The sequence below is a fragment of the Lissotriton helveticus genome, chromosome 9 (assembly GCF_964261635.1).
Source record: "Lissotriton helveticus chromosome 9, aLisHel1.1, whole genome shotgun sequence".
NCBI classification, from domain to species: domain Eukaryota; kingdom Metazoa; phylum Chordata; class Amphibia; order Caudata; family Salamandridae; genus Lissotriton; species Lissotriton helveticus.
In genome coordinates, this window is record NC_136070.1 from 907,535,348 (window position 1) to 907,607,436 (window position 72,089).

The following is a 72,089-nucleotide window of genomic DNA, read 5'->3' on the forward strand; positions in this document are numbered from 1 at the left end:
TGCTACTTCCTTGGCTTGTTGGTTAAAAGTCAGAGTGTTATCGAACTTTATGCCTAGGTTTCGAGCCGGAAAGGTTCAAAGGCAAAACAAGCGTTTTCTGTTTACATATGCATTGTACAGAAAATATCAAGCAGCACCGTTACAATAAGTCAAACAATCATATATTTGTATAGGGTGCATGAGCAAGTCGACGGCGTTTCGGTTCCACTAAGGAGTCATAGGAACCATCATCAGGACAAACAATTAATTTTGCCTTTTTCACTAGACCTCAATTTTGCCTATAAGGAAAAGATAAGAAGAAAGTATATACTTCGTAAACAGGATACATATAAGGAAGAATTAAAGTGACTCTTTGTGCAACGTGCACATGCTCATTGGTCAAGTGGTGGGATCCCACCACTTGACCAATGAGCATGTGCACGTTGCACAAAGAGTCACTTTACTTCTTCCTTATATGTATCTTGTTTACGAAGTATATACTTTCTTCTTATCTTTTCCTTATAGGCAAAATTGAGGTCTAGTGAAAAAGGCAAAATTAATTGTTTGTCCTGATGATGGTTCCTATGACTCCTTAGTGGAACCGAAACGCCGTCGACTTGCTCATGCACCCTATACAAATATATGATTGTTTGACTTATTGTAACGGTGCTGCTTGATATTTTCTGTACAATGCATATGTAAACAGAAAACGCTTGTTTTGCCTTTGAACCTTTCCTGTTCTCTCCAACTGTAATCACCCCGCGAGTGTTGGGCACAGGCTTTTGCACCACACAGGGGCTTTGTGGAAGGTATTCTTGTTTTATCTTGAGAATTCTGTTTATTCAGTAAACCCGAATGACCTCTGTCCGGCTGGGCATGTCCTTCTGAAATATAGAATTGATTTCGTCTATATTTATTGGTTGTTAATTGATCCATGCATGGGACCGTTGTTGTTTCATAAAATTGTTCCCCGAGGTCCCTGGCTGACTGAATTGGGGCCCCTTGTTGCTATAGAAGCTAGGTTTCGAGCAGCATTGATGGTATTGGGGGGGGCTTCTGCCTTTTCAGGCCACCAATCCTGTGGCGAGAAAGAATTATTGGGTCCTAAAGGAATGATTTCTGTTTTTGACGAGTTACACTTCAGATGGTTATGTGACATCCATTTAAAGGTTGCTGACAGACATTCTTTCAGTAATTGTTCTGCATTAGATTGGTTTTTGTCAAGAGTCAGAACAAGCTGAGTGTCGTCAGCGTAGGCGACCGTACTGATGTTATAGGAAGAAATCAGATGTAATAGGGGAACCATATAAAGGTTGAATAGGGTAGGGCTTAAACTAGAGCCCTGCGGGACCCCTGTTTTGATAGTTTTTTCTTCAGAAGAGAAGTCGCCCAACCTTACAATCTGGCGCCTCTGTGCTAGATAATTTTTAAACCATTCGAACACGGTTCCTGCTATGCCTACGTTAGATAGGCGTTGTAAAAGGATAGCATGGGATACCGTGTTGAATGCTGCAGAGAGATCTAATAGGATCAGGACAGCATGTTTGCCCTGATCCAATGCAGCACGAATGGTTTCGGTGGATGACAGAAGTGCGGATTCAGTGGAATGGTGGGTCCTGAAACCTGCTTGACAAGGATGTAAAATGTCATTTTCTTCCAAAAATGCCATAAGTTGTTTATTGGCAAAAGATTTTGTAATCTTGCAGATGGCAGGAAGAAGAGAAATCGGACGTAGGTTAGAAAGGATGGTAGTGTCTTGTAACGCCTTTTTCTGTAGTGGTTTCACTATTGCCACCTTCCACTGCGAGGGAATCTCTCCCGATTGGAGGGACGAGTTGATTATGGCATTGATATAAGGGTTAACCTCCTGTATTATGGATTTAAGGAATGTAGGGGGACAGGGATCTAAAGGGGATCCTGATTTCAGGGTGTAAATTCCCTTTGAGGAGTCGTCCAGGCTGATATGACTGACATTTTCCCATTTGGGTATATGGGCCTTGAGAACCGTTTCACTCAAAGGTTCTGCTGTTCTTAATTGGGGGAAATCTTTAGTAAGTATTTCTATTTTTTGGGTGAAGTAGGAGGCTATGTCGTTGCATAAGATCTGAGTCGGAGGAATCTCTTGGGTTACAGTTTTAGGCTTCGTGAAGCTGTTAACAATTTTGAAAATTTCTTTTTGTTTGTTATTTGCTGCTTCAATACGAGAGGTGAAATAATCAGTCTTTGCGGTTTTGATGGAAGAGTGATAGGTTCTCCTAGCTTTCTTATAGGTCATCTTAGCGCCATTATCATAGTTTCGTCGCCATTTGCGCTCTAAAGATTTAATTTCCACCAGTTGTTCTTTCAGGGTGTCTAAAAACCAGGGAGCAGAAGTTTTCCTTTTTCCTATGGAATCATTTGTTCTTTCAGAATTTCTGATTTTGTTACCAATGTCGGTCATCCAATTCTCGAATTTTTGATAGTCTGCAGTAGTTTTCCCCGAAGAGTGGGTTTACTTTTGTCGACCCAGTTTGTAAGATCGGGGTGTTTCATGATTTTTCCCCAATTGGGTAGAGTGTTACCCTTATTGGTAACCTCTTTCGGCTTCGGATGACTCCCTATGAATTCAATGTTGAATTCAATGAAGAAATGGTCCATCCAAGTTTGAGGTATAGGATCGTTAACCGTCATTTTATCCAGATTTGAACTGATACAATCAAGGGAGTGTCCAGCTTTATGAGTGGCGTGAAGGGTCCTGAGAGATAATCCCAGGATCTGTAATATTTCTTTAAAGTTGGAGGCGTGATTGTCATTAGGGTTATCTAAGTGGAGGTTTATATCGCCAATGATGGTGAAGTTCGAGTATCTAAGAGTCAGATCGCTCAACACTTCGCCCACACTGGCAAGAAACTGCGTGGGATTGCAGGGCGGGCGATAAAGCAGAGCTCCAGAGAAAGTGAAGGTGTCATGCACTTGAATACAGAAGTATAGGCTCTCGGCTTCTTCAATCTCAGGAAGCTCTCTAATTGAACATTTATAGGTCTCTCTATAAATGATAGCCAGGCCACCACCACGCTGTTCAGCGCGATCCTGTCTACAAATAGAATAGCCAGGAGGGACGGCAAGGACTATGTCAGGGTTGGATCAATCCCGAAGCCAAGTTTCCGTGATAAATAGACAATCCAGCTCATTTTCGTAGACTAAATCAAATATATGAAGCGCATTCTTAGACATTGAGCGAGCATTTATCAAGCCACCCTTCAGTTGGTTAGAATTCAATTGATTAACAATAGGGTGGTAAGGTTTTAATAAGTGTCTGCAGACAGAACAACAGATAGGGCTGTTGAGTAATTATCCACACGAATCACGTTCAAACATTAAGTTTATTGGAAGATTAAAGGAGCATTCCCTGAACACAACTGCTGGCTCTCAATGGTTAACGGTAACTGCTTATAGTAACAGTTATTACTAGCAATGCACATTACAACTGTATAACTTAGCGAGACTAATACATTCAAGTAATCACATGTCACGAGCAGTATTCATGTATAAACATTAGCGCGAGTAGCGCACAGTAATTGTATAACTGGAATGAGAGTGAGCGCGAGTCAAACTGGAGAACACGCGCTTGTATGAGCGGTGTATAATTGTAAGTACACAAGCGCGTGTATGATTGTAAACACTACACACCTTCCCTCCTTATAGATCGATAACAAATAAAAAAAATAAAAAAAACAAGAATAACATTTTTTTAAACTTTGCTCACTATATAAGCAACAAAATCTGATAACCATTTGGGTTTTCTTGTAATCCTCTTGGGTAAAGAAACATCTTGTTGGACACTAACATTTTGACTGGTAATGTCATTGCTTGAGTAACAAGGTATAATGTCAGTGTTTGGATTTGTGTGACAAGCACTTGAACAATATGGAACTTCAGTTGTATTATCACTAGTCATACCTATATCTAAATCTTCATCTAAATATGACGAATCAGGAAGTCTAAATATAGGATCTTTACAGTACACATTTTTATCCGCTTTTAGAATAGCTATTCTATTGAGATTCCACACTTTGTTATTAGATAATCTCACTGAATTTTTTAATACTTCTGAAACCTCATAAGGACCCATAAATGCACTTTCTCCTTTCTTAACTTTCCATGGCTTCTTTACTTTCACCATCATACCAACTTTAATTGTTGGATCTTTTTTTGAACCTGACTTCTCATCAAAATATCTTTTATTTATGCAATGAGTGTGAATAAGATTTTCTCTAACTTTGTTCAAATCAACTTTTGAAGAGGTAGAATTGACTAACCATGACGGGTTCACTTTAGTTCTAGGAACTCTCCCCCTCATGATTTCAAAAGGTGAATACCCAGTCATGGAATTCATGTTTGTTCTATACATCCAAACCTTTTTAAATATTTCAATTTCCCACTTTTTGTCATCATTGTCTGTAATTTGTATAGCACTTTTAAGAACCCTATTGAACCTTTCTATCATTCCATTCCCACCAGGATTGTATAAGGAAGTAGTGGAATGAGTAATCCCCAGCTTAGTAAAATAGTAATTTGCCTTCTTTGAATTGAATTGTACTCCATTGTCAGAGATGATTCTTACTGGTAAACCTTCTTCAATAAAAACTCTATCAAGAAAACATAGTACTGAATCTGTATCTATTTTATGAACAATTTTGATAACTGGCCATTTTGAAAAAATATCAATAGCTGCAATGACAAATTTAGATTCTGGACCAATTGGACCCATAATGTCAATAGCAATGGTTTCCCAAGGATTGTTAGGTATGGTATGTGTACTCATGTTGGGTTTAAGTGTAACCAACGATTTATCAGAATTAGCACATACAATACAATTTCTAACCAGACGTTCAATAAACATGTCCATTCCTGGCCACCAAAATAACTGTTTGACCTGTTGTTTGGTTCTGACTATACCATTATGTCCTTCATGACTTTGTAAAACTATAATTTTCCTCATTTCAACTGGAGGAATAATCCGTTCTCCTCTTTTAACAATGTTCTCACAACATGAAAGTTCTGATCTTACCTCCCAGAAACTTTTCAACTCTGAACTTAAGCAATTTTTTCCAGGCCAAGTAGTAGAGACATATTCAGCAACTCTTTTTAAAGTTTCGTCATTTTCAAATTTCTCTTTCCACAAGGTCTGATCAACAGAAATAGGACCTTCATCATGAATCATGGCAATTTGAAAATCATCCCACTCATTATGTAAATCCTCTTGAATAGGTAAAGGCATTCTAGATAAAAAATCAGCAGAAACATTGTCTCTACCAGGTAGGTATTGTATAGTATAAATAAAATCTTGTAGACGCATTGACATGCGTGCAATGCGTGCTGAAGCTCGTAGCATACCTTCTGTAGTAAGAAGTCGTACTAAAGGTTTGTGATCACTTCTCAGGATACATTCTTTTCCCCACACAAATACCCTGAAGTGTTCTAAAGCCCAGACGCAAGCTAAAGTTTCCCTCTCTATAGTGGAATACTTTTCCTCAGCAGTTGTAAGTGCCCTGGAAGCGTGTGCAACAATTACTTCTTTTCCCTTATCATTTTTTTGAGTAAACACAGCGCCCAAGCCTTTTGAGCTAGCATCAGTAGTTATGATGTTTTGCAAAGAAGGATCAAAACAGGTGAGTGCATTAGCAGAACAGATAGCTTTCTTCACATCACAAAATTCTTTTTTACACTCATCTGTCCATTCAAAAGCAACCCTGTTTTTAATCAACTGTCTAATATTATATGTTCTACATGAAAAATCAGGTACATACCTGGCGTAGAATTCGACTAAACCTAATAATGACCTTACATCATCTTTAGACTGAGGGTGAGGGGCTGATTCAATGGCTTCCAAAAGTGATGGTTTAGGTTTAATACCTTCCTCACAGAGTTCATGTCCCAGGTAATTCACTGAATGAACACCAAATTTACATTTCTCATGCTTAATGGTAAGACCATGTATACTAAGTGCACCCAAAACATCCTCTAAAGCAGCAATATGTTTGTCTTTGTCTTCATTAAATACCAAAATGTCATCCTGGAAACATATGACATTTTTGCAATCCTTTAAAATATCCTGCATAACTCTTTGAAAGATTGCAGCCGCTGATGCTAAACCGAATGGCATCCTATTGAATCTGAAGCACCCAAAAGGTGTAATAAATGCAGTCAAATCCTTACATTTATCAGTCAGCTCTATCTGATGATACGCCGCAGATAGATCGATAGTAGAGAAGAACTTTGAACCACCAACAACAGATAACATTTCTGAGATGCGGGGAAGAGGGAATTGATCAACCATAATGTTATTGTTGAGGTGGCGAAGATCAATACATAGTCTGACCTTGCCATTGGTCCGTCTAGCGACCACTATGGGCGAAACCCATTCAGATGATTCAATTTTATCTATAATTCCTTGCTCTACTAAAATATCTAATTCTTTTTTAACTTCATCCCTAACAGCAAAAGGAATGTTTCTAGCTTTGTGTATTTTTGGACAAGCATTTTCTTTCAAACGAATTTCATGCTTAAAATTGTTTAACCTCCCGATGCCCTTAGAAAAAATATTGGGAAACTTATTTAACATAAGAGAGGATATTCCATTTTGTTCATCAATCAACATCACTGGATTGGGACTATTAGGATCTAACACGATGTCAAGCTTACCACAGTCAAACCAACTAAGGACTGAAGGGCCTTTCTTTGAAACATATAATTTGGTGATGCATTTCCTGTTTTTAAATCTGAACACTAACATCCTGAAACCTAGGATATCTATCCTTCCTCCAGAATACCCTTCAGGATTTATGTCACTTTCCTCTAAGTGACTGCTTAGCCTAGGTACAAATAGTTTATTCCAGACTGATTCACACACAATAGAATAGGGAGATCCAGAATCAGCATACATATTGATTTTTACACCACCTGTGGAAAATTAGTGCGTTTTGGTGAACATTATCTGCGCCATCTTGCCTCTTCCCCTGATGCCACACTTTTGTCGTGCGCGCCCGCCATTTTAAGATGTCCCGATCAGAACAAACCCTTTTGCATGCCGCTGGCCCCTGACATAGCCCTTTGCCTTCACTAAGCCTGCACGCTGACCACCCCCTGCTTGCACCTGCCTTGAGTCATAAACCCCTCTTCGGCGCTGCTCTGCCCCCGGCCCTCATCCTGTTCCCAGCGCGACACCTCCCTGCTTTCCTTTCATGATCTCCGGCCCTTAGATGCAAACCCCCTTTTTCCCCGTGTGCCCGTTTTGTCCTCCCCGTTCCCAAGCCGACACCCAGCTCTGCCGATACCATCCTTGCCCCTCCCCGTACAATAGAAAGCTTCCCCCATCAAAGAATCCCCGGGTTGATCAAAGCCCCCCACCCCATGAGATCCGATCAGACTCCCCACATTCCGTGAATCGGCGGATTATCCAGCTGCGCGATGCTCATCACCTGTTGTGATTAGGGTGGGGACTTCAACTGTAAATGTGTGTGGGAACGGGCCCCAAAGGGGGATTCCGGGTATGTCTTTCCGTATATCAAAGCTTTGTCACATGTATGTAAACTGTAATAAAAACCATAAACACTGTATATAAGGGGCCAGGCCTCAAACGTAAGTTAGAGCACCTCAGAACGATACCTTCTGTCCGTTTCGTTGTGTTCTCCTCCGGAGAGAATAAAAAACCTTGTTTCCTGCTTTCCAGTCTCCAGCGCCTGCCTCTTCATTGATTTAAATAACTAGAGGGTCACAGAGGCAATACCGCCGGGCAAATATCGATTGTCCCCGACCCGATTGAAACTGTTTTTACAATTGGCGCCCAACGTGGGGCCCATCAGCGACTCGTGGATCCAGTGGGAGAGGTCCCGACGACAGAGTGAACGACTGCAACGATCGGGAGAGCTCTTGCCCAATAGACCCTCGTCTGGCAGCCGATCATCCGAACTTCACTAGTTCCGAACAGACCTCTCTCGAGTGATCTACGGTCCTGACTGGGAACCATCAGGAGTGCCGTGAGAAATACGAGAAAAAGAGGACGATCGGGCGCTGGATTCGGAAGACAAGAAACTGTCCACATGGTCCGGGTAAGGTCGTGTTGCCACGACAAGTTGCGAAAGAATTTGTTTTGATTGCTTGATTGTTCAAAAATACTAGTATTGCCTTGTTTTATTTTTATTTAGAGATTCACTGTCTGCAAACGGAGAAGCAACAGGCTCTCTCTCCCTTTGCAAGCAGTGGAGGATAAGTAGGGTAGCAGCCGTGCTTGTTCTTTTTCTCCCCCACTCAATAATTGCTTGAAACTGAACTGTTGTTCACAAACTATTGTTTCCTGGAGATTCTCTGTCTGCAAGCAGGGAAGAGACCATCCTTTTTGCAGATAGTGAAAAGGGTAGGTAACGCAGATCTTTGCGGTCCTACTCATTCTCCCCATTGTTATTTTGTTGGTCTTTTGGTTTTTTTGGATCCATGAGGTATTCACTGCCTGCAAACAACGTAGAATAGAAATATTCTGTCTAGTCTTTGCACCTAGTGATAAGATAGGCAGTGCTGACTTTTTAGTCCCTCGTTACGAGCCGTCATGTCTGTCTTCTCCCCATTGATAAATAGCCTGTTTAGCCCGGACCGGGTGTTAGAGGTGGACCATATGGCTCCACTAGAAGGCACCCCTAATAAGGACATGTTCATAAACTATGGGTTAGTCACCATAGCTTATAATAAATTATGGCACAGGTATACCGAAGATAGCCAAGACAAACAGTGGCCACTGGCAGGATCCTTCGACCTTGATAAAATAGAAACGTTAGAAATAGCCCTTCGAAATAATAAGACGACGCCAATTATGCTCGACAGTCTCGGTATGTGGCGCAGAGAGGCTACGAAACGACAGAGAAAAGATGAGGATAAACCAAGTAGGGAAATATACCGACAGGACAACCCCAGGACACCGCTACCCACAACTTATCCCCCGACACTATACAAAGGACGACCAGACTTAGGGTCAGACCAATGCGCTTTTTGTAGGTATGTCGGACACTGGAAAGCCCAATGCCCGACTCTACTGAGCGTGAGTAAAGGCAAAGGGCCGACAAGAACGACAGACCGACAGTACGAGAAAAGGCGCGAGACAGAGAAGAACCCGACTTACATAGACAGACCAGACAGAACCACCACGTTTGATTATGCCCGATGGCACAGATTTCGCCAGGAAAATCTCAGCGGCATGATCAAGTTCTCCTAGGTCGGGCAATGTCAAGACGGGAACCCAGCCTCGTTTAAAATTCACAGACGGAAAGAGATAATTATGACCAATAACTGTTTTTATATTTGTCTTGGGTCTTTGTATGTCGTACTTGTACTGTCCCCCGTCTGAGTTCGTGTGTATGTAATGTACAAATCTGCGTCATCCCTCTACACGTGTTTCCGTGTTACTCGACCCCTGTTAGCAGAAACTTAGCATAAAAGCAACCTGGAAAGAAAGAAATGATAAAACAAAATCCGTAGACCATTAATAAACTTGAACTTTTAATTTAACACAACAAACAAGGAATAATAACGATAAACTGTAGAAAATGAAAGTCAAACAGAACATTCGCCCCCCCCCCCATTCTGGAACCTTCCAAAGTAGGGCAGGGTTACGGCTACGCCCAACCAACGGCAACCCATATAAGGCGAGCCCCGCCGCCAACTCTTGGTCAGGAAATCTTAACGTATGGGGGAGCCGGAGGAGAGGCAGGAGCCCACAGCCTGGGCATTTGCAGGTAGTCCCGCCACATGTCTCCTTGGCCGGCCGCAACGGGCCTGGAAAGACTAAGGTAGTCCCGCCACATGTCAAGAGGAGAGCGAGGCACCTCTTCCTTTTCTCTTCCGTCACAGCCGCAGCAGTCCTGGACGGCGGGATGTCCTGCACGTACCTCCACAACAATTTGTCCAAGTTGGGCTGGGAGGGAGAGGCGACGCGGACGAGCCTCTCCCACCTCCACCGGTAGGAGGTTTCCCAGCCCCCAGCCCGACGCCGAACACCCCCAGTCAGGCGATGGTGCCCATACTTCCACAGCACCGGACACACCATGGTGGCACCCCAGTACTTGCGCAGCACCGAACGTACAATGGTGGCACCCCAGTATTTGCGCAGCACCGAACGTACAATGGTGGCACTTGGGGAACACCGGATGTGGAGAGGCCTTCATGCGGGGCGATGAAAAGGAGCGGCATGGAGTGCACCGGGAGAAGGAGACGATGTGAACGAGTCTCCCTCGCCCCCCAGGTGGGGGCATCACAGCTGCACCCCAGCTGAACGTCCCGCTCTCACAAAACAGGGACCTCTTCCTTTCACTCCGAAGGGTCTCTTCCATTCTTGCAAACTCGACGAGAGTGGCCCCTGTAGGGCCTCAAAATGGCGTCTGGATCCGCTGGAAGGCGGGCCCCGGCCACTAGAGTAACTTTGGCCAGCCATACAACTCGAACATTTGTCCCATGGAGCACGAGCCCCCATCTCCGACAGCATCTCCGCAGCCTTGAAGATCATACAAAGGTCCCCGGCGGAGCCTTCGGCCTTTGCAGGTTTCCGATAAGGGACGGCTGCTTCGATCGCCAACGAAACAAACATGACATTGCCACACCTTCTGTTAGCGTGAATTCTAGAACTGCCGAAAAGGACTCTGGTCCAAACTGCCAGTAATGGAAACATTTCCCCCTGATGCTGCTTCCGGACTGTGCCGGCCCCGCCCAAAATGGCGCTGGTATCAATCGGAACTTACGAACACCTCGTGGTGTTCCTTCGCACTAATATAAACTTGATGTTCTGAGATTTTTGTGATCCATTGTACACTTGGCTAGAAAAGACAAGGAGAGCTCACTCGACGAACAGTATGAAAAGATCCCCGTTACAAATGTTGATTACGAATATACAATGTATTATATTTTTATAACTGATGTAAACCTCATTTACGATGCATACGTACGGTATGCATATAGGAAATCTGATTACAACTGTTATGATTATGTTTCTAAATTATGAAAATATATGCCCCCGAACCCCCAGCCAATTAATAGACGTTTTAGTCTCTTACAAATGAATGAGTAAAACTTTCCGATGTTTTTACTGTTGCAAACGACACCCCCCCCACTGTACGCACTTTAGCCATTGCCACGACCGACCAAATACGACCACACCCTCCTAATCCATATGCTGAAATGAATTTGCAAAATAAAGTCTTTGAAACTATGGACGGGTATTGCATGCTTTATTTTAAAACAATATGGGATGGGTAGGAAAGTTCTTTTTCTGTGCACCCTACTCTGCTCTCTCTTTAAGGTTAAAGGAAGATGGTTGCCCAGCCCTGGAGGACGGATCGGATCGACAACACGACACTCCGTCTTAAAAGTACGCGACTGACTCATGAACTCTCGCGTAGAGGAAGACCGTGACTTCCAAGGATGGGTAAAACGAATGGTGTAAATGAGGGAATGTAAAAGGAGGGTGAAATGAAATAATGTAAATATTGTAAAGTACAACGTTCCAAAGTAGCAGGGACCCAAGAACCGAAGAACTTTAGAACGCCACGGCGTTGAAAGAGGTTTAAGGATCCCGATAGTGAGATATATCCTTTGACTAGATACCTCGCACTAGGCCCCTCAGGTTTCCTTTTTATGTTTCCCCGCACACGCCCTACATGAACACACTACCCCCCGACTCCGAAAACCATATCCCCGGGGACCCTGCCCCAAGGAGGAAAGACGAGTAAAAGGTAAGTAAAGGACTTATGAATCCATGTATTTGAATGCGCGCGAATGCTGTCTCCCCCACCCCCCCCTTTTTTCCTCCCTCTGCAGGTTACATCAGAGATTACAGCCAAGGTGTGGCGAAGATCTGAGACCTTGCCATGTCTAAATACACGAAACGGACTAGCGCCGCAGGGTGGTGTCTAAGCACGCCTGCAAACTACTCACGTATCGAACAAACCCGAAAATTTAGCACAACCTGATAAAAAGTGATCACCCTTAAACCAGACCGGACGAATGAACCCACGTTACGTATGATGCGAAACTGTGAGGGAATGTGTGTGTGTGTGTGACTGAGGCGTTGACCCAACTGGTCAAAGGACCGAGAATGCGAGAAAGTGCGACAAAATGGTACCTCCTTTTTCTTCTTTCCTTTTCTCAAAGCACGTCCCCCCTACCCTGTCTAATGCTCAAACTGCATGATTACAAGATTCTAACGCGGACTCGTGAATACCCTTTACTGTGTAATGCGCTAAATAGCCTTTCTTGAATGCACTGCCGCCCTCTCTGTTGCACGTGTACTATTTAGCCTGCCGTTGCACTCTCTCTCTCTCTCTCTCTCTCTCCCTCTCTCCCCCTCTCTCTCTCTCTCTCTCTCTCTCTCTCTCTCTCTCTCTCTCTCTCTCTCTCTCTCTCTCTCTCTCTCACTCTCTCTCTCTATTTTTTTTGCACTACCACTCTTCCGAGTGGTTAGCCCCGAAATTGGCAGATTGCCACCCCTAGCACACCACCTAATTGGCTTCAAATACCGTCAGTATTTGCACAAACATTTGTCTTTAATACAATCACCCTGAGGCCGCGTCATTACCTCTCCTTTTCCGCTAGAAGTCAATGAACCCAGGTTGGGCCGTAAGGGAAAGGGCAGGTAAGACGACAGAGGTTCCCTAATCTGGCCCGAAATAAGGGAACTACATGTCAACGGCTCCTATAGTATAAAACAAGGACCTCAGAATACGCGACCCTCCCCTCCCCGAATCGTCGCAATACCCAAACCAGAAAAACGATCACCCCCGTTACCTCCCCTGTCTATGTCCCTGGTTGTTTCCCATAAAACCCCTGTCCCTCCTAGTTAAGTAACCGGGCTGTAAAAGGTTACGTAGGACCCAGAATGATGTTTTACAAGGTTAACAGACTAGACCAAGGTAAAGAAATCGTCAAAATGAACCCCGCAGTAGTTGAAAAACAGGATGCACCGATAGAAAGGAAATGTTTAGCCATGTTCGTCACTCAGCAAAATACCTGTGTAGTACCATGTTGACGACTCACTGTACCCTTTTGTAAATGTGAAACTCTAGAGAACGGCATATCTTTGCCAGATTTGTCTCCCGAAGGTGGGTTACCATCAGATGAACTGTCATGCCTGTAATAAATGATTATGAAGGAAAGTCATAGTAAATCCAACAGGTCCGCCACCGGTCATTCATATGCCAGTTGTGAACGTTAAATATGACGGACATTTTCATTCTTTGCCTGGAGCTGGGAGAGAAATAGACTTTTTTGATTATCTTCATCCGCAAATTTTCTAAAAGACTGTCTTTTCAAACTTGTTTAAGGGTACTGCCGTTGGAGGAGAGAAGGACCGGATGTGGGAGCACGAGGCCTGACTGCAGACTAAGGGACACCTGCGACATTAGCCAAGGCGAGACCACGACTGAAAAGAGCTGCAGGACGAGGCACTGTTTTCGACAGCATGAAAAGAAAGGGACGACCTGATGCCCCTGCTCGACGTCCAGTGCCTGTCGACAAGTCCCCGCTCTCTGAATTCCGTCACACGCCCGCCTATTTGAAGTCTCTCGTTCCCCTAGTTTGTTCCTAATTTGGCCTTGCTCCATCCCCCTTTTTTTTCCTCTGACCTACCCTATGGACTGTTTTGAACGCTCTTCTTCCATCGGAACTTTCTGACAATCACCTCAAAGGACACAGGGCGAAAAGGACCTTTCCGACCAGAAACGCGAGGAAAGGGTCGTGCCCTGCAACGCAGAACTTAGAACAGAGCCGGACTTGTAGCTCCACCGCCGGTGCTCAACAGCGCCAACGAAAGACCACAAAGAACAATGAGAACTCGTAAACTTCGAACATTTGACATCCTCAATCACCGTTTTTTTTGCCTCATTTCTCTCCCAGCCGCCATTGTATTGATCCTGCTCCAAACCGAATCTGAAATATGTATTAACCTGCCAGTTCACGTTATGATATGTACTTGCTGCTCGCCGTTTTTTGTATTTCATTCCTATGACTTTCCTGCTGAACAAATTTATCAAAGTTTATCAAATAGGTGCACCTCCTAAAAACTAGAAACCTCAAAATGTATTGTTTACAACTCTTTTCCTAGGGTTCCTACCGGTTTCTTTCTCATGCCCACCACAATAGACCCGAGTAGAAAATGAACCAGCAAGATGTCTTGAATATGTTAAAGGGAGGACTGTGGAAAATTAGTGCGTTTTGGTGAACATTATCTGCGCCATCTTGCCTCTTCCCCTGATGCCACACTTTTGTCGTGCGCGCCCGCCATTTTAAGATGTCCCGATCAGAACAAACCCTTTTGCATGCCGCTGGCCCCTGACATAGCCCTTTGCCTTCACTAAGCCTGCACGCTGACCACCCCCTGCTTGCACCTGCCTTGAGTCATAAACCCCTCTTCGGCGCTGCTCTGCCCCCGGCCCTCATCCTGTTCCCAGCGCGACACCTCCCTGCTTTCCTTTCATGATCTCCGGCCCTTAGATGCAAACCCCCTTTTTCCCCGTGTGCCCGTTTTGTCCTCCCCGTTCCCAAGCCGACACCCAGCTCTGCCGATACCATCCTTGCCCCTCCCCGTACAATAGAAAGCTTCCGCCATCAAAGAATCCCCGGGCTGATCAAAGCCCCCCACCCCATGAGATCCGATCAGACTCCCCACATTCCGTGAATCGGCGGATTATCCAGCTGCGCGATGCTCATCACCTGTTGTGATTAGGGTGGGGACTTCAACTGTAAATGTGTGTGGGAACGGGCCCCAAAGGGGGATTCCGGGTATGTCTTTCCGTATATCAAAGCTTTGTCACATGTATGTAAACTGTAATAAAAACCATAAACACTGTATATAAGGGGCCAGGCCTCAAACGTAAGTTAGAGCACCTCAGAACGATACCTTCTGTCCGTTTCGTTGTGTTCTCCTCCGGAGAGAATAAAAAACCTTGTTTCCTGCTTTCCAGTCTCCAGCGCCTGCCTCTTTATTGATTTAAATAACTAGAGGGTCACAGAGGCAATACCGCCGGGCAAATATCGATTGTCCCCGACCCGATTGAAACTGTTTTTACACACCAATAATCATATCACATAGAGGTTTTTTCTTTATAGGGTCATTTACATTAAGAACTGTGGATTCTTTTATGTTCAAGATATAAGAACACTTGTTAGAATCGTCAGTGAAATCATCATCATCACTATTGTCGCTTAATTCAATACATTTCACTTTCTGATTGATTTTACCTCTTCTACAAGCTGAAGTGAAATGTCCTATTAAGCCACAATTTGTACATTTCTGTTTCAGTCCTGGACACATTTTGTTATTGGCAAGATGAGATTTACTATTGCACCTAAAACATTTCAGATTACTTTTGGAATCTTCAGAATTGCCTTTTGAGAAGGGTGTTTGTTTCTTCTTTGAGAAATCTTTATTTTTATTGTCATATTTGTGATTGATTTTTGAAACCACTTCTCTACTAACTGAAATGTTTTTTTCCTTAACTTGTTGTGCACTCCTACAGGAAAGTTCAGCTTTCCTAACTATGGATACTACAAAATCTAGGTTTTCATCACCATTTATCCACAATCTTTCTTGTATGGTATCATTACTGGAATGCATAACAACCTGATCTCTAATGAAATCCTCTTGTAAGTTACCAAATTTGCAATCTAAAGCTAGAGTTTTTAAAGAAGAAATGAAATTATCAATAGATTCTTCATTTAACTGTTTCCTTTGAAAGAATTTATATCTAGAAATTCCTATGCATACTTTGGGAGAACAATATTTATCAAAATCATATATAGCCTTATCAAAGACATTTAAGTCCCCACTTGCTTGTGATGCAGGAAGTTGATTGAATGCTTTTAATCCTTCTGTTCCAAGACAGTGTAGAAAAATACCTTTCTTCTCTGGAGCTTTCATTTTTCCATTTGCATCCAATGTCTCAATATAGTTAAAAAAATAAGCCTTCCACTCAATCCAGGGCATACTAGGAGAACTACCAGCTGACCAGTAACTTTGTGGTGGTGAAAGAGTATAACCCTGGGCACACATCGTGATATAATGAGATATATAGAGTGATGATATATATCAGTATTTTGTAAATGATAATAAATGCTTGAGAAGAAAAAAAAATTCTATCTCAGTCACAGTGTAAAGTTCATAAATGGGCTGTATAACGATTTTATGAGAAAAACGAGTGTCTCTCTAAATTAGTCACAGTACCTTTTATAATGCCCAAACCGTCTTCAATAAGCTAGATATCGCTGTTTACTTTGCCGTTTGCAGGAACTAGGTGAATGAATTCGAAGTCACCTCTTCCATTTCAGTGCGATGCGGAGAGTAGCGTCTAATAGGAAATAGAACAACTGTTTCCGCCCCAAAATCGTTCAAGCGCGGTTGCGCAAAACAGATTGATCACAGGGGTTGAGAAAGACAGCCATCAAGACGCGCTCCGCAAGGTAACGGACCTCAATGCTCCAATATTAGATTCCGTTCACTTCAATGGCAATCCAATGTGTAGCGATAGTAAAATAAGCCGTTGTGATGATTTTCGATGAAGGAAAAAAAAATTCCCTTTTTCTTTTTAAAAAAAATATTTTTGTGAAAAATCAATCAGGAAATGCTCCTAAGTAGGTTTCAAATGCTCCGTCCTCGTCGCCAAATTGTTGAGTAATTATCCACACGAATCACGTTCAAACATTAAGTTTATTGGAAGATTAAAGGAGCATTCCCTGAACACAACTGCTGGCTCTCAATGGTTAACGGTAACTGCTTATAGTAACAGTTATTACTAGCAATGCACATTACAACTGTATAACTTAGCGAGACTAATACATTCAAGTAATCACATGTCACGAGCAGTATTCATGTATAAACATTAGCGCGAGTAGCGCACAGTAATTGTATAACTGGAATGAGAGTGAGCGCGAGTCAAACTGGAGAACACGCGCTTGTATGAGCGGTGTATAATTGTAAGTACACAAGCGCGTGTATGATTGTAAACACTACAAGGGCCTACCCACTCGTCAACAATGAGGGTGTGGTGGCACTGGGAATAACGTGGTTGTAATGCTAGAATGGCATGTCTAGATAGGGGAGTCACCTGAGTGAGATGGATGTCCCCTGGCGCGTCCTCGGCGCGGACGAGCGCAGACAGGCTAAACTCTGGCTCGACTCCGGCGCGGCTGTGGCGCGCTCGCTGCTCGCGTTTGCTGCGCGAAGTGGTAGCCATCTCCCTTTATAGTCCCTTCAATAGCGCAAGGGCGCTGGGACTTGTAGTTTATGTTCTGCAAACCTGAGGGGGCTGATCACGTTGAATGAATGAATGAATGAATGAATTGTGTCTTATATCGCGCTAACTTAGCCCAATGGGCGTCAAGGCGCCTAAAATAAAGGAACAAGCCAGGTCAGACAGCAATATCTCATTGGTAGGCTCTGATGAAGTACCAAGTTTTAAGGGCCTTTTTAAACAGGTCAATGGAGGGAAGGGTTTTGATCTCCACTGGAAGGGAGTTCCAAAGCTGAGGAGCGGCAACAGAGAAAGCTCTCGCTCCCCATCTGGTCAGCCTAGCGCGAGGCACTACCAATTGGTGTAGCCCGGCCGATCGTAGACATCTCGTGGGTACATAGCGGGTAAGCAGGGTACCAAGTGCGTCCGCAGGACCAGCCGCAAGTGCTCTATATGTGAGACATAGGAGCTTAAAGGAGATTCTAAACTGGACGGGGAGCCAGTGAAGATCTCTCCTAGCAGTGGTGGCAGATGATGCTATGGGAAGGGCCAGGACGAAGCGCGCTGCGGCGTTCTGTACAGTTTGCAGTCGATGGATAAGGCCCTTGTTGGACTCCACATAGAGAGAGTTACAATAATCAAGCCTGGAGCCAAGAAGAGCAATCGCAATCTGTGTGCGCACCTGGAAGGAGAGATAATGGAGAATTCTTTTTAAGATCTTGATGACACCCCAGCAGGTGGCCACTGTCCTATTCACCTGGAGCGTCATGGAGAGTGAGGTGTCAAAAATGACGCCGAGATTTCTGGCCGATTGGGAGGGAGTGGGGCAGGTGCCGAGAGAAGAAGGCCACCACTCGCTCGACCACACGTGTTGGTCTTTACCGAAGACCAAGACCTCTGTCTTGTCGCCATTCAGCTTTAGGGAGTTAAGGATCATCCACTCCGCTACACGCTGCATGCATGACCTAAAGCTGAATGCGGATGTACTGACAGAGTGGGCCAGCGACACCATGATCTGGGTGTCGTCGGCGTAAGACACCACCTCTATCCCCTGCGATCTTACTAGTCTAGCAAGGGGGGCCACGTAGATGTTAAATAGGGTCGGACTAAGGGCCGACCCCTGTGGCACCCCACATTGCAATGACTTGGCAGGGGAGAGGAAATCTCCAACCATGACTCTCTGTTCTCTGTCAAGGAGAAAGGAGTTAAGAAGACTCAGGGCCGGTCCAGTAACCCCTGCCTCCCTAAGCCGAGATGTTAAAATGGCGGGAGACAGGGTATTGAACGCAGCCGTGAGGTCTAATAGGACCAGCACTGTGGTTTGGCCAAGGTCAACTTTGCGGCGAATATTATCCACCACAACAGTGAGAGCGGATTCGGTGCTGTGATGTTTTCTGAATCCGTGCTGAGAGCTATCAAGATACACACTAGGCTCAAGGAAGGTGGAAAGATGTGTATTAAGGTGCGCTTCTAACATCCTTGCCGGGGCTGGGAGTAAGGAGATCGGCCTAAAATATTTAAGGAGGCCCGGGTCCAGGGACGGTTTTTTAAGGAGAGGCTTCACTATAGCCTTCTTCCACACCGGCGGAATTACACCCTGGACAATAGCCCCGTTCATAATTTCCAGCAGAGGCGGAAGGATGCTGTTTCTGCACTCCTTTAACTTTTTTAGCGGTACAGGATCCATTGGGGAAGAGGATTTGGTCCTGTCTAGCAGGAGATTAAGTCCTTCCAGTGAGAGTGCTGGAAATTGGGTGAAGGATTCGGAGGGGCCTTCAACCAAAGTATCAAGGTTGGCTATAGTGAGAGGAGGTATGCAACGGTTACCACGCATTTTTTACAACGCGGTACCGTTACCACGCTACTTTTACCACGCAAGTCGTTACCACGACTTGCGCTGGGGGGCGCTCCAGGATAGTAAATTGTTTAATTTACTATCCAACTCCTTCCCTAGAGTTCACGGGGACTGGAGTTGGAATAGTAAATTAAAAAATTTACTATCCAGCGCCCCTCCACGCAAGTCGTGGTAACGACTTGTGTGGTAAAAGTAGCGTTGTAACAGTACGCGTTGTAAAAGAACGCGTGGTACCGTCATACATCCGTGAGAGGAACATCATCGTCCAGGGAGTGGCGTTGAGCTTCTAAAGAAGTATGGCTATCTGCGATTTTACTATAAAAGAAATCCGAGATGTTATTGCAAAGATCTTGTGAGCTCACCACTGGATCTGGAAGTTGGAGAGAGCACAGCGAATCAGCAATTTTGAAGAGTTCTCTAGATGAGGTTAGAGAACTTGTAAGATTGGAGAAATACTCCTGCTTTTCCATGATCACTCTCTGTTTGTATTCCCGCAAAGCGGACTTGTGTTCCTCCCGATCCTTCATATTCCAAGATTTCCTCCAGCTTCTCTCCTTACTCCTACAGCTCTGCCTCTGAAGTCTCAGATGTTCAGAGAACCAGGGAGCAGTGGGCTTCTGTCTCGCCACATAGCGGAGAGAGGCGGGGGCAAGCTTCCCAACTGCAGTAATGATGGAGTCCGCGAGTTCTTGAGCTGCCTCACCAGCCTCTCTTGAGGTGGAGGGCTCTATGGCCCGAACGTAAGGGGCAAGAGCTTCGTCGGTGATGTTTCTATAATTTCTCCTGAGAGCATATGTGGTGGCGACCTGGTTAGCCGTGGCCAAGGCAGGGAGAGCAAGTTCTAGCGGCACTGCAAGATGGTCTGACCAGACCAGCGGCAGAGGGGGACCAGTAGATAATCTTGAGTCACTGGAAAATACCCCGTCCAGAATATGGCCAGCCTTGTGTGTTGGGCTGTTCACCATCTGAACGAGGTCACAAGCTTCAAGTGACTCAGTTAGTGTAGAGGTGTCCTTTGAACCAACTTCATCAAGGTGGAAATTGAAATCGCCCAAAATAGAGAGACGAGATTTTCCAAAATAGGGTTCAAGGATTCTAAGTAGATCTACACAGAAACTAGCTCTAGGACCAGGCGGTCTGTATATAAGTATCCCGGTGAATGAGACAGATGGGGCACACAAAATGCAGAAGTATAATGCTTCAAAACGGTCTTGGGGCATCGATAGGGGTTTGATGGTGCAAGAAAGGGAGGATTTATAGAGGATGGCAAGTCCTCCACCTCTCCGGCGCAATCTGTCCTGCCTGTGGAGAGAATAACCATCAGGAATGGCCAGAAGTAAGTCATGACCAGAGGAGTTCGAGGCCCAGGTTTCCGTCACAAAAACCCAGTCTGGCTGTCTCTCTTCAACGAACTCGTGGAAGGCAACATTATTTTTAATGAGCGAGCGCGCATTTATTAGGAAACCCGTTCTGGGAGGGATGGTAGGACATTTTCCAAGTTGCAAATAGGGTCTTGTAGGAGCGGGAGCGGGGAAGCGAAGGGGAGCTCTGCATGTAAGACAAAAATGGGAATGTAATATCCCCTCTGGAGTGAAACAATAATAGCATGAATGTGCTGACGGTTTAAGAGCCAACAGCTCAAACATAGAATATTGCCTAAGTACCTCAAAAGATGGAGGAAGAGTGTAAGCCGAGTCCAGCCCATCCTGCAGCGCGTCCTCAGCGCGGACGGGCGCAGACGGGCTGAGCTCAGGCGTGACTCCGGCGGATATCCGGCGATCCCGCTGCGCGATACCGCTGCGCTTCGGCATGGCTTGTATTTATGTTGGTCCAGCCTCCTAGTGAGAACTAGACCGCTGGTAGCCTCAACCCTCCCTCAAGATGGCCGCCAACGAGACGGGGCGAGGGACCCGCAAAGTGCGGTGTTCTTCCAATTATAGTGCAGGTGAGCGGGTCAAAGGTGCAGGTTAAGCGTGGCCGGCAATTTAAAACCAAGGGATAAGTGATACAAAGTAAAAGTAACCAAGAAGACAAAACGGGGAGTTTAAAATTCACAAGAGCTGCGCAAAGGTACAGCGCTGTCTAGTAGTGCGCCAAGGCTAGTAGGGGCGCTCACCTGAGATATGCCTTATATTTATGCTGGTCCAGCCTCCTAGTGAGAACTAGACCGCTGGAAGCCTCAACCCTCCCTCAAGATGGCCGCCAACGAGACGGGGCGAGGGACCCGCAAAGTGCGGTGTTCTTCCAATTATAGTGCAGGTGAGCGGGTCAAAGGTGCAGGTTAAGCGTGGCCGGCAATTTAAAACCAAGGGATAAGTGATACAAAGTAAAAGTAACCAAGAAGACAAAACGGGGAGTTTAAAATTCACAAGAGCTGCGCAAAGGTACAGCGCTGTCTAGTAGTGCGCCAAGGCTAGTAGGGGCGCTCACCTGAGATATGCCTTATATTTATGCTGGTCCAGCCTCCTAGTGAGAACTAGACCGCTGGAAGCCTCAACCCTCCCTCAAGATGGCCGCCAACGAGACGGGGCGAGGGACCCGCAAAGTGCGGTGTTCTTCCAATTATAGTGCAGGTGAGCGGGTCAAAGGTGCAGGTTAAGCGTGGCTGGCAATTTAAAACCAAGGGATAAGTGATACAAAGTAAAAGTGACCAAGAAGACAAAACGGGGAGATTTAAAATTCACAAGAGCTGCGCAAAGGTACAGCGCTGTCTAATAGTGCGCCGAGGCTAGTGACCAAGGAGGATCATAAGAAGAGTTCACAAAGCAGCCAAAAAGGAGAAGATCCAGTCCAGTTAGTAGCAATATATTTTTTTTTTTGCACGACTGGATGAAGCTTTATGTAGATGATTCAGAATCTCTCCAATAGAAGGTCTCTTGTTGTCCTAAAGGAATCGGCCGTCCGGAGGAAAGGCAAAGCCTCAACGCGCTTGCCTTGAAAATAAAGAGATACCAGCTGGGTCACGTTGTAGTGAATTGGACTGAATTAGAATGGAAATGACAACCCATGGTAGGAACAACGTCCAAAATATACCACACATCCCTCCTGATATCACCTCAATTACACAAATCCAAATAGAGGAAAAACAGACAGAAGATAAGTGATATATAGGTAGGGATACTGAGTATCGCATTAATTCAAATATCGATTACGAAAACGCCGCAAGACCTACACTAATAAATAAAGAATTGCTGACGATGGGCAGTAATGAATTGCGATTAATGGACATTTCTATAACTGATGGTGCATCTACAGATTATAGCGAATTCCTAAATATTATGACATGGAATGTCGCTGGGATTAGAAATAAGATTAATGATGATGAATGGTTAAAAACCTTGGATGGGTGTGTAATTGTTTTAATTCAGGAGACATGGTGTATTGATCCCTTTTATATTAATGGATATCAATCAATTTGTACTAATGCTAGCCCTTCTGGGATGGGCAGAGCAAAAGGTGGTTTAGCCGCCCTAATTGCAGTAAATACACCTATGGCTCTAAACAAAAAGTTTGTCTTATCACAATATTACCAGTTCCTGTCCCTTCACTTGGAAGGGAAATAGGCCATCGTTGTAATTAATTTCTATAATAACATCTTTGATAATACTAAGAGTAAGGTAATTGAAGCATTAGAAATAGATATAGATAATTTCCTAAAGGGTTTTGAAGGGGAATATATTCTAGTTTAGTTAGGAGATTTTAATTGTGCTAGCTGTGAATATGAAGTGGGAGAGCCCTGTGGGTTTTGTGATCATCTAGGAGATAAAATCCCGCATTTTGTTCATAATACGTACGGGAAGACATTAAACAAGGCCATACATAAATATGATATAGTACTTCTAGACAAATTAAGCCTAAGGGAAAAGCCCTGGAAACAACCTATATCAGTCCTCACACCACTCTTTCATTCTTTCTCCCAGACCCTTATTTAGTCAACTTCTGTTCCCAATATATTCAGACTAAAATGTAGCGCTTACAATGTTTTATTTGTCAGTACAAAACGTTCTTTATCATAACAATTAAAATTTCAGAAATATTCCCGAGAGCACACATAAAAAGATTTATAGTTAAAGAAGTTTTTTCGCAACAAAGCATTTCATTTCATTTCATATCCACATTAAAAAACCTCCTGTTGCATATGCACATTAAAAAGAAGACATAAATAAAAACATGACATCAAATTATGAATCACTGACCCCCTACCACTGACTCAAATAGATAGTATTATTTATCCTTAACTTGATCCAATAGCCTTATATATTTCGTATGGGACACTCAATACAGGAATTTCCCATGTATCTACAGCTTCCCAGGTTTTTTTTGCATTCCTTTTGGCATAGGCGTCAACGCGTTTCGGTGGTTTAAACCATTAAATGTGGTTCCACCTTCTTCGACACTGTTTCACAACGAGTCACTTTCCTTCAATTCAAGTGATAAATTCTGTATATTCAAAAAAAAAATTGAATTAAAATTAAATTTAAAATTAAAAAAGAACATTACGATGGATAACATTTTTTACTGTCAAACCTCAGAACATTGTTACTTTGCAACAGAGCAGATCGCAGAACATTGTTACTTTGCAACAGAGCAGATCGTTCCCAAGGTATTGTCTACGTCACAATACTCCGCACCCTATCAGTGGAGCGTCCATTAAAGAAGGATGCTGTACTATCCTTAGTCAGTCTATGCCTTTGCTGTTTCTTGTGGCATTTATCAATGAAGATCTTTTCTCTTAATTATTTCATTTTTAAGAAAACATACATGTCTGAAGGGCACGATTTAACAGTCGAATTACGACAATTTCCTTCTCCACATTACATGTGCAATTTCCTTCTCCACCTTACATGTGCTAAATCATGGTCTGTGCAAAATCCAGGATCCTTTCTATGCGTTACATTTTAGTCTAAAAACACAGCGGATACTTATATCTATTCGCACTCATCCCCCACACACACCTACTTCATCAATTCATATATTCCTGTGTACTAACCTTAAAGCATAGAATGATGTCTTATAAGGTAGAAACTTCCACGTGGGTCTTGTGGTAGGGATGATATTCCCGTAAAAACGTTTTACTTATCTAGTATAATGGAAACAAATAATTTGTGTCATTTCATTTCTCATAATGTTTGCTTCATCTCTTCCTCTAATGGGTCTCACTATTTACCTTTCTTATAAAAGCAGAGGTGCCAGTATATTTTCTTCTATTTGTGCAGGAAGCGGTTGTTCATACCATCTTTTATTTTATCGTCCCCGTATACCTAAAATAAAGATATATACATATATGGTATGGGGAGTTTCCACTAATGGTTGTGGCCCTAACTCTGCCTACATACCTCAACATACTCTCGCTTACCTCGTATTTTACTGATTAGTGATTAATACGCTTTAGCCAGGTTGGTGTATTAGCGCCCAAGGCCGGGCTGATATCTTGCAGTTTTTGCCCTGTTTCTTGGCCCCAATGGTGTTGGTCGTTTTTGATGTTCTGTGGGCGAAGAGAAACCCAAAAAGATATGAGGAGCAATAAAGCGATGGGAAATCACAAATGCGGCACGTGCAGCATATGCGACCTCTGCCTGGTCACTAAAGAGGTGACTTTAAACTCTACTAAACATACAATTACCATGTTAAACAACTGTAGAAGCAAGAAAATCGTCTACCTCATCCACTGTCCATGTAGACAGGGGTATGTAGTAGAGACGGGGAGAGAACTGAGGCACAGAATATGTGAGCATAAATCGGCCATCAATACCAACAAGGAAAATGCCCCACTTGTAAATCACTGGAGGGAGAAGCAGCATAGCCCAAAAGACATAAGAGGGGCGGTTTTGGAAAAAATTAAGGAACAAAGGAGATTGGGAAACAGCACGAAACGGAGGAAACAACAAGAACAATGGTTCATGGTAAAATTTGATACCATTAGAAATGGATTGAACTCGAGGGAGGATTGGGAGACCATACTGTAGCACAAATCGAGGGGTCTCATATTTGACACAATTTAGATACTATCCTAAAAAGAAACTGGAGTTTAATTCAGTATATTTTGAAGCATGAGGGAGATGTTGTGGGAGGTCCTGTCCCCATGTGGGAAGAAGTGTATAATTAGAAGGTTACGTCTAGGCAGACTTTAAATGCACTGGGAGAGGACTGGACAATACTACGGTGAAAAATGACGGTAGAGGCAAAAGTACGATAGGGTGTTACAAGTGTATGCAAATGTAGTGTTTTTAGACAGCATACTATGTAAGAATCAAGAATCATAATGTACATTATTACCAATACTGATGGGGAGAGACGAATACATATAATACAAATCTTCAAATTTAAATCCAAATTTTGGGGAAAAAAACAACCCCTCAATATGATTCCTTATGATTGTGTAATGCTACCGGTATCTCGGATATATCAAGGAAATTGGTTTTAACATGGGCTAAAAATCGAAGATGGAGAGAATACCCTGTTCGAAAATGGCGGAGGGTCAATTAATGGACATCCCGATCTAAAATGGCGCTTACATTTGCGCAAAGAAACATCATCCCACTAAATGGTGATTCCTCTGTCCAAATTTGACTATGATTTAGATCTAATATAATGAAATTACAAAAAATAAACCTTTTTAGAACGGGGCGATAATAGAACATGACTGCGAAGTTCATTCATAGCAAAACTCACAACGCAAGGGCCTTGAGCTAGGATGGGGACAGAGATTGTGTCTACAATAAATATAATATAAGAAACAACAATGTGAAATGGGAGATATAATTATAAAGAGAAACATACATAATTGACATTAGAAATGTACTCTTTTTAATAAAAAGACCATGAGTTAGAATACCCACTCCAAAATGGCCACCAGTCATGCGTAGTGGAGACTAGGTAACGGGCAGGTGAAACGCTAATTCCAATTAATTAGGATCAATTACGCATGATTAGTCAAGGTATAAATAAAACACCCAGAGAAGGAGGCAGTGACAGAGCAAGAAATGAGGAGCGGTGCGAGGAGGTCGATAAATCGTGAGGTAAGAGAAGAACTTTGGCCAGAACAATACGGGGGAACTTTAAATTATAGAAACCATGCGATTCTTCCCTCGGGGTAAAATGTGATACACCCTTAGTTCTTTGGGGGCAGATAGAGCAATAGCAGCAGTGTTTCCCTTGCCTGTTGTTTAAACTATAGGCACTTTGCGATTATTCCCACGGGGCTAAATGAGATACACCCTTAGCTCTATGGTGGCTGATAGAGCAACAGCAATAGTTTTCCCTTTTCCGTTGTAAGACAATCCAATCACCGCTAAAACTGCACTACACACATGAGAGAGATGCAGATGTATAGGAAGGGGGAGAGACTGTTTCGGTTAAAATCTGATATAACGAAAGAAATATATTCGCAAACACAAGGGAGAAGGGAAGGGAGTAACTGATTAGCCCCTTCTTTCCCCAATCTGAAAAATAGGTTTCTCTTCTCCCACAGAACGTCAAAAACGACCAACACCATTGGGGCCAAGAAACAGGGCAAAAACTGCAAGATATCAGCCCGGCCTTGGGCGCTAATACACCAACCTGGCTAACGCGTATTAATCACTAATCAGTAAAATACGAGGTAAGCGAGAGTATGTTGAAGTATGTAGGCAGAGAACAAGTTAGGGCCACAACCATTTGTGGAAACTCCCCATATCATATATGTATATATCTTTATTTTAGGTATACGGGACGATAAAATAAAAGATAGTATGAACAACCGCTTCCTGCACAAATAGAAGAAAATATACTGGCACCTCTGCTTTTAAAAGAAAGGTAAATAGTGAGACCCATTAGAGACAGAGATGTAGCAAACATTATGAGAAATGAAATGACACAAATTATTTGTTTCCATTATACTAGATAAGTAAAAAGTTTTTACGGGAATATCATCCCTACCACAAGACCCACGTGGAAGTTTCTACCTTATAAGACATCATTCGATGCTTTAAGGTTAGTACACAGGAATATATGAATCTATGGGTCAAATGTAGACGACCCCCAGATATTTCAAGACCTTGAGTTAGAATTGGCATCTTGGACAGGCTCATTAATTATTTGCGGAGATTTTAATGTAGGGTTGGGCGCTACACTGAATAGTCAATCATATCAGAATTATAAAGGGCGTAAACCTAAGTTTATAGGGCAGTAAGACAACTTATGGATAGCCATAACTTAATTGATGTTTGGGATTTGAAGAACGGGAATGACCCTGGTTATACATACTTTTCCTTTCCCCACAATAAGTATGTTAGGATTGATTATATTATGGTATCTATGGAAAACGCTACTATGTCAACAATAGCTAAATCTCCCAAAACATTATCAGACCACAATGCGCTTATTTTTACTTTAGATATTACCAGCTATAAGAGACCCTACTATCAGTGGTCATTTGATCGAAAGCTCCTGGTGAACACGGAGTATATAACTCATATAACACTCTGGGCTCAGGAATTTTTTGATTATAATCAGTATAGCGCCCCTAGACTTGTGGTCTGGGACTGCTTTAAAGCAGCTTTAAGGGGAGAGACATTGCCTTCGTTGCTAAACGCAAAAAGAACTAGGATAATGTAAACCAACAACTTAATATGGAGTTAGCAAGTTTAGAGGCACAACACGCCACCCAGATACATCGTGGGGAAGAAAGTCAGAGTACCTTGCAGAAAATATTAGTCCTTAAGGCAGAGATTAACTGTGCCTTAACACAAAAAGCAGCTGAGACTTTCCAGGTAAATCAAAGAAACATCTATGAGAGTGGGGAAAATGTTGGGAAACAACTTGCTCTTCGTACACGACAGAAACAATCTCATAATACTATACAAACTATTGAGTCCGAGGGGCAGAAATACACCTCATCTGCGGATATTGCAGGGGCTTTCCAACGCTACTACCAAAAACTTTATCTAAATTAAGATCAACAGCTGGTAACAGATACGAAAAATGTTCTAACTAACTGGCTATTACACTCGGAGTTAACTAGGACAATTGATTACTTAGTTAAGGAAGATCTTGATAAGGAGATCTCAATTACCGAAGTTGAACTGGCACTTCTAGAGCTAGCTAATGGGAAAGCTGCTGGCCCAGACAAAATCCCGTTGGACCTTTATAAAATACTTGGGAAGCAGATATTGCCCTATTTATTAGATTTGTCTCTTGGAGTCCAATATCATGGTACACCACCCGAATCATGGAAAAGCACACATATAGCCATCTTCCCCAAAAAAGGAAAGCCTCCTGAGCTTCCATCCTCATACCGCCCTATATCGCTTATAAACTCTGATTCGAAACTTTATGCCAAGATTCTTGCTAACCGGCTCAGCAGGGTCATTGAACATCTGGTCTCCCCGTGGCAACATGGCTTTATTCCCGGTAAGGGTACGATAGATCATACCCGGAGATCCATTTCCCTTTTTGACATCATGGGAGCCACAGGGGGAACGATGTCGATGATCCTGCTTGATGCCTAGAAGGCCTTTGATCGAGTGTCTTGGCAGTTCCTGTGGGGTGTTTTGGAATTAAATAACTTTGGAGAGGGTCTTATTAAATCTATCAAAGCACTCTATGTAGATCCTAAGGCCAAACTCACCATAGGCGGTATCAAGTCAGAGTTTATTAATATTCAAAGGGGCACTAGACAGGGGTGCCCGTGCTCCCCAATATTGTTTGCCCTTTATATTAACCCTCTAATATTAAAACTACGTACCTCTACACTAATAGAACCTGTGAAAGTTGGTATATTTAACACTAACATTTTAGCCTATGCCGATGACGTGGCGGTATTAACATCTAACCCCGCTGAGGTAATTCAAGAAATAGAGCAAACCACCCAGACTTTTGGCTCCTATTCAGGGTACTCCCTGAATAGGGTTAAAATTATGGTGTTATGCACAGGAAATACCTTATTTGAGAGCCCTTATAGAGTCAAACAGGCTACATACCTAGGGGTATGTATATCACCTGATGTTAAAGAAATCAACCAACTTAATTATGACCCGCTGGTTAAGAAAATTAAAAAGTATCTCATTAGAGTAAATAACTTGCATTTGTCAATAATAGGTAAGGGAAATTATGTCAAAATGAATATATTCCCAAAAATCCTATATTTATTTCGAGCGATCCCGCTAATGGTCGAGGACAATATTATTAAAGTTTTAGATTCCTCTATGTGTAAATTTATATGGCACTATGAGAAGTTCAGGAGAGCGTTGCCATTTCTGACATTACCACAGCACAGGGGAGGGTTAGCCATTCCAAATTTGACATTATATTTACGGGCAACTCTCCTTCAGCAAATGGCCCCCTTATTTAACACTAAACCTAATGTTGGTCCCATAATAGATCAATATATACCTTCCATCTATGAATTGATATTAGGAGATAAAGCAAGAGGGATGCTATTAAGGCAGGTCGAACTGTCCTACTTTAAAAATATCAAATTTAAGGTTATTATTGATGCATGGAAGATCTGGAAATATGCATCTAAATACCTAGCAATACCAAAATTTACCAAATACACCCCTCTCTGGCATAGCTCGATCCTACCAGCATATCTTAACGATAGCACCTCTCGAAAATGGGAGAAATCAGGGACTGTCACCTTGAGTGATTTTGTTGGCCATGGAGTGACTGCCTCATTTGAGGGCCTACAGCGAAAATTCTCGATCCCCCCCTACTGATTACCTAAAATATATCCAAGTGTATACTAGTATTCGACACTGCTCACCAAAAATTAAATTAGAAAGTATCCCTTTTTTTGAAATTATTGACAGGCAGGCCACTAGGATAGGGACTTTATATGAGATTCTGATTAAAAATCTTAGTGATGATCTGGAGCGTGTTGAGAGAGGATGGGCAACAAAATTAGATAACCCAAATGTAGATATCAACACTTCTCTGATCATGTCCTCCAAATTATTTTTAGCTTCTAACCTCAAGGCCCAGTATTACAGAACAATTTATGATCTCTATTTTATGCCTTCAAAGTTATATACCTGGGGCCTACGGTCTAATGATCAATGCCCAAGATGTGGCCAGCCTCTAGCGAATCTAACGCATATGTTTGCTGAGTGCCCCAAATTAGATTTAATAAAGAAGATGATCTCCGAATTTTGGGCGGAAATTTTTGGGCACAAATTGAGAGCCTCATTGACTGTATATGTTTTAGGTCATGATGACTCTTTGGGGTATAGTAAGGAAGAATTAATGTCTGTTTTTATAGGCTTGGCAGTGCTTCGAATCATACTGGCTGCTCGCTGGAAAGATCCTGAGGTACCTACCTTCCAAATGTGGTTAAGCCGGTTTCTGGGGATTTACAAACAAGAGCAAGCTATTTACAAAACTAGAGGAAGAAAATCTAGAATTCTTGGCGCTCAGATTTGGGCTCCTATTACTAATTGGTATGAAAATAAAAGAGGTCCTAACGCTACTCGTTAGTTAAAACTATGAATTGTATATTCTTACTATGATATGATACTGCTCTTTTGATTTGATCTTTCTTTGTTGTTACCTTTCTGTAACTTATGATGTCTCTTATGGTCAATAACTATTAGTGTGATTTAATATATATGAACTGATTGCTCTGTTTTTACTGATATATGTATTATGAACTGGCTCAATAAAAAAATAAAACAAAAAAGGAATATATGAATTGATGAAGTAGGTGTGTCTGGGGGATGAGTGCGGATAGATATAAGTATCCGCTGTGTTTGTAGACTAAAATGTAACGCATAGAAAGGAGCCTGAATTTTGCACAGACCATAATATAGCACATGTAAGGTGGAGAAGGAAATTGCACATGCAATGTGAAGAAGGAAATTGTCGTAATTCGACTGTTAAATCGTGCCCTTCAGACATGTATGTTTTCTTAAAAATGAAATAATTTAGAGAGAAGATCTTCATTGATAAATGCCACAAGAAACAGCAAAGCCATAGACTGACTAAGGGTAGTACAGCATCCTTCTTTAGTGGACGCTCCACTGATAGGGTGCGGAGTATTGTGACGTAGACAATACCTTGGGAACGATCTGCTCTGTTGCAAAGTAACAATGTTCTGCGATCTGCTCTGTTGCAAAGTAACAATGTTCTGAGGTTTGACAGTAAAAAATGTTATCCATCTTAATGTTCTTTTTTAATTTTAAATTTTATTTTAATTTAAACATTTTTTGTATATACAGAATTTATCACTTGAATTGAAGGAAAGTGACCCCTTGTGAAACAGTGTCCTGAAGAAGGTGGAACCACATTTAATGGTTTAAACCACCGAAACGCGTAGACGCCTATGCCAAAAGGAATCCAAAAAAAGTCTGGGAAGCTGTAGATACATGGGAAATTCCTGTATTGAGTGTCCCATACGAAATATATAAGGCTATTGGATCAAGTTAAGGATAAATAATAGTATCTATTTGAGTCAGTGGTAGGGGGTAACTACAGTGATTCATAATTTGATGTCATGTTTTTATTTATGTCTTCTTTTTAATGTGCATATGCAGCAGGAGGTTTTTATGTGGATATGAAATTAAATGAAATGCTTTGTGGCGAAAAAACTTCTTTAACTATAAATCTTTTTATGTGCACTTTCTCAGGAATATTTCCGAAATATTAATTGTTATGATAAAGAACGTTTTGTACTGACAAATAAAACATTGTAAGCGTTACATTTTTTTCTGAATATATTGGGAACAGAAGTTGACTAAATAAGAGTCTGGGGAGAAAGAATGAAAGAGTGGTGTGAGGACTGATATAGGTTGTTTCCAGGGATTTTCCTTTAGGCTTAATTTGTAGTGAGTACCCTGTTTCCTGGAACTAGTGGGGTCATCTCTCTTTCCTTTACTTGATTGTACAGCCTTCCGGCTGGAGAGACGGGTTTTTCGTTTTCCCAAAAAGTTTTCCCCAAAAAATCTAGTGGGTCCCATCCAATCATTAGATGGATACCCTGAAGACCTTTGGCTTCAGTGAAGAACAACTGAATAAAATACTGAGTTCCAATAAAAATGGACAAAGTGTAACAGTAATCCCGAATGGGGGAAAAAAATGGAATCAATTAGTTAATCTTAAAAAAAAGATAATTCGTCCGGAATTACATGCAGACTTTATGACACAATATGTGAGAGCTGGGACTATACCAATAGGCCTACAGGTACGCAATGAACCAGGTCTGTTAGTAAATAATAAAAAATTCTTAGAGACCTGGACGTTCATTTCCAATCACTGTAGCAGAGATTGGATGCTCCTTATTATTGAGACAGCGCAGGAAACCATTCTCATAGAAAAGAGAGAGATTGAAGACCTAGAGAAAACTCTCAGTGAAAATAATGCCCTGGAGGACGCCAAAAAGAAAATAGATTAGATTAATCAGGATATGAATGGTTACTGTGAATACTTAACCAATAGAAAAACCCAGAAACTCAGGAAAGACATCAATAGATTTATTCAGTAGGTCATATATCCATTCTTGAAAAAGGACTATTAGACAGAAAAACCTGAACAGACCTGGGAAAGGGCACCTAGGGTAAGATTCCAAGCTAGACGCCCCAAACATATGAACTTTTCTGACACATCTGAGAGTAGTGGTGAAGAGGAACTTCTGGTGAGAGAGGAAAGACCCCACCAGAATCCCAATAGAGATTATGAGGATTTTTTAGGACAGCGACAACAAAGACCTCAAAGGGGATTCTCAAACAGGGGAAGGGGATCGTACACAAGAAATCAAGGGGGGAGAGATGTGGAACAGGAATACCAAAAGAACCAGGGACCTCAGGAGCACATGAAGACAAGGAACAAGAGATATTGGAGGTAAAGAAGAACCCCATAATAAACCTCTCCAACAGACACTTAAATAGAATAGAAGAGGAAGTATTAGGGATGGGTTTTAATTTTGTCCCCACCTCAGGGATAAATAAATTCCAAATGGAGAAGGACCTCAGAGTGTTCTTTAGGAAGATAAGGCTGTGCCGCTTTTTTGAAAATAGACCAGAGAGGGAGGTCCCGAGTGACTCTGGACTTAGAGCCAAGTCAACTTTCACCCCAAGCATAGGGATGATTAGTAAAAATGTTGAAACATTTGAAACAGTAGTAAAATTAGAAAGAGAACCTTATCAATGAAAGGCAATTTCAGACACATAATATAACTAAGGCACAGAGAGATGCGATTGAAACCTTGTCTAGAGACACTTCTACCATAATTAAACCAGCGGACAAGGGGGGGGGGGTGTAGTCTTTGATTCTAAGGACTATGAACAGAGAGCTCTGACACTCCTGTCAAATAAACTACACTACAGGAGGGTGTCACAAACGAGATTAGATGCACTAAAAAGAGAGGTAGAGGGGACACTACTAAAGGCGAAAGAAGATGGAGATATAAGTGAGGAAGAGTACACGTGTCTAAATGTCACCAATCCAAAAACTCCCGCGTTCTACGGACTACCTAAAGTCCATAAGGACTTAAACAACCCCCCCCTGAGCCCGATAGTAGCCTCCATTGACTCACTGTTAGAACCTTTGAGCAAATACGCAGATAGATTTTTGAAACCCATAGTACAAAAACAAAAATCCTATATCAAGGATACCTCAGATATGATATTAAAAACTGAGGGTACAGCCTTTGACAGTGAGCGGAAATATATGGTGACTCTTGATGTAGAGTCACTGTATACGAACATACCACAAACTGACACTATAGAAGTGATTAGAACCCTTCTAGAAACAACTGAGATAGTGGGTGCTAGCAAAGACTTCATACTGAAATGTGTCTCCCTGGTGCTTCTTAATAACATCTTCCTATTTAAACAGGATCTATATTTACAACAGAAGGGCACCAGTATGGGGGCAATATGTGCGCCGAGTCTGGCTTGCATCCATGTCAGTATGTTCGAAGAAAAACATATATATAATGAGATCAGTCCATTCTATGAAAACATCCGTAAATGGGTGTGATTCATAGACAACATTTTTTTCATATGGACAGGGCTAGAAAGAGAATTGGTAGAATTCCTTGATTGGATCAATCTTGGGGATGAAAATTTAAAGTTCACAGCTAAATGCAGCATCAAAAAAGTAGACTTTTTAGACATCAGTATCAAAAGTGAGTAGGACCATTTAGAGGTGGAACTGTACAAAAAGAAAACAGATCGCAATACCATACTACACTACAACAGCTACCACCCGAAGAGCCAGAAATATAGCATACCCTTCGGGGAATTTCTTCGTCTAAGAAGAAATTGTACCTCCATTGAAGACTTCTATAAACATGCGGAAGAAACTAAGATAAAATTCAGAGAGAGAGGTTACCCAAAAAAACTGATTATTCACTCTATGAAAAGAGCAAGGTACTATGATAGGGATAGCCTCCTGGAGAATAAAGAAAGAAAAATATCCCTAGACAAAATAGTAATGGTAACCCAGTTTTCATGTGTGGCCAATAAAGTTAAAAATATAATAAACCACAATTTGAAAATTCTGAATGAGGGAGCAGAAACGTACTTGCCAAAACCCATGTACGCTTATAGAAAAAACAAAAATCTTTGCTCAAGTCTGGTTCACATGTATAGAGAAGATATGACAGAAACCCAAAAAGATATGAGGGGCAATAAAGCGATGAGAAATCACAAATGCGGCACGTGCAGCATATGCGACCACTGCCTGGTCACTAAAGAGGTGACTTTAAACTCTACTAAACATAAAATTAGCACGTTAAACAACTGTAGAAGCAAGAACATCGTCTACCTCATCCTCTCTCCATGTGGACCGGGGTATGTAGGAGAGACGGGGAGAGAACTGAGGCACAGAATATGTGAGCATAAATCGGCCATCAATACCAACAAGGAAAATGCCCCACTTGTAAATCACTGGAGAAGCAGCATAGCCCAAAAGACATAAGATGGGTGGTTTTGGAAAAAATTAAGGAACAAAGGAGATTGGGAAACAGCACGAAACGTAGGATACAACAAGAACAATGGTTCATGGTAAAATTTGATACCATTAGAAATGGATTGAACTCGAGGGAGGATTGGGAGACCATACTGTAGCACAACTCGAGGGGTCTCATATTTGACACAATTTAGATACTATCCTAAAAAGAGACCGGAGTTTAATTCAGTATATTTTGAAGCATGCGGGAGATGCTGTGGGAGGTCCTGTCCCCATGTGGGAAGAAGTGTATAATTAGAAGGTTACGTCTAGGCAGACTTTAAATGCACTGGGAGAGGACTGGACAATATTACTCTGAAAAATGACGGTAGAGGCAAAAGTATGATAGGGTGTTACAAGTGTATGCAAATGTAGTGTTTTTAGACAGCATACTATGTAAGAATCAAGAATCATAATGTACATTATTACCAATACTGATGGGGAGAGACAAATAAATATAATAAAAATCTTTAAACTTAAATCCAAATTTTGGGGAAAAAAACAACCCCTCAATATGATTCCTTATGATTGTGTAATGTTACCAATATCTCGGATATATCAGGGAAATTGGTTTTAACATAGGCTAAAAATCGAAGATGGAGAGAATAGCCTGTTCAAAAATGGCGGAGGGTCAATTAATGGACATCCCGATCTAAAATGGCGCTTACATTTGCGCAAAGAAACATCATCCCACTTTATGGTGATTCCTCTGACCAAATTTGACTATGATATAGATCTAATGTAATGAAATTACAAAAAATAAACCTTTTTAGAACGGGGCGATAATAGAACACGACTGCGAAGTTCATTCATAGCAAAACTCACAATGCAAGGGCCTTGAGCTAGGGTGGGGACAGAGATTGTATCTTCAATAAATATAATATAAGCAACAACAATGGGAAACTGGAGATATAATTATAAAGAGAAACATACATAATTGACATTAGAAATGTACTCTTTTTAATAAAAAGACCATGAGTTAAAATACCCACTCCAAAATGGCCGCCAGTCATGCGTAGTGGAGACTAGGTAACGGGCAGGTGAAACACTAATTCCAATTAATTAGGATCAATTACGCGTGATTAGTCAGGGTATAAACAAAACGCCCAGAGAAGGAGGCAGTGACAGAGCAAGAAACGAGGAGCGGACGAGGAGGTCGATAAATCGTGAGGTAAGAGAGGAACCTCGGCTAGAACAATACGGGGAACTTTAAATTATAGGAACCATGTGATTCTTCCCTCGGGGTAAAATGTGATACACCCTTAGGGGCATATTATCAAGGGATTTATCTCCACTTTTTTGGCTTTAAAAGCCAAGAAAGCGGGGATGAAATTATCTCCCTATTACCTAGCTGTCGCTAACACCAGTTAGCGACAGCTAGTAGGAGATAGTGACCATCTTGGGCCCCGCTTTGCATGTCAGAGATATTTATCACTAATGACATGCAAAGTGGGCGTGCCAAGATGTTAGCGACTGGAAACATCGCTATCTCCTATTACCAACTTTTGGAGATATTCGCGCTAAGCGCGAATATCTGCAAAAGCTAACACCTGCCCTGAGCAGTTCTTAGCCATGTTATCCAATGGGAGGTGGATAACATGGCTAAGAGCATTAGCTCGGTAATGCATGAATATCGCTGACTTTACAGCGATATTCATGCATTTCGGACGATTTTTATCGCTTAGGAGATAAACCTTGATAATAGCAAGGCTCCTAAGCGATAAAAATCGCCGCAACACGGCGATAAAATTATTGCCGCTAAGCTAACATAGCGATAATTATCGCTAGTTGTTGGTAATATGCCCCTTAGTTCTTTGGGGGCAGATAGAGCAATAGCAGCAGTTTTTACCTTGCCTGTTGTTTAAACTATAGGCACTTTGCGATTATTCCCACGGGGCTAAATGAGATACACCCGTAGCTCTTTGGTGGCAGATAGAGCAACAGCAATAGCTTTCCCTTGCCCATTGTAAGACAATCCAATCACCGCTAAAACTGCACTACACACATGAGAGTGATGCAGATGTATAGGAAGGGGGAGAGACTGTTTCGGTTAAAATCTGATATAACGAAAGAAATATATTCACAAACACAAGGGAGAAGGGAAGGGAGTAACTGATTAGCCCCTTCTTTCCCCAATCTGAAAAAAAGGGTTCTCTTCGCCCACAGAACGTCAAAAACGACCAACACCATTGGGGCCAAGAAACAGGGCAAAAACTGCAAGATATCAGCCCGGCCTTGGGCGCTAATACACCAACCTGGCTAACGCGTATTAATCACTAATCAGTAAAATACGAGGTAAGCGAGAGTACGTTGAAGTATGTAGGCAGAGAACAAGTTAGGGCCACAACCATTTGTGGAAACTCCCCATACCATATATGTATATATCTTTATTTTAGGTATACAGGGACGATAAAATAAAAGATGGTATGAACAACCGCTTCCTGCACAAATAAAAGAAAATATACTGGCACCTCTGCTTTTAAAAGAAAGGTAAATAGTGAGACCCATTAGAGACAGAGATGAAGCAAACATTATGAGAAATTAAATGACACAAATTATTTGTTTCCATTATACTAGATAAGTAAAACATTTTTACGGGAATATCATCCCTATCACAAGACCCACGTGGAAGTTTCTACCTTATAAGATATCATTCGATGCTTTAAGATTAGTACACAGGAATATATGAATTGATGAAGTAGGTGTGTGTAGGGGATGAGTGCGAATAGATATAAGTATCCGCTGTGTTTTTAGACTAAAATGTAACGCATAGAAAGGAACCTGGATTTTGCACAGACCATGATATAGCGCATGTAAGGTGGAGAAGGAAATTGCACATGTAATGTGGAGAAGGAAATTGTCGTAATTCGACTGTTAAATCGTGCCCTTCAGACATGTATGTTTTCTTAAAAATGAAATAATTTAGAGAAAAGATCTTCATTGATAAATGCCACAAGAAACAGCAAAGGCATAGACTGACTAAGGATAGTACAGCATCCTTCTTTAATGGATGCTCCACTGATAGGGTGCGGAGTATTGTGACGTAGACAATACCTTGGGAATGATCTGCTCTGCTGCAAATTAACAATGTTCTGCGATCTGCTCTGTTGCAATGTAACAATGTTCTGAGGTTTGACAGTAAAAAATATTATCCATCTTAATGTTCTTTTTTAATTTTAAATTTTATTTTAATTTAAACATTTTTTGTATATACAAAATGTATCACTTGAATTGAAGGAAAGTGACCCCTTGTGAAACAGTGTCCTGAAGAAGGTGGAACCACATTTAATGGTTTAGACCACCGAACCGCGTCAACACCTATGCCAAAAGGAATCCAAAAAAAGCCTGGGAAGCTGTAGATACATATTGAGTGTCCCATACGAAATATATAAGGCTATTGGATCAAGTTAAGGATAAATAATAGTATCTATTTGAGTCAGTGGTAGGGAGTAACTACAGTGATTCATAATTTGATGTTATGTTTTTATTTATGTCTTCTTTTTAATGTGCATATGCAGGAGGATGTTTTTTTATGTGGATATGAAATGAAATGAAATGCTTTGTTTGCGAAAAAACTTCTTTAACTATAAATATTTTTATGTGTACTCTCTCGGGAATATTTCCGAAATTTTAATTGTTATGATAAAGAACATTTTGTACTGACAAATAAAACATTGTAAGCGCTCCATTTTAGTCTGAATATATTGGGAACAGAAGTTGACTAAATAAGAGTCTGGGGAGAAAGAATGAAAGAGTGGTGTGAGGACTGATCTAGGTTGTTTCCAGGGATTTTCCCTTAGGCTTAATTTGTCGTGAGTACCCTGTTCCCTGGAACTCGTGGGGTCATCTCTCTTTCCTCTACTTAGTACTTCTAGAACCATCAAACCAAGATGGGAACAACAAATTACAAACTTTCGTTGGGAGTCACTCTTCTTCGAATATAGATCATATCTAATATCAACAAATTGTTATGACCCGGTGACAAATACACTAATTAGCGCTAGCTTCTACAGCGACCATCATCCTCTAACTGTGTCACTAAGATTAAATATGACAGAAAAAGCACATGAGAAAAGAATGGATATGGACATTAGCACCCAAGGAAATAATGATATTTCAATAAAGTGGTCAGGAGTGAACCCAATTTTTTGGGGGAAAAGCTCCAAGGCAAAATACAAAAAGATTTTGATACCTGTTCAGATGGTTGCTCCACTGACTAGGCAATCATAACAGCCTTTTGTAATATTACATCCACAATTGCAGCCGACTTGACAATTAAGAGCAGGCAGAAAACATACGATTCTAATCCAAGATGGTTCAGTCATGAATTTTTCCAGGTTGAATGGAGAACTAAAAATGTCATTGAAGCAAATACCTAGGGATAGAGCTAGAATCAGTATGGTGAGGAAAGATTATAAAAATTTCTTGCTTAAAAGGAAATGGGAGATACGAGAGAAGGCTTGAGAGAAGCTCATTAAAGCAGCTAAGGTAAATGACCAAACTCTTTTTTGGAAAACAATCAACCACCCTTTTTTCAAAGAGAATAATGCAGCTCAAATTAATAAAATAGTCCCTGAAGAATGGGTATCCCATTTTCTAAGTATCTTGAATCCCGAAGCAATAGGCATAGTTGATGTGAAAACTGGTGATTTTATACAAGTTGAGCCAACTGGTATTGCTCCAAAAAGTCAAGTAGAAATTAAATTAGCACTACATAAAAGTGCCAATGGTAAAGCAGCGGGTGCAGATGGAGTACCAATTGATGTTTTTAAAAGTAAAACGGATTTCTGGATACCCATCTTATTGAACGCTTTTAACGCTATCTGTGGGGGCCATTGCCTGTTACTTGGACTGAAAGCATTATCATCCCTATTTTTTAAAAAGGGGACAGAGGGAAAGCAAGTCGCTATCGCCCTATATCCCTTCTGGAATCCTCCTCGAAAGTGATGGGCCGCATAATTTGGGAAAGGCTTGAAAATTGAGTTAGTGAGCAAAATATCCTAACAGAGGCCCAGTATGGGTTCCGAATGGGTGTAGGGACAGTAGAGCAATGTTTGAATCTAGACTTATTAATAGGAAAATATACATTAGCAAAGGAAGGGGCACTGCACTTATGTTTTGTCAATCTTACAAGCGCTTTTGATTTAGTTAATCACCATAAACTTTGGCAAATACTGAAAGAACTAGGGGCACTGATAGACATTATAGCATACCTCTCCCAGATTTATAATCTTTTAACTTCTAAGGTTCGTTATGGGAAAATGGGAGAATGTACATCAGTCTTCAGAGTTATGCCTGGTATTAGACAAGGATGTGTGCTAGCACCACTTTTATTTTCCCTTTATATTAGCAATGTTGACCCTCTTTTACAAACTTTAAATGCAGATGCCCCAAAAATTGGAATACGTTCTATGCCTGTTTTATTATATGCAGACGATGCAGTGTTAAAGTCCAGAACAGCAAATGGATTGCAACTCCTTATAGAAAATTTTGCACTGTTTATGACCAATATAGATTTACAGTTAAACCTAAAGAAAACATTTCTCATGACATGCGGGAGTACTAGACCGAAGTCTAGACAGCATCATGTAGGCGGGACCCCTATTGAGAGGATTTCAACTTTTTCATATTTGGGAATGCTTTTTAACAGGAAAGACTTCTGGAATACTCATATAGAACTGTGCAATATGAAATTTTTAAGATGCACTGAGAGTATTTTTAGATTTTTGGCGAAGCTAGGTAACAAACCAATACGAAAAATTCTAACATTATACTGAAGTAATTTTATTTCAGGCGTTTGTTACGGGGCAGCTATTTGGGGACGAGCGAACATAGCCTCCCTACAAACCCTGGAAAATCATTTCTTCAAAAGATTATTGGCAGTACCAAGATCTACTGTGAATCTTATTGCACATAAGGAATTGTCAGTCTCGTATTTAAGTGATCTGATAAACTTGGCTGGGTTGACACTCTGGCGAGGGTTATGGGTTAAAGAAGAAACCAAATGTACTAAAGATCTAATAATGGATTGTTTAACCCTGAATCATAGCTGGAAAATAACGTGGTTGGAATATATTTTGAAACTATTAAAATGTACTATAGACGTGAATAAAATTAATCCAACATCAATAACGGAGCTCAGTAAAAAAGACCTAAAGTCTTGGGGGCAGATTTATGAAGGCCTTGCGCCGCCGGTGTGTCACTTTTTCCCATGTTAAAAATGACGCACCGGCGGCGCAAGGCCTTCATAAATCTGCCCCTTGATATTTAAGCATTACAGAAACAGAAAGGTACAGGGTTGCTACCTTAAAAAATAGCATTGTTGCCTACTGCGAACGTCCAATAATGAAGGGTCTACAATCATGCCTAGTGCTGGTACTGCAAACACAACAATGATGGACAGAATGTGGATCAATGTCACACATTCACCCCAGTCAAAAGATCTGGGCCCAAATCCATCGTTTTTCCACTCCACACCACCCTGGGTTAGACAATGGCGATATGCAAATCAGCGCTGACCCTGTGCCCCATGGGAACAGTCCAGTCCGAACTACAAAAGCCATGTCCTTCCCAGAACGGAAACAAGCATCCGAGGACCGGCCCGGTTTCGAGGTAACACCTCTCATCAGCCCGGCTAGCTTGCTTCCAGTGGTGTGGAGTGCCTGGGACTCACGTCTGAGCATCCCCAGTACACTTAGAGCGGTTACTGCAAACACAACAATGATGGACAGAATGTGGATCAATGTCACACATTCACCCCAGTCAAAAGATCTGGGCCCAAATCCATCGTTTTTCCACTCCACACCACCCTGGGTTAGACAATGGCGATATGCAAATCAGCGCTGACCCTGTGCCCCATGGGAGCAGTCCAGTCCGAACTACAAAAGCCATGTCCTTCCCAGAACGGAAACAAGCATCCGAGGACCGGCCCGGTTTCGAGGTAACACCTCTCATCAGCCCGGCTAGCTTGCTTCCAGTGGTGTGGAGTGCCTGGGACTCACGTCTGAGCATCCCCAGTACACTTAGAGCGGTTACTGCAAACACAACAATGATGGACAGAATGTGGATCAATGTCACACATTCACCCCAGTCAAAAGATCTGGGCCCAAATCCATCGTTTTTCCACTCCACACCACCCTGGGTTAGACAATGGCGATATGCAAATGTGCTGGTAGGCAACACGCAACATAGATTCTATCTGACTAGGCTGAGGCTGGGCACATTGCACTTTTTAGTATCATTCTCAAACATGGAAGAATGGTATCACAAGTTACCGAACTACCCCTGCGATGGAAAAACAACTCAATCTACGCTGCATTTTATGTTGTTCTGTAGTTTTTATAAGGATATCCGGAAAGCATTTTTAAAGCCTCTCTTTGTATCAAATATGATTTTTAATTATAGACAAGCTTTTACCTTTCTTTGTAGTTTGGAAAATATGAAAAACATAAGCTTTGTCATCAGATATGTGCAATCTGCAATCAGAAAAAGAAAAGATTACACACATTTGGATGATCTGTTATTCGAAAATTTGGATGATGAACCTTAGAAACATCTCTATGTTTTTCAATCTTTTTATATACATCAATATGTACTTATGATCACCAGCTATACTAATCGGTATGAATTATATCCTTATGCTCCAAACCCCCTATGGATGTTTTATTACTACTGTCATGCACTTTATGTAGCTTACACGTAGTAACAATTGTATATACTATTTTAATCTGCAGTATTATTATGATGTTTAATATCATAGTTTGTTTTGTAAGTACATGCTTTTATGGTGTTTTTACTGTACAGAATAAAGCTGATTTGGACTTGACTTGAAGTGCACTCCATGTGCCTAGGGTGTGTAAATTAAAAGCCACTAATGGGCCTGCAGCACTGTTTGCGCTACCCACATATGTAGCCCCTTAACCCTGTCTCAGGCCTGCCACTGCAGTGCCTGTCTGTGTGCAGTTTAATGCCATTTCGACATGGCATTATAAGCTACTTGCCAAGCCTTAAACTACCCTTTTATTACAAATAAGTCACCCGTAAGGAAGGCCCTTGGTAACCCATAGGGCAGCGCACTATGTAAGTAAAAGCCAGGACATGTACTACTATGGTTTACATGTCCTGGTTGTGACAAACAGCTAAATTAGTTTTTCACTGCTATGAGACCGGCTCCTCTCAGGCTAGAATTGGAAATCCCTTAAAATACCTTTATGCTGTCATTCCTGATCAGAAAGGAGTAGCTTTTCCGTGTTTCACATTTTTGGAATGGTGATGATAAATCCTCTTTACTGGTATGGCCGGATTTACCATTGCTATTTTAGAAATTACACTTTTAGAAAGTGGAAATTTCTCTGCTTGTACAGCTCTGTGTCCCTTACAGACTGTCTTCAATCCTCGTCTGGGCTGGGTGACAGATCCCTTTGTGCATTCCTTCTAGACAGAAACAGGAAAGGGCTGGGTGTGATTTAGCACCCATCTGCATTCATCTGCGTTCCAATGGGTCTTCCTGGGCAGATGGGAGGAAGGGGCTCACCTTTACCCTTCAAAGGGTAGTGGCCTGACCCCATACAAAGTACTGATAACCCCCCACTGGTAGTCTGGAGTGATCGCTGAGATTAAAAGGGATACTGGTGCACTTCACAACTACTCTTTGAAGTTTCCCTCACATCAAAGGCACATTTGGGTGTATGTGCTGGGTCTAAGGCCCTATCAAATCAGACATTTCCGGACCTACACTGAATCTCTGTCAGAAGAACTGCTCAAAGGACTCAACTGGACTGTTTTTCTGGAAGGACTGTGTCCCTGCTTGTTGGCCTGCAGCTAGATGCTCTCTGCCTCTGCTGGAAGGAGAGCTGGACTCTGCCTTCCCTCCAAATTGATCTCCAAGGGCTTGTTAGCTCTTCTCCTGTTTCTAAAGTCTCAGGGACACAAATGACTTCCTGCAGTTCTATTGGCACTGCTCGACTCTGCCTTCTGTGAGTCCTACCCTTGCCTGAGGCCCCCCTCCAAATTCTGGGCATCAGAAGGGAGTTTTGCAGCTGAGTTTCCACCAAGTACGATGTGAAGCAGCGTGAAGCCTCACTGCACAGCCTCCCAGAACCACCGCCAGATGATGCACAGCCTCGCCATGCAGAATGCACTAAAAGAACCAAGGAACTGTGTTCAGCTGGCGCAAGTGGGTCCCTGTAGCCAGCCTGCGTTCTATCACGGTCGGACTGAACTTTCTCCAGTCCCTTGCGACCTGAAGTAACTTTGTTAGTGCTACCTGCTTGTTGCCCTGCGGCCTGCAGCTCTCTGACTCTGCTGGAAGGAGAGCTGTACTCTGCCTTCCCTCCAAAGTGTTGTCCAAGGACTTGTTAGCTTGCCTCCTGTTTCTGAAATCTCAGGGGCACAAAAGACTTCGTTCAGTTCTATTATCACTACCAGACTCTACTTACTGTAAGTCCTATACTTGCATGAGGGCCCCCTCCAAGTTCTGGGCCTCAGACGTGGGTTTTGCAGCTGGGTTTCTGCCAAGTCCAATGAGAAGCAGCATGATGCCTCGCCGAACGGCCTCTCAGAACCAACGCCAGATGACACACAGCCTCGCCGTGCAGATGTGCCACAAGAACTAAGGTACTGTGTTCAGCTGGCCCAAGTGGGTCTCTGTAGTCAGCCCGCACTGTATTGCGGTCGGCCTGATCTTTGGATTTTCACCAGTCCCTTGTGACCTGAAGTAACTTTGTTAGCGCTACCTGCTTGTTGCCATGTGGCCTGCTACTCTCTGACTCTGCTGGAAGGACAGCTGGGCTCTGCCTTCTCTCCAAAGTGATCTCCAAGGGCTTGTTTGCTTGCCTCCTGTTTCTGAAGTCTCATGGACACAAAAGACTTCTTGCAGTTCTATTGGCACTGCCGGACACTGCCTTCTATGATCCCTATCCATTCCTGAGGGCCCCCTCCAAGGTTTGGGCTCAGAAGTGGGTTTTGTAGCTGGGTTTCTGCCAGTCTGATGTGACGCAGCATGAAGCCTTGCCACACAGCCTCTTAGAACCAACGCCAGATGCCGGGTAGCCTCCTGGGCGGACTGCGCCCCAAGAACCAAGGTACAGTGTTCAGCTGGCCCAAGTGGGTCCCTGTAGCCACCCTGCGATCTATTGCAGTCGGGCTGAAATTGTTATTTTCACCAGTCCCTTGCGACCTGAAGTAACTCTGTTAGTGCTACCTGTTTCTAAGCGCTTTATTGCATTTATTTCTGCAAATGTAAATGTAAATCCAGTACTTGTATAGCGCACGAATCACCCCCAAAGGGGTATCTCGGCGCTGGGGGCTGTTGGAAAGATTAAGCTAGCTATTGCCAGAGTCGCATGGTGCTGGGCAAACCCCTGCTGCCGGAGCCGGGGATCGAACTGTGACAGCGTCCAGCGTCAGTCGCCCTGGTCGCGGCGCCCCTAAATATCTTGACTTCCACTTGACGGATTTGATCATTAAGATCTTGTTTTACTCAGATAAATATTCTCTATATTTCTAAACTCAGTGGAGTATTTTGTGGTGTATCTACTGTGTTGTTGTATGAATTATTGCATAAATACTTTACACATTGCCTTCCAAGTTAAGCCTGCCTGCTCCGTGCCAAGCTACCAGGGGGTGAGCACAAGATAATTTAGGATTGTGGTGTGACTTACTCTGACTAGGATCAGGATCCCTACTTGGACAGGGTACATACCTTTGCCAGCTAAAGACCTGGGGGCAGATTTACAAGCCCCTTGCGCCTCTTTTACGCCACTGTTGCGTCACTTTTCTGACGCAGCGGCAGCACAAAGCCAGCGCCATGCTGCGGGGTATTTACAATGTGACGCATCTGGGAGATGCGTCACGTTGTAAAGCCCTGCGCCACATGTAGGCGTTCTGGCACGGGGGGGCGTTCCGGGGCAGGAACGCCTCCTAAAAGTGGCTGAGTGAAATCTACAAGAATTCACTCAGTCACTTTTAAGGCCATGCTGCGTCAAAACGGCTTGCTGGTGCTGCACCGCTCTTGCGACGCAACTCCAGCAATGCGCCGCCCTTCCGACGGGGGATGCAACACGCATCTGCCCATCCGTGCGTCACGGTGCGCCGCATTGTAAATGCGGTGCATCAGTGGTGGTGCATGGGTGGACAGATGCATTGCAACTCTTCTAGCGCATCCCTGCTGATTAGCAGAGATGTGCCAGAAGTAGTAAATCTGCTCCCTGATTTCTAAGACCTACACTAAATGGTTCTCAGGAGTTGGAATGTGAGGGAGAAGTGGCTGAGGCCCTGGTTACGATGTCGGTTGGAGGTGCTTTCGACCGACATTGCTGCAGAATGGGAACTGATCGACATCAGGTCAGTGGTTTTGACACCGCAATTAGGATCCAACTGCACATGGGGCGGTCGCAAATGTCATTTTTCAATGGGAGCTTGTGCAGCGGCTCGAAACTGCCTGCAGCACAAGCTCCCATTGTGGTGCCTGCCACACGGTGCAGGGATGTGAAGGGAGGCACTTGCAGAGGGTCAGGGGGAAAGGAGGCCCTGCTAGGGGCCCCAAAAGACACTTTCTGCAGCAGTTCCATGCCGGAAAAGCCGACATGGAACTGCTGTAAGAAAGTGCCATCATAATCCCGATGGTGGCCGCACCATCCTTAAGGGATTATGAGGCCTTTCCTTGAGCCAGTCGGAACCGAGTCAGATTCCCCGGCTGGTTTAAACTCCGACTGCCGTCATTATAATACGGCGGTCAGACATTAGGGGGCACATTACGATCGCGGCTTTCCCGCATCCTCCGGGCCGGCGGAAGCCACCGCCGGCCCGGAGGATGCGGGAAAACCGCTGTGGAGGCACAAAAGACCCACCGCCAAATTAGGATGGCGGTGGGTCTCAAAATCGGTCTGCAGCTTTTCCGCCGCGGTCGCCTTCCGACCGCGGCAGAAAAGCTCTAACATGGCTGGCGGTGTCTATCAAACACCGCCACCCATATTAGGATGGCAGAAAACAGATGCCTTTCCGCGGCGGATTCTCCGCCGTGGAAAGGCATACGGTGATTTCTTTGGTAGCCCGTTGCGGGCCCCCAGGGTGATTGGGGGGGTGGGGGTGCACATGGGGGGTACCTATGGTACCCCCCTGCATTTGCGTGCACGAAGCGGCAGCACCCGCCGCAATGTTAAATATTGAGGATGTGACCGCCAGGCTGGCGGTCACATCCTAATTGCACTGGAGTGACCGCCGCAGCCCCTGCGGACGGTCCCTCCTCCTCTAGGGTGGCAGACGGACGCAGGTCCGTCCGCCATCCTAATGAGCACCATAGTCACAATGTCGGTCAGAGGCTTTTCCAACCGACATTGTCTAAAGCTACTGCCTTTTGATCCTTTTGATCCAGGTTTAAATCATGGTTTCAGCAATTAGTACAATATTGTGTGATTAAGGGCAAATAGTTTAATCTCCCTGTGTTTACATTGGATATGTATTTGAATAATCCTCACTTAATGAACACATCATTGTATATCATCAACCAGCCCCCCCAGCATACAATGTAGAGTTCTCCTCTGCTTTCTAGCTAGGTTTGCGCTATGTAGATATCAATAAGTACATACGTGTACCTTTATGGAATGGGACCACTTGCAATAATTCATATATCTTTGTTGTCAGTATTTACAGTTTACACATTTGTTTGAATTTGTTGTATTGTATGGGCCTCTTTTATAATGGATTGACCCTCTGGCCGCTAACTATTTGGTAATATTTACACCTGCTCCTACATTTTTCAGGGTGATCCACGAGGGGTCACTGATACAATATTGTGGTAAACGATATAGTTGACATAAATATTGAGTCTAAGATATAATTTACCCAAATATCGTGATCCTATATTTATAATGGTGAGAGCAAAAAATATCAGAAAAAAATATAGTTGCATGAATAGCTTCCAAAAATAGACAAAAACATAGAATTGTTAAATATTTTCTTATAAAATTTTAATATAATGAAAGAAATATATTTAATACTATATAAATATATACTTATATAAGAACACAAACACATATATGTGTGTGTGTTTATATTTATATTATATAAATATATAATATAGTTATATATATTGAAAACAGAAGCAGCTCCTCCTGGAGCCCTGAACCCATGAGGGGTGAAGCGTAATGCCAGTTGAGAGCACCAGCTAGCAAATCGTCAACAGGAAAATTGAACGCTAACATAGGACACAACCTGGAAGTAGTGTGGATTTACTGCACAAAGCTCATGACCAGTTTCAACCGACTAATGGTCTTGCTCACATGGCCACTTTCAGACTGTTTCCTCAGTGAGTGTTAATTTTTCCTGTAGACAATATTTTTTTTTAATTAGATTTTTATTCAGTAAGTCATGATCACAAAATAACTTTACAAATTTATTTTCCAAAAAAATACAAAGACAATGTAAAATTATAAGAGCAGCGGAATATGCCAGGGATTGTTCCCATGAGGCACAGGGTCAAGACTGATTTGCATATGGCCAGGTCCAAACTGGGGTGGCATGGTGGGCAATAGAATGATATATTTAACCCAGATCTTCTGACTAGGGGTGAATGGTTTTAATTTGTTCTGCATTCTGGCCATCAATTGTGTGTCTTTCAATGTTGTAAGACAACATAATGTCACCCTAGATAGAAAAGTGGAAATCATATACAAAGCGGCATATTGGCAGTGGAACCACCCCTGACCGAAATTCCTGAAGCGCAGGACAGCTGGCAAACATATGTACTATATCTGCTGTGGGGAATCCGCTCTTTGGACAGCCCGAGCCATAGCTTGTAGCCCATTTAGAAATCCTTTGAGGGGTTTAATAATGCATACAAATAGTCTTGAGCCGCTCAAACTTTATACTAACAGAATAAACAGAACAATCAACAATCTCTAGAGCACTCGCGATCTCATCTGCAAAAATTTACAAATTGAGCATTCTACTCCATTTGAAGGCCAGCAGTGAACTATCATTGATGCTACAAGCACCAAGAATCTGGTATACTGCACTAATCGAAGCCTTTCCGGTGGCCTGCATAGATGAGAAAAGATGCCAGCATCGTCCAGAGTGATCCAATCCTTATGCACATGCAAAAAGAAATCACACAGCTGTAAGTATTTAAAAAAAATTGATGGGGAAGATCAAAAGAAGGCTGAAGAGAAGCAAATTAACAGAACCCATTACTATTGTACAGCTGCCCAGTAGTCTTCACCCCTAGCATTGTCCAAGCTTTGACAACTGAATCGTGAAAAACAGAAGGAAATGGCGGGTTCCCCCTAAGTGGTGTATGTTTATGCAAGGGAGGTAATGCGTAATTAAAGCATATTTCCCTCCAAATACGACTTATATCATTAATAATGTTAAACCAGACCCTATTGTAGTAATTGGGATCTAAACGTCTATGAAAGAAGAACCTAGCATCTGACATCAGAGTGAGTTGCTAGCACAGAATAGACAGATCCAGGTCACTTTCCGTAAGCAAATTTCACATACAACCTGAAAAGCTGCCCAAAAGTAAAGCATGAAATCCACACCCCATTTGTAAGAAAGTTTCAAAAAATGAATAGTGTGCCTGGCCCTCCTGTAACTCCATATAAAGCTGCCAGAGTAGCACCCTCAAGGCGTTTTAAGAAAGATTGAACCTGGGACCTGAAGTGGTATTGCTTCAGAATAAATATAACAATTTAGGTAAAACATTCATTTTCATGATGTTACAGTGGTCTAATATACTGATTGGGAGTCGATTCCATAAGCACAACTTAGCAATGACTGACTGCAGGAGTGGCTCACAGTTCAGTTTAAAAATACCATCCACTTGGCTACCATCCTGACGCCTAAGTAAGTAGCCATTGATTACTGTCTCCAGGATTGGATTCACTGATTAAACAAATTCAGTAATATGCATGTTTTAGTTAGATTTAATTTATACCCGGAGAAGGTTCCGAACCTAATGGCCTCATTTGAAACTAAGTCAATAGTTGCAAGTGGATTTGACTTAAAAACGGCCACAGCATCAGTGTAAGCTGTCATTTTGAGCTCAAATCACTAGATGTATCCCTGGGTTGAGTAAGAGGGACCTTAAATAAGGCTCGCTATAGAGGACGAACAAAAGAAGGGAGAGTGGGCATCCCTATCAGGTTACCCTAAAAATCCTGAATGGTGAATAGCTATTCCCACCATTAACTAGTTTATCAATAGGATTGTTAGAGAGATTGTGGCCACTTAATGAATCTTCCACCGATTCCAAGAACTCTCATAGTTGCGCACAGAAATTTCCATTTGACCCAGTCAATAGCCTTCTCAATGTTCAATACAGTCATGCTGACTCTTTTTCTCAACCTTTCCGCAACGTCAAACACAGCTATTGCTGAGTTTATGTGACTCGTAGTATCGCTACCAGGCTTGAAGGTGTGGTGTTCCAGTGAAACCAAATACTGGACTAATGGGGGAAGTTGAGAGACTAATATTTTTGCATCAAGAAGTAATCAGGAAGATAGGCTGATAAGAACCTCTGTCCTTTGGTGGCTTGTATTTCTTTTAACCCCTCCCATGCTCATGACGAGCTCAGCTCGTCATGAGCCACGGTTCCCGTGTGCTTATGACGAGCTGAGCTCGTCATGACCGTTGGAACGCTCACACGCGGGGATAATTCCCCTGCTGTGCTGAGCGTTCCATTAAATGGGCGTGGTCGTGACGAGCACAGCTCGTCATGAGCACTCGAGAACCGTGGCTCATGACGAGCACACCGGGGCGCTGTGCGCACCCCCCCCCTCCCCCAGCACAGTAGGGGAATGTGCCCCGCAGCCAGGGGATTAAAATACAGCAATAATAGTAAGAATCCATAAGGTCGGAATCTCTCCACCCCATGCAATGTAATCTACCAGATGCATGAACTCCGGGAGAAGCATATCGATGAATATTTTATAAAATTCAAGTAGAATAGTATCTTACCCGGCTGCCTTTCTAGATCGCAGGGCCCTAATTACGGCCTCAATCTCAGACATGGAAATGACTCCCTGTAAACAGCCAACACCTGATTATCTTCTAAATGGGGTAGAAAACATCCCTGTAAATATTCCAAGAGACCCGGTTGAATAATTGGTTGAGACTGGCTGTAGATATCCTTATAAAAATCAGTAACACTCTCAGCAATAGCCTGAGGGCTAGTATGAATAGCTATGTCATTGCCTTTAATGTTTTGAATTACGCACCTGGATTCTCTTAGAAATCTGATTGGCTAGTATTTCACCAACACTTGCGCCATAGTCATATTGGAGTGTTTTGTTTTTATGATAGTTGGCAGTAACCCTTTCCCTAAATCCCCGATCTAAGAGACACCGGCTTGCTACTAACTCGAGATAGACAGCTAGCTCCCCGGGTTCCTAAGATTGCTTTGGCACGGTAAAGCTCTAACTCCCTTATTTGTTGATGCAATTTGATTACTCCCTCCTTTTACCTGGCATATTATTATAAAGAATAAACTGTGGGGTGCCCCACATATAAATACCTTCATGGCGTCCCACCACACAATGTGTGGAGAAACTGTTCCAGAATTTGACAATCAAAACTCTCTGAGTAGCCTAGATAGATGGGTAAATAAGCCGTGTTGGACAGAATATACAGAGGAAACAAGAACTGGCGTATTTCCCTTCTGCTTGTATTTAATGGGAGTGTAAACAGTACTGGATTATGGTCTGAAATGATCTTGGGGCAAACTTCCAGTTCAGTGTCTTAAACTAGCAGTGAACCAGCAAAAATCATATACATTCTGGAGTAGTGCTTGTGAGGGGAGGTGTAAAAAGTATACCCTGGCCTAAGAGGGTAGGAAGCCCTCCAACCAAACCATGCAATTGAATAATTCTTAAATAGAGGCACTTGTTTTGGCCATGCAGGGGTGAGCAGAGTGATTGGTAGAATCTATCCCATAAGCCATTATACAATTAAAATCACCCATTAGTATTAAATCCCCAACCCAATCTAACAGCTCTAAGCTGAGCTGGTCAAACATCCCAGGTTCATCTGTGTTTCAACCATATACCGTGCAGAGAACGTATTGCTGACCATGAATTCGAAGCTGGGCCATTGCCCACCTCCTTCTAGGAGCAGCAGCAGCAGTTTTAAGGACCTTACACTCAGCCTGCCTAGCAGACAATATAGTAACCCCACAAATTGATACAGACTGGGAAGTGCCTATGATAATATTATAGCCAAGATGTTTCAATAGTGAGCGGTCCTTATATGCCAACTACATCTCCGTTAAACACAACAATTGTGGCTTATATAATACTGTGTCCTCCCTTACTAGTTTTTTAAATAGTTTTTATTGCCTTTTACATAGCAGTCAGCCATTTCGCTAATGGTGGTACAGGTAATTGCATAGCATTTGCATGGTCAGTAAATCTTAGTACATATGATGCATATACAAATCCGTATCTCCTCCCTCACTAGTTTTCACTTAAGAGGACAACTGAGGCCTGCAACATTGCAACACATTACTTTCTGCCTAGCCATTGTAGCAAACAAGTAATACCAATTGTGCCCATCCTATATCAATGTCCCAGATACTGGCAGATATCGTGGCAAGATGCCCACTCAAATAGAACCTTATGAACTTTCTGACTAATTTTCCCACGCAACTCAACACACTCCACTCAGAGTAAAGTGTCTGAACATGCATCCGGCTTAGAACAAAACATCACCCCCACACCTTAATAGTGCTCCCCCTGTATCCAGGTGGAAAGAATCATACCACCCCTAGGCTGCCAGTTGAAAGGACAGCACTGTCAGGTCTTTACCTTTGTACCACTACCGCCACTTCCCTCCAACCACAAACCAAACAAAAGATACAGGCCCGAGAAAGAAGACAAAGGGTTACATAAACAAGATCAGGGCATTAAACATGAATTAGGAGAAGTAACATTCAAGCTAAAGCTGTTTTGAATCAGGTAGGAGGGGGCAGTCCCCGTCATTGGCTGAGAACTTGTGAAGTATGTAACTCAGAATGGCAAAAACTGTGACTGACCGTTCTTAATGATCTTGAGTCTAGCAGGTTCTTGAAGAAAGACCTGTACCCCGACAGCTTTTAATGGGTCAGTCATCTGACGCCGATTCATAGTAAGTTTACAGAGGTCTGACTGAGCGAACACAGACATTGAGTCAATAACAACTGGTGCAGCAGGCTGATCTTTCAAAGAGATTGCCTGCATTAGCAAGATATTACCTACAAAGATCAGGATTGGACGAGTATATATTTGATCTGTATTAGTTGGATTCCAAGTTAGCAGAAGACGGTGTGCACGATGGATTTGAGAGTCCATATCCCAATCTGCCAGATCCGGGAAAGCTTTCATGAATAGCTTGACAATAAATTGCAGAGTCATGTTTGGGGAAAAAGATGTGGTGTTGATGCCGCCGCGGTGAGTACTCTCTCCTGGGTACCCTGCTACCTGCCCCACCCTGCTCACTGTGTGGCTCTTCAGGACTTTATTTTTCCAAAGCGAGGAGAACACCTGATGTGGCTGCTTCATTGTTGGGGCTTCAAGACAGCTTTGCCTCCCCAGGCACCTGCGTCTTCTCCAGACCATTCAACTAAGCGCCTCAAGCACTATGGCACCTACCAAGGCGAGCGCACCCTGTGGAGGCCTGTGTTCTCGCTCTGCAGCAACAGCTACAGCTGCGGCTCAGCACTCCACGATCAGTTCCTGGATTACAGATGAGAGGTGTCCTCCTCTAAAGTTGGTCACCCTATTCTCAAGGTGCTGCAGTCTGACACCGCTACCAGTTCAGTCTGCCCAAAAAATACATGGGGATGCATTAGCCCCCGGCAGAGTATCGCCGATTGCCGAACGACTAATCAATGTGGTCGGAACAGGGGAGCTGGGCTCATCTTCCTTGCTGGCCTACTTGCTCCTGGTGACATCCTGCAACATTCTATCAGCTGCAACAAGGTAACTCTTCTGTTTTGTTTGACTCTCACTCCCATTCCCCTGCTTTTCCTGCAGCTGAAGTGTATAGGACACAGCGTGCTGCTGTTCAGCCCTTCCTTGTTGAGGGGGTCATTCAGACTACGACTGAGATTGAAGGACTTCCAGCAGCAGTGGCAGTTACCTCCCCTCCTGAAGCACTACTCCGGCAAGTGGCGGCTTCCAGGCACAGCAGCAGAGCAGCCACCTCAGCTATTCCAATTACTTAAGATAATAATCACCACTCAGGCAATGCACTTGCTCAGATTGATACCAACACTATTGAGGAGGGTTCTGCGAAACTTCGCACTGCACCTAATTCAGCTGAGGGGTTCCAGGGTAAGCAAGGAAAGCTCAAACACAACGTCCAGTGGTGCGGGCAAGAATTGGGCGCACAGGTGTATAACCTGGCAACAATTTCCAATTGTTTAGGACGCACTTCACTCTCAGTGGAGGGAAGGATCGCACCGACCAGATGGACTTCATTTTAAAATGAACAGAGGAACTGAAAGATCACACATACAATTGAAAGGACAGGATGCTGCCAGGAAGGGTATCCGGTTAGAAGCTAACTGCGAATAATAATGTTTTAAGCCCTGATGATGTCCCTAATGGATGGAACGAGTCGGCTGACATTGATTATTATGGTGTGATCTGGAGTTATGAAGAGAACATTGTGAAATGAAATGCATTCATTGGATACATATAAAATTGCCTATGGACTTTTTGTGAATTGAGCTACATAGAGTAATTAACTTGGGAATGTTGATGAATTAAAGCACTCCATTCGGATCAAGGTTATAAAGCAAGGAAAGCAGCTGGCTCAGAGAGGCTGTGGCAAAGCTAAAAAAGGCATTGATATCCATGGAAGCTCTCAGCATGGCAATCAGGCTGTTACCCGAACTGAAAGCAATCTTAAAAGAAATCCTGTATACGATTTACTTCCAAAACCAAACATCTCAGCCGATCACCAAGATTCCGATGAGCCAAGCTTCCCCAGGGGAGGGAAATCAATGGTCTGGCTCAATCACTGATGAGGCATGTCAATCTAACACTTCTCTCAGTCCTGATGTTAGCCCTATTCTGGAAACCGCAATCAACTCCCTGGAGGTACCCTATGGGACCACTCTACACTTGCTCTTCCAGCTACCACTCCTATGCTTCAGACAAAGTCTGAACCATCAGTATATATGATTATGCAGCTTATGCAGGTCCAACAATCAGAAGCACTGCAACACTATGCTCAAGTGAGAGCTGATAATCAGCGGTTACAACAGTCTTTGGTCAAGGTGACTTGGAAGGTTACATTACTTGTCACACAGGTGGTCGAGCTTCTGCAATGAGTCGCAGGCACTGAAGAGGTTGGCAGTGGAACGGCCTCAGCTAGGACAATTAGAGGTCATGAGAGTTGAAATGCTTTGGTCCAATCCAAGATAGAACATTTGGAGAATCGCCAACACCGCAATAATCTGAGCATCTCTGGGATACCAGAAGGAAGAGAAAGGGTTGATTTTTTTTTATATATATATATATATATATATATATATATATATATATATATATATATATATATATATATATATATATATATATATTAACTCCCAAATGCCTGAAGCGTCAGGAGGCACACGACAGTCCTCCGCCCTCCGGAGGGCGGAGGACTGTCGTGTGCCTCCTGAAGCTTCAGGCATTTGGGAGTTAATATATATATATATATATATATATATATATATATATATATATATATATATATATATATATATATATATATGTATATATATATACACATATATATATAATTCATAAACAATATTTCTTTTGAATGATATTTTTTTGTATTTTAATTATATTACTATGAAAGATATATATTTAATAAAAATAGTTATTTTACCCTATATACATTCTTTATATTTTAAATTTATTAATATGTAAACATATATCTATATATATATATACTCACACTAATACATGTAAAATTAATGTAAAATATAAAATAAATGTAAAATATTAAAATAAGGTAATATATGTGTGTGTGACTACTAAGATGGTGCAAATTCAGGTTGATGAAGGCTGCTGTGACAGCCGAAACGTGTTCCTGTAGAAACATGCGCTGCCAGTGATTAAATGGTATTTTACACGAACTGAGTGCAGGCTTTCCTTGGAAGTGGAGAGAAGCGTTTTCCATATTTAACAAGGTGTGCGCGGTATCTGCCTCTTACTTGCACCACTGGCGGTTAGGAGGATGCCACCCAAAGCCACACATCTTTAAGCAGGGCCGGCGCGAGGCATGGGCAGTGTGAGCAGCTGCCCAGGGCCTCGCACCGAGCCCAACAGCATGGGGCCCCGCACTGGTGGTGTGTCATTTTGTTTCCCTGCCTATAGAACTGAAAGCAAGGTGTCTCCTTCCAATTAGGGTCCATGGGAGGGGCCCCCTCCCCATGGCCTCTCTGGGATGGTGTCAGGAGGCCTAGGGGAGGGGGACACTTCCTCCTGTCCCAAATGCAAGGACACCATTCAGAGACACTGTGGGACGCCCATTGTAAAGCATTTTAGCGCCCCCACAGTTTTACCTTTTAGCCCTCAAGTAATTCTCACACTTTCAGCCCCATACGAGTTGTAAATGAGGTGCTTGTAGGAGGCTGGGAGGAGAAGCTGAGGCCCAGGAGTGGTCTGCTCAAAGCAGCTTCCTGAGCTTGTGTCACATATGTCAATTAGAGGGGCCTCGCACGTTCTTGGTATGAACCATTTGCCACACTTCTTATTCGTTTACGTCTTTTTATTCAAGATATTCCAATGTTTTTAAAGTTTCAATCCATTTCATCACATGAAATCCTTTCAATGTATAACTAGTCTGATGCTGAAGGTATGCCCATCCAGGCCTTTTCACGACAGCAGGACCAATACATGTTACATCCTCAGTAGTATTATTAATTCCCAATGCATTTCGAGCGTCATCTTCGCTCTTCGTCAGGGGTTAACTACAAAATAAACAATGACTTTAATCTAAAGGTTTCAACTTTTAAAACAAACAATTGACATTGTAGTTGTTGCATCCTGCTCACCATTTCAGTATCTTCAAACATGTTTCCCTCACTGCTTTCCCGCTAGATGTCCAACATATTATAAAAGCCTACTGCTCTGCTGTCCCAGCCACTGCTCAATTGGACTAATTAACCCGCTACGTGAAATTGTTTCACCCGCTGTTTGGATTCGCAGTTAGCCTTACGTTAAACCAAAACCCTTTAGACCCCCTCACATACCTGTGGTGCATGACCTGTTCGTACTCCTCATTTTTCAAAAAGCCTACTCCGGGCTTACTCTCAGCTGTTACCATTTATGCAAGCTCACTCGCCCCTCCCATCTATCCTCATGCCTCCTATACTGCAAGCCCCACAATGCTCTACTTTGGTGAACCAAAACCATTGTCCCACAAAAGACATTGCCGCTTTTTACATAACAATACTCACGCATGTTTTCCCCGCCCACCCTTACGATGTTACATCCTGCACCTCAGTTCAGATGTTTAAATAAAAACATGTTACTAACGTCATTAATTATGAACAATAACAACAGTAAATTAAGTCAGCACCATTGCATAAAGCGAAAAATCGCAGTTAGGTGAATTCATTTCTATGCTCGTAATGTCCCAAAATGTTTATCCTCAAGATGAAACAAAAAGAATCCGTCATGATTTTAGATGCGTGAACAGTTCCCTGCACAAAAACAATCCTGCCTACAATGCAGGCACCCTTGCACCATGGTGCAAGGGTACCTGCATTGGTGCTAGCTAGCACGTTGTGCACCAGCACAAGGAAAAGACAGGAATGCGCCATATTATGTTAAATATGACGCATCCCTGCCCTTTCACTATCAGTCAGTGTAGCACAGCAAGGTGACTTGCTGTGATGCACTGCGTGATTTTTCATAAATATGCCCCCTGGTCTTTTTTAAGTGTATTTATTCTCCTTAGACACATGGTATACCCTCGGATGGGGTGGTAACCTATTCTCAGATTGTATTGTATTGTTTTTGTTTATTTATTTATATTAATACCACAAGGGAGGGTCCGAGGGAAGTTTAAAGTCTCAACAGGATTCAATCCCCATTCCGTACAAACTGCTACACAAAACGGAATCCTGAAGACTATTGCCAATGTACTCTAAGAACAATGTACATCTAAACAGAGAGATAAATATTCTCTCTCCAACACCACAAGTGTGTAAGAAGGGGAAGGCTACAACTAAGAATCATACCAGGATATTAAGGTATCCCATCACTACACAGTATCGTGCCCAGTGTCATCATTTGGGAACCAAACAGTACCCACTAAGGCTCTCTTATAAATCAGAGAAAACCATTGCGTGATGTACCGTATCCTTCTGATGATTCTATCTGAAGGAAAAAAACAACTGAACCAAAGATCTGTGTAGTGTGCTAAATCAGACATATATTCATTGTCTTGAAGAAAGGAAAATCTTCATTCTCAGGGAATACTTACTAAGATAACAAAGAACTTGGCACAGAAGCTGTAATATGAAAAGACATTTTTATTAAACTTAATTAAGTGAGGCCACGTCACACAGAAGCCGTAGCAACTGAATGAGGTAGTCTGAGGAATACAGAGGACAGAGGCCCTTTATATGTTTTAGGGCTACATGACTCAGCACAAAAGTAAGGGGCAGTCCTAGCTTTTGCAAGCATGCAAAAAATCCAACATTCCTTCTTACACAAGCTGAACAAACCCATAATAAAAGACCACAACCCATATCGTAAACAGGTCATAAAGAGAAGGAACAGAGACAGATGAGAAAGAAGATAGAAGGGTGTGTGCATGTACCATAAACTCAGCAATGTCCTGCTCTTTGATCTCTATCTTGATCAGCTAAAGGGCGAAAACTGGTTTGGCAAGGTTAGCTTCAGGCGGCGGGGTCAGTTCACTTTAGGTCAAACAGGAGTCAGCTAAAGTCATCGGCCTATGTGAGGGCAACTACAAAATGGCTGCCATGCACAAAATGAAAAACAAGGATTCAGAACGAAATCTTCAAATACACCGTGAATCCATCGGTGTAACATGACAAAAACACTCATACTTGCTGAGCTCACTGTTTACGGTTCGCTGTTACCAAAATCGTAACAGAACCACGACCTTTATGGCCCAGGTTCTGAATTCACGGAACCTCAGACCGTCCTTTTGCCCTTACAAAGGTAATAACCTAAACTCACGTCAATCTGAATCCAGGTCTATATTCATCAGATCATCAAGATGTTGCTGGAGCATAATCCTATTACTTAGCAACTCTCTCGGGACAGGTCTCCTTACACACGTAGTAGTACAAAGGCCGCATATGGCAGGACAATAGGGAATACCTCTATCTGTAGTATGTGGCATAAGACCACACACCCAACAATTAGTGATGTTCACTACTAACTGGTGTTGATGTAGAAACTATACAAAAGTAATTATCAGTAAACTCTGACCTCCTAACTAGTCCATGTTCAGGTAAAATATGGAAAGAATGCAAAGAAGTAGTAGTAGGAAGAGACATAGGTTGGGAGGTGGGTACAGATGTCATTTGAGTAGAAAAAAATAATCCCACCCATAAAAGACGTCATGTTTAAAAAAACACTAGAAAACACGTTATTAAGAACATATAGACAACAGGAGAAAGTAGTGACCACTATTACAAACGAAATTATAATTTTTCACAACCTTAAGCAAAAAAAAAGGCAAATCCTAAAATTATCTAGTAACATTTTTAGGGCTTCCTATGCATTTCAGTAATTTATTGTATGTTCAAGTGAAACAGTGGTGACCTTCATTAATGCTCTGAGGTGAAAAGGGGATACTCTTCCACCGGGAATGGACTTTATTCTGCTTTTACTAAACAGAATAGTACTTTAAAACAATGCCAGCAAAACAATCAGCCTCCTAACACCTATTATATGCAATCGCACGGAAACCACTTGTGAAACCAACTATTCCCAGAGTCCATTCAAAAAGCCTCTCTGGCAGGCTTCTATTGTCCATCAAATCTTCTTTTGTTGTTTTCCTCCGCATGGGCCTCTTCATTCAAGCCTTTCATGTAAATGGTGCTTCTCTGTATCCGTTGGAGTGCCCTCCTGGCAAACACTCAATGCTCACTTAAACGTCTCAATGTCTCAATGCAGTGCACCAGTATCTCTCCTCTGCGGCAGACACTACAGATATTGTGCTCTTTATTGGTCATGGGCACAGATCATCTCGTGCAGACCCGGGACCATTCTCAGGCTCCAACACTCATCATTCAGTGTCAGAGGACGCTCAGGCTGCTCTTTCATGGGCACAAGAATGTAGTGCCTTTTGCCAATCTTGGATCCTCCGGTGCACTGCACTTCCGTTGGAGCAAAGGAAAAAGGGGGGATGCGTGGCCAAAACTTAGGCCAAGGGGCTCAAGGGACTGCACACTGTCAGAGGTTAACCAGCACATGACAGGCGCTCGGTGCGTGGCCAAAACTCAGGCCAAGGGGCTCAAGGGACTGCACACTGTCAGAGGTTAACCAGCACATGACAGGCGCTCTTTTGCACTGAAATTCTGGTTCCGTGGCAAAAACAGCTCCTCCTTCTTTTCTGATGTTGAACGCCTTCTGATGAAGCAAGTGCGATGCTTTAAACAGTTCATTGTATAACAAAAGGACTGAAAACAGGTGGCCTGCAATCTTCAAAGGAGTGGCCATACTCCATGGGACAATTTTGGTCTAGAATACACTGTCATTCTCAAAAAGCAATACAAATATAAAGGCAGTAGGCAAAACAGTGCCTCTAGGCTTTTCAATTGGGTTTTCGTGTGAGAGTATATCCTCCATCATCTAAGGGTAGATAGCGACATGGGAATTCTATCTGAATGGATGTCCTCACACATAGTGGCATCGCCTTATTCTTTCCACACCATTGCAGTGTGACGTTAGACGCCGGACTCTCGGCTCTACGAGTTAGAAAGTCCAGGAATATTTGGACGTTTTTGAATGTAATCACGAAAAACTATCATGATTGAGCGCGCTGAGATGGTATTTGCGTAACAGTTTGATATTATTGAACACAAGATTTGTTCCGGGTTCGTGGGGCTCTGTAATCACGGCGAACTAAGTTGCAGAGTAACCCTTTGTTTTAAGAAGTTTTATCAAGACAGAAGTGCGACTTTGGCACTGGAAGAAACCATTCAGACACCCTTACCGGGTTGGAATTATCACCGGTTAAGTGGAAGTACAATATACGCCTTCATTGAAATTAAGCCCTGAAGAGTCAGAGCAATCTGAACTCTGACGAAACACGTGTCGGCTGGCGTGACATTGTTTGAGCAATAAAGAGAAAATTGCTCTCATCAGAAGAATTACAGAATAATTTCCAGGATCATACAGACCGAACTAACGATTATAGTACTATGTGTCAAATGTGATATTGTGTGTGCTTAGGAATTTGTTTTCACATTTTATCTCAATGATTACATATAGGTGTTCCTAAATTCCTCATCTAGAACATCTCAAAAGAAAAATCGCATAATGCAGATTATCGGGGAAAACAGTCTGGTTATGCAAAAGGAAATTATACATAAGATGGGGGTCCATGGTACATTACTGCAATCTGAAAGTGTGAACCTGAACAATACACTAATAATAATAAAAGCTGACCGGTGAAAGGAATACGGAAAAGAGAAATGGGACTAGGACACAGCTAAAATCCCCAATGACTAGGCACGATGCGCTTGGGTGATAGTCAGGCATGTGACACAATACCAAGAGTATGGGTGATACACAAAAAAATCACAATAGTATACAAATTTAACTCTACCGCTGGCCGCTACACCGTATAGGGTAATCTCATCTAATGTTCCAGTTCCTTCTTCAGGGAAAAATGAAACCTGGTTTCTTTTACGGTACAAAGCCATATATTACTTAGGAAGCAGAATAAAACTGACTAATGTAATATAGAAATTAGGTCACCATGTACAAGAGTCACAAATCTATAATTTATCCTTACGTCCAATCAGGATACATAATTTTAGGGCTGCCTGTTCCTTACAGGAAAGGGGGCAGTAATGTGACTGTAGGTGAAACCTTGTTTCCTGTATATCTTTTTATTTTCCTTCAAATACCATTAAAGCCAAATTTGACATACACTGATGAAGTGTTGTCTGTCTTTCTGTGAAATTTAGTGTGAAAGCAAATCTACCCAACTGTTTGCAGGATACACATCGTCATGTATATCCCTTGACAACACAGGTAAACTTGTAATAGTATCATAAGCAGCAACATAAAACATAAAACATGCAAAAAACGCACAAAACGGACATGTCAAGCCATCAGATATACTCGCTGTAAAACAATGGCATATATAAATGAGCGGTGACGCATAATACCGTGTCAGGTTTAAAAATCGTTACCCTCCTTTTTGACAGTAGATCACGAATTAGTGGATATCTGCTGTCAAATACAACTTTCAGACACACAGAACCAGCAAGAACAATTCATGATAGAACCAAATACACAAATATGAAAAACGCATGGACATTTCTTTCCAAAGGAGTTACGCCAAAAAAACCTTCTCATTTCAACCAACCAAACTCACGTGTCTTGTTAGGCTTAAAATCCCCCAGAGCAATCCATGAATGATCTGTGAGCAGAAGCAAAAAGAAAAAATACACAGCACACAAAAGAGAGACATTTCTCATAATAAACAGACATCAATTATAACTTTTAAGCAGGAGACAAAACATGATACACATTAACAAACACAAAAATAAATTTCCATTACTTAACTGTTACCATCTTGTCAGTCACCTTGCAACATGAAGCCCTTTTAACTTTCCAAAAGTACAATTCTTTCACTGACACTCCATGTTAGCTTTGTGCAACAATTTTCACTTTGAAAAATACTTCTCAATTGGCAAATTGTTCTTACTTATTCATGTAGGCTTCAAAATTTTAGTAAAAGGCTGCATCTTATTTCTTTGTCTAAGACTTAATGCAACACTTCGTTTTCTGTCAAATAAAAGCGACTAGCAGACATTATTTTTTAGAGCAGAAATACAAATGTCATGATGGTGGGACTTTTAAAGAAACCTTTTTTATATTTCCCTTTGGAATTAAGTTCTTTAATTTTGTTGATGTTCTTATGGAGAAACCAGAAATCCCACCTTTCAGAGGCCTGTTTAGCAAGGTCATTCTGCATTTCACAGAGACAAGGCTCGAATTTAAAAGGTCACAAATGTGAACATGACAGCCTCCTCCATTGTTTACAGGAAAACTAAAGATAGCATCTTAGCGCAACTTGAGCAGCCTGTTCTCCTAGCCCACAGTTTCTGCTCATTCTGAGGCTGACAAAGACAGAAGGCCTACTGCATTTATTGTGAATGATTCACAGAACCTAATAACACACATACCAGTTTTTAGAACAAATGCTTGTTGCAATGGTACTCATTTCAGCAACTTTAATTGGATCTCACTGGCCATTTAAAAGTAAACCCAAATGGGGACAACCTGCAAATTTGTATTATACCTAAATGTATGCATTTACTGAAGCCTAAAGCACTTTAAAGCTATTGTAAATGGCAAGAATGCTGTTTTAAATGGTCTATTTTACCCAAATTCGACTATAATATTAGGGGCACTTAAAAATAAATATCCTACAATTGTTTTACATATTAATCATCCTCAGAATGTTCTTTACACATTACAGAGATTAGACATTAGTCATATCTCATGTAAATCCTTAGAAAAATGAGTTTTTTACGCCTGCGCTAAGTGAAATTTCATATGTTAATGTTCTCATTATGCGGTATAGCACAACTTAAATTACATTTTAATGCTAGGATGTCATAGTATGAGCATTAAGCTTCATGAATAGTAAAAAACGAATTTTGTAGCACTTATTTGTAATAAATATTTTTCATAATTAATCATTTGTTTTAATAAACCCAATTATTTTTGATAATTCCACATATAAGAGCAAGCTGCATCCCTTGCCTATCATTTTAGACACACTCATTTACAAGCCTAAGCACAGACGCCTAACTTGAAACATGACAAAATGTTTGCGCCACTTTTTATCTTATTTTCTTTTTTAAAAGGACAATTTTATTTAGCAACAGACCCCAGAATATGCTTACAAAAATGCTTAAAGAGAAAAAACCCTTAATTGGAATGCCTTAACCTTAGTTTTGGAACCTTTTGATTCTGAAATGCAAGTATTCACCCGTGTCTAAGTAAATACTCCTGTTTATTTAGCTTGTCTCTCAGCATTGTAACATGAGCACAAATGGCAGTCTTTTTCAAACGAAAACACATAAATGCATGTTCTATAATATACTTCTGAGTTCAGCAAGACTTTACTTCAGCTGAAGAGTGTTTGCCTGTTAATATCTGATGCAATATTTGTAAGAAAAAAATACTATAAGCTTGTTTTCCTACAAAACACACCATTTTCGTTTTTGAGGCTTCTTTATTCCTAGTGTATGTGAATTTTTAATTTTATTATTTTAAACATTTAGACATTTTGCGCGCCATGCATTTCGTGAATAGCGCCATCGCTATTCACTTACAAAAGTTGCACTAATGAGAAAACCACATAGACATTTAAACACACATTTAACCCACATATCAATACTTAGGACAGAAACAAAGGACAGCCCACAGACTGTACTTAAACCAAACCATTTGCAAATACTAGTTGTAAGTCATATTTACAAGAAACGCTTCTCAATTGTGTTTCAAAAGACTGCAAAAACAGCCCAACAGACTGATGTATGTCCAAGAAGCGAAAATACACTAAATTCACTAGCTTTGGCTAGCAGAACACAAAAAAATCGTTCTGCATATCTTCATTCACAAAACTGCGCAGAACAAAGGATCCTTGGTTTGTATTATGTCATATTTTAATTCCCTGGGTATACAAAATCACCAAGGAAGAAATATGTTTTTAAATCTAAACCTATTTAGATATTCCCTTTAGGGGAAACCGGCTAATCCAAACGTATACAAAGTTGGCCAACACAAAGCTCCAAATTTGCTAAGATCAGGCATCTTATAGCTCACTAATCTAGCTTCAAACTTCAAGGGGCTATCTCTATCGATACACTCGTAAATATACAAGACCCTCGGTTTTTGAAAATTGCAATCTTCAAATAAAAACTAAGGACAAATCAAACTAAGAACCAGACTAAGGAACCAAAGAACAAAGGACTGGGAGCGACCCACTTATACTTAACTCTTACTTTTACTAATCAAAAGGTTATCCAAATTCTAACTGTCAAGTTCTACATGACCTAACGGTCTTTTTAGAATACTCACGCCAAAAAGGTTCTCAGTCAGGAGTGACATCATGTGGAGGATCAAAATCAGGAAGATCAGAAATATACTGGGCTGCAGAATCAAAGAATCTCCAGAATCCCTGTGCACAGAGTACCTTATTAGTAGAATCCTGTTCTGTCCTCCTCAGTAGATTTCAGTCTCCTGACAAGATCACTCCCACAGAAAGCCACTTCTCTGATGAGCCCCGCGTTGGCTGCGCCATTTGAAGAAAGGAAAATCTTCATTCTCAGGGAATACTTACTAATATAACAAAGAACTTGGCACAGACGCTGTAATATGAAAATACTTTTTTATTAAACTTAATTAAGTGAGGCCACGTCACACAGAAGCCGTAGCAACTGAATGAGGTAGTCTGAGGAATACAGAGGACAGAGGCCCTTTATATGTTTTAGGGCTACATGACTCAGCACAAAAGTAAGGGGCAGTCCTAGCTTTTGCAAGCATACAAAAAATCCAACATTCCTTCTTACACAAGCTGAACAAACCCATAATAAAAGACCACAACCCATATCGTAAACAGGTCATAAAGAGAAGGAACAGAGACAGATGAGAAAGAAGATAGAAGGGTGTGTGCATGTACCATAAACTCAGCAATGTCCTGCTCTTTGATCTCTATCTTGATCAGCTAAAGGGCAAAAACTGGTTTGGCAAGGTTAGCTTCAGGCGGCAGGGTCAGTTCACTTCAGGTCAAACAGGAGTCAGCTAAAGTCATCGGCCTATGTGAGGGCAACTACAAAATGGCTGCCATGCACAAAATGGAACCCAAGGATTCAGAACGAAATCTTCAAATACACAGTGAATCCATCGGTGTAACATGACAAAAACACTCATACTTGCTGAGCTCACTGTTTACGGTTCGCTGTTACCAAAATCGTAACAGAACCACGACCTTTATGGCCCAGGTTCAGAATTCACGGAACCTCAGTCTCAATTAGTGCAGTGCGTGTGAGTGAAGTGATTTAAAAAGGATAAACTCCCTGGATCATGTGTTCGTTGATGCACAACACATACAATTCGTGAATCCACGCAGTTTTCCTACTAAAACAGTGTAAGTGACAAAGTGAAAAAAACTGAGAACAGTTTGGAATTAATCACTGTTCAAATGATAGCTTGGTCAACATGTTTCTGCCTTCAATGGATATAAGAACCCTGGCATTCTTCAGGACCATATCAATTAATGTCACTGCATCAAAAAACCTAATCCAAGTAGATATAAATCAGATACATACAGTCTCCGTGTTGCTTCTAAGAACCACGATGAGCATGTGGAAAGTACTGCATCTGAAAAAGAGAACATAATATCTAGTATCTCTCCAACTCTATCTGCTGTCTCCCCCACCCTTCCACATAGCTATCAATAATTTTCCTTAAGAAAAATATCTCTCACAAGGGCTTACCATTGCTCCTCAGTGGTTATACCTCACCTCACTCGGCTCCAGCTCGATTGGATGAGAATGTTTTTTAAGACCAGTGTTGCGGTCCGAAGAAGATTCAGGTTGTTCCTCTTTGTCGGCGCTTTGGACGGTTTGCCTTCACCTCCATCCCAGCCTCGATAGTGCCAGGAGGCACCGACGGATAGGTAGGCGGGCTGACCCAACTCTTTCACTATACGGAGCCTTTCTTTATATAGAAACTGTTCTCCTAACAAAATTCAGCTTTTACTAAACGGAGTTTTGTTTTCCACAGAAACTGTCCTTTTAATTTCCTCAGTGGTTATACCTCACCTCACTCGGCTCCAGCTCGATTGGATGAGACCCCGCTCTGCGGAGGAAAATTCAAACTTTCAGCTTGTTTGAAACAAATTAAAAACGTGCACATACAGCTACTTGTATCTACGTATTGTGACTGTGCACGGATATGCACAGGCACGCCATCTGTCAACACACTCCCCACCACCACAAAGGAAGTCGGCAAGTTGTCTGTATTATGTCTTGTATGTATTGTCTCGTCAGGATTTTTTTAAAAAGAGGCTAAGGGCCAGATGTAGGTAAATCTCATTTACCGATTCATAAATACCGAATTTTACCGATTCGGTATTTCTGAATCGGTAAATGAGATGTAGGTAAAAACTCAGTATTTTTTACCGAATCGGTAAGATTCGGTATTTACCGATTCGGTAAATACTGAATCGGTATTTGCTATTGAATCCTATGGGCCTTGAAGCCCATAGGATTCAATAGCAAATACCGATTCGGTATTTACCGAATCGGTAAAAATACCGAATTGCTAAGGGGGACAGGGTGTCACTTTGACACCCTGTTGCACCCCTGTAACTGGCGTTTGCGCCATGTGGCACACATACATGCCCTTAGGGCATGTCTGTGTGCCACATGGCACAGGTGTACATGCACAGATGTGCATGTACACAAGAATTCGTAATTTACCATGCAATTGTATTGCATGGTAAATACCGAATTCTAAAGGCCCTGTAGCACTGTTAGAAGTGCTACCTACATCACAAAATACATTTTCGGTATTTTTACCGAATGGTAATTTTACCGATTCGGTAAAATTACCGAAAATGTTCGTTTTTTGTGCCCCTACATCTCCATAGCCCTTTACCGGTCGGAAACGGCCGAAAATTGGTATTTTCGGCCGATTCCGACCGGTAAGGGGCTACCTACATCTGCCCTAAATGATTACATAGCTCACTCTACGCCGTATGTCCTTGCATGTAATGTGGACACTCGGCTGCTTATGATAGACTGATTAAGCGTACCAGTTCTGCGCTGTGTGTCCTGTCATGTAGTAGGGACAATCAGCTGATTGTAATGGTTGTCGCACGGGCTGTTCACTTTACGCCGCATTTGCATAGCACTGGGCGGAGGACTAAGGATTTAAGTCTACTTTGCCCGAGCAATGGGACCTGGCTCTTGCGGGCGTGCTAGATTATATTTAGAGAACAGTATCTGTAGGAAGCAAGGCTCCGGTTAGTAAAAGAGTCGGGTCGACCCGCCTGGCTCTTGCGGGCATGCTGAATTCTATTAAAAAAGCAATTTCTACGTAAAGCAAGGCTCCATTTAATGACCTGGCTCTTGCGGGCATGTTAGATTTTGTTAAATTTGTGGAGAAGTGTGGCTCACTGGTTAGAGGCGGCAGACCCGTAAGCAGAGAACGGCCCGGGACCAGGGTTCGATTCCCGACGCGGCAGGGTCGTGGACCAGGGTCAGCGGACTCGATAATTCTCGCCTCGGTGCCTACTCTAGTCAGAGACCACACGCGGCAACTCTGGGCATCAGCTTGCCTCATCTTCACAACGGCCCCCCCAGATCGCCGGGGATGCTTGGTCGCACCTTAGAGATACCCATCTGGGACCATCTCTCAGGGTGAGCCAGGACGGGTTCCCCAGCGGTCGAAGCGTGGAGATACTCCTCCGGGAGTCGATTCCTAGCGCTATATAAACCCACAATTAAATAAATTAAATTAAAAGGACAGTTTCTGTGGGAAACAAAACTCCGTTTAGTAAAAGCTGAATTTTGTTAGGAGAACAGTTTCTATATAAAGAAAGGCTCCGTATAGTGAAAGAGTTGGGTCAGCCCGCCTACCTATCCGTCGGTGCCTCCTGGCACTATCGAGGCTGGGATGGAGGTGAAGGCAAACCGTCCAAAGCGCCGACAAAGAGGAACAACCTGAATCTTCTTCGGACCGCAACACTGGTCTTAAAAAACATTCTCATCCAATCGAGCTGGAGCCGAGTGAGCTGAGGTATAACCACTGAGGAGCAATGGTAAGCACTTGTGAGAGATATTTTTCTTAAGGAAAATTATTGATAGCTATGTGGAAGGGTGGGGGAGACAGCAGATAGAGTTGGAGAGATACTAGATATTATGTTCTCTTTTTCAGATGCAGTACTTTCCACATGCTCATCGTGGTTCTTAGAAGCAACACGGAGACTGTATGTATCTGATTTATATCTACTTGGATTAGGTTTTTTGATGCAGTGACATTAATTGATATGGTCCTGAAGAATGCCAGGGTTCTTATATCCATTGAAGGCAGGCAGAAACATGTTGACCAAGCTATCATTTGAACAGTGATTAATTCCAAACTGTTCTCAGTTTTTTTTCACTTTGTCACTTACACTGTTTTAGTAGGACAACTGCGTGGATTCACGAATTGTATGTGTTGTGCATAAACGAACACATGATCCAGGGAGTTTATCCTTTTTAAATCACTTCACTCACACGCACTGCACTAATTGAGACAATGAATATATGTCTGATTTAGCACACTACACAGATCTTTGGTTCAGTTGTTTTTTTCATTCAGATAGAATCATCAGAACGATACGGTACATCACGCAATGGTTTTCTCTGATTTATAAGAGAGCCTTAGTGGGTACTGTTTGGTTCCCAGATGATGACACTGGGCACGATACTGTGTAGTGATGGGATACCTTAATATCCTTGTATGATTCTTAGTTGTAGCCTTCCCCTTCTTACACATTTGTGGTGTTGGAGAGAGAATATTTATCTCTCTGTTTAGATGTACATTGTTCTTAGAGTACATTGGCAATAGTCTTCAGGATTCCGTTTTGTGTAGCTATTTATTTATATTGTCTTTTTTAAATATGCAATTAAGACAAGATGCAACCATTTTCAAGGCATATTTTTTTAACTGTGCTTTATGGTACATTTGAATGAACATCGCTACAAGATGTTTATACCATTCTTTCACCTGTGCTTGCCCAGAACGTGTCCATAAACCCTTTCCAAGATGGCCCTTGTTAGATGAATTCCTGTCAGTCTTTTGTATATGTTGCCTGGCCGTTTGCACTGGTCAAAGATGGCCGCCACGTTTTTCCTTTGATGTACTGTGTGTGTGTGTCAATGCATGGTCACCAGCTCCCATGCTGGAGCTGTATTCTCGCTGCCTTGATGGGTGCTGAACCTAGAATGCCTGTCCGGTGTCATGGCGTGGCGCTCTTGCACTCCATGGTCACAGTTATCCAGTGCCTTTAGTCTCCAGTGGTCACATCATGCTCCTCACATCACTGTGCGATTCTCACTATATTCAAAATGTGTTACTGGCCAGGTACTGGGTAGTGGAGAGGAGGTTTCACAGTACAGGTAGGCCCAACCATTTAAGGAGGTTGCTGTTATTTGGATGTTCTGCCTTTTCCACCAGATCCAGGAAAGGTTCATTCAGAACCAGCAATGTGGCGGAAGATTAGATATGTCACATTTTGCCATATAATGCAATTATTCACAGGGGTGGGTTGTCTTGCAAACATATAAGATGTCTAACTTGAATGATGACTGCCACAGAGAGTAAATCTACAGGCAGGTGCTTTCCTCCCACCATGCTGCCTCAAGGAACATCTATATATCCAAGTGTCCTTTTCTTGATCCACACTTCATTGCATCCCCTTAGCGGTATGCAATGTCAAAGATGCAAGGCTTGCTGCACTACTCTTCAGGGTGCTAAAGTCTATATCACAACATGATAGGGGGCATGCCTCATGGACAATAACGTTTGCTATGACTTGAATAATCCATGCAGCTCTCTGTTTCTTCCCATGATATGCCTGTGGCACTGCCTTTAATGGCTTCAGACTTGGTGCATGGATCTGATCTCGATTTCCATTCACAATTTGCACCAGTGAGGACCACAAACAAATGTTTATTGATCAGGTTTCTGGGTCAACCTTCAAGAAGAATTTTAGGGTGATATTCTGGAGAGGCTCCTAATGAAAAGCTGTCTAAAGATGTGCTGCTACTCACACATCTTTTTACCACAGCACTCCACTGGCCTTGATCTTTCATGGACCCTCTACTATACCTCCTCATTGGCGCCTTGTCCGTATTCCGGGTCCTATGAGTTGTAGCAATAAAATACTCACTGGTGGGGGAAACCTAGCATGATCAACCATCTTCTTTTTCTGCTCTCTCCCTTCCTGTAGTAACCCCTTACCTAAACAGGTATCACCTCCTTACCTTAGCACTCAACCCTAGTTTTCTTTCCCCCCTCACTTTGTCCTTCGCTTTAATTCTCCACATTGCAGGATCCAGGAGGCGGGTAGCTGGTGGCTAACTGATAGCTGCTTATTTGGTGGTCATCAAGGGACAGGCAGGTGGAAATCATCCTGTGGTGAACAGGGGAGTTGGCAAACCTGACAAGTGAGCATCAGACAAATCTGCTAAAAGAACGACAAAAGGCAGCACGGTGACCCAAAGAAAGTGAGTGCGAGTTTAAAAACTAATCCGGCCACTTACACCTCCTTAGAAAGTAGCGAGTTTCTCAAGCCGGTAGGATGAAAGGTTGGATCCTCTGCACTAGACCTTAATCCCATACAAACCATTAGAGTAGATGCACTAATCTACACAAATGCTTTGCAACAGAAAGTGGCAACTGCATACACAAATTATAGGGCATCAGTACTTCCTGCTTTACAAACACATTTTGTTCAGGTAGTGCAATCCTAGAATTGACAGACATCATGACTGTCCGCAATCGGGTTTGAATGACATTCACATCTGCACAGGATCTCAAAAGTCTTTTGAACATTTTAAATTGGAGGACATGTGATTGTGAAGGTGGCTCATCCTTTCTATGTCACTTCTACCCCGGTGGGCCGCCCTATTACCCAGAGATGGTTTGATAGTCAGTGTTCATTGGCTCATAGAGCACTGCGCCAAGCGTCGAGAAGTAATCTTAGAGATAAAAACTTGATTGCTAGTTGCAGGAGGAATTACAAATCCCAAATCCATAGCGGGAACAAGGAAATCAAGGATGAGACTTGCCAGGACGTACTGGCAGCATCTGAGTAAAAACATT